General features: G+C 35.8%; 1 pseudogene; it reads right to left on the bottom strand.

Moving 5' to 3' along the window:
- Positions 1–37,402: 37,402 nt before the first annotated feature.
- LOC127547552 (dnaJ homolog subfamily B member 1-like) lies at positions 37,403–66,038 on the bottom strand (annotated as a pseudogene).
- Between the last annotated feature and the right edge of the window lie 6,051 nt (positions 66,039–72,089).

The raw sequence follows: 72,089 nt of genomic DNA, 5'->3' as shown, positions 1-72,089 counted from the left end.
ATCCAAAAGCAGCTTAGGGCCATTTTCTGAAGGACAGCCCTCGGAACTGCTTAGGGAATGGAAATATGACTCCTTTTTTGAAAAAAAAATTATGGAAATAATTTTAGAAGAATTGCACACCTAGAACTTATATCAGATTGCTTGCTATTTTGGGGGTAGGAGGAAGGAAGAAAGGGAGAAAAATCTGGAGCACAAGGTTTTGTGAAGATGAACGTTGAAAACTATCTCTGCATGTCTTTGAAAAAACAAAATACCATTAAAAAAATTTTATCACACATAAAAACAAAGTGTTTGTTATTCTTTTTAAAAACTTTGAGTTCCAAAAATTTTTCATTCCCTTATCCCAATTCCTCTTCCCTCCGAAGGCAACAAATTTGATATGGATCGTATATGTGCAATCATGCAAAACATATTTCCATATTAATAATGTTGTAAGAGAAAACACAGCCACATACACCACCCCCATGAAGAAAAATAAGGAAAATTTTTAAAAAGGTACTTCAATCTGTATTAAGATTTCATCACTTCTTTCTCTAGGAATGGATAATATTTTTTATAATAAGTCCTTTGGAACTGTCTTGGATTTTGTATTGTGAAAAAGACAGTCATTCATAGTTGATCATCCTGCAATATTGTTATTATTGTGCATGATGTTCTCCTGGTTCTGTTCATTTCACTTTGCATTAGTTCGTGTTAAGTCCAGGTTTTCTTGAAAGCATTCTGCTTCTATTTCCATCTCCAGCTCATTTTATGGGGATAAGGAAACCAAAGCAAATAGGATTGAATGACATGACCAGGGTCACACAGCTAGTATCTTTAAGCCAGTTTTAAACTCAGGTCTTCCTAACTCCAACTCTATCACTCTAATAATTCACTGTGCCACCTAGCTGCCTCTATACAATTAAACAACTGGTATTCATTAGTTCCATATTTTATTACCTTCAGAAGCATCACTTTTCATTTCTGGACAGCTTTCATTGTTAGAAAGCTTTTGCTCAGGTGGTATTTAAATCTTCCTCTCTGTTATTTCTATACACTAATGGATGATTTTTAAAGAGCATTTATTAAGATGGGTATTTGTGTACCAAACATTGTGAAAGGTACTATGAATGAAAGTACCCAAATGAGTCAAAAAAAAAAAGCATTTTGCTTGTCGTTTCTTACAGCACAATAGTATTCCATCACAATCATGAACTACAACTTGTTCAGCCATTCCACAATTGATAGGGATCCCCTCAATTTCCTATTCTCTGCCACCTCAAAAAGAGCTGCTATAAATATTTTTGGACATATAAGTCCTTTTCCTTTAAAAAAAATCTCCTTGGCATACACATCTAATTGTGGTCTTAGTGGGTCAAAGGATAGACACAGTTTTATAGACTTTGGAACACAGTTCTTGATTGATGTGATATCTCTGAGATCTCTATACTAGGTAAATGTAGAGAAAGGTCTGAGAGGGAAAGAAAGACAGAATTTACAACAAACAGGTGAAAAGTAAGGCACTGACTTTTAAATAAATATAGAAAATCTCCCTGGAGCCAGAAATATATGGAGAAAACAACTTCTCAAAGATGTCTTTTAATCCCAGAACCTGCAATTCCTGAAATTAGTAATAGATTTTCTCAATGAGATTGTTTTCTCCTTGACCCATACGAGATTTTATCTTGCTCCTGTGTCAAAGAACCCATTTACTATTATGCATTCTTTTGTTTGGATGTATAACATCCAAATTCATGTTTATTTTTTATTTGAAAAAATTAGATTGCTCATTCTATGAGATTTTTTGTATATTTATTGAGCATTTGATGAGAACAAGCTGACAAGAGTAAGCTGTTATTCCACCTGTGAGAGTGATTAGGGAAAGCGAATTTTATTCTGAGAGATGTTTAAAGTGTAGTAATTAGATAAATTTTAGCCCACTAACTCTCTTAAATATCTGAAAGTGAAGGAGTGAACATCCACCCTACTCTTGCATATCCAAGTCAAAAATCACTGTTTCATTTGGATATGGGCTGGGCCCAAGTCTGGATCAAAAATCTCTGATACTCAAAGGCCAGTTGTTTTATATTAGATGGTTCATACACACCCATATTGTACAATTACCCCTGTTAGGTCAGAGGCAGGAAGATGTTTAGTCAAATCCTATTCTAAGACAAAATGTATGTATAACCCTGAGAACGTCATTGAATTCTCCAAAGCCTCTGCAACCCTTAAACAGTGAATTGAGATAGACAACATTTTGTCACTATAAATTCCCCATATTGGTCAAATCATAGGTCCAACCAAAAAAAAAAAAAAAAAAACATAGATTTGGCAATGGAAATCTTTTTGAATCCTGATGCTACCATCCAATAGGCTATGCTGCTTAAATCTGCAAATTTAATAAGCATGCCATTTCTGCCTTTACTGAAGCTAGTGATAAAGAATCTTAAATATCACAGTGCCAAGGACACATCCCTCTGGTATTCTATTAGAGATTTCCTTTCAAGTTAGCCTTGAATCATTGACAACTACTTTTTGTAGCCATGGAGTCAACAAGTTCTGGATCCTTTCATTCTTCTACCAATTCTCCTTGTGAATTCTATTACCAATTACTCCATATTTCTCTATCTTGTCTATAAGAAAAGCAAGAGTTTATCACTCTGATACCTGTTAGATGCTTTAAAGTGATAACTGTAGCATCCCCCTAATCTAGAAGTCTAGTTATGCTATCTTTCCACTGAATATGTATGCAATAATGGGGGAAACTGATCTAGCCCATGGGAAGAGAATCCAGTCTTGTAGGGGAAGGGATGAGAATAAGATAGGAGAGAAATTTTCTTGACAGTAATTGGGCAATGTCGTGTAATGGATTGAAAACTAATTCCTGAGTTTAAAAGATCTGGATTCAAGTTCTACCTTTAGTATGATACTTGTTGTATGTTGTATGATGCATTCAGGGAGGACTAGCACTACAGCAGTTCTCTGGGTTGCTCATCTATCTTTGGTGTCCATCTAGCATTTAACTTTCACTTGTGGTTCCAAGAAGCTATAGTATATATAGAAGCCATACCCCAGTAAAAATCATCTTGGTAGACAAACTAAACCAGATTGAAGGTAACTGAAAGGCTACAAACCTACAAACCCAAGCATGTGAAAATTTCCCCCAGTAGAATGGGAAGATGAAAATAATTCTTTCCAGTGGTCATGAAGGCAGCTAAAGCAGGTGCTGTGGAGTACTAAAGCTTGGTCCAATACCTAATATGCTAGGGTTATCCACTGCATCCTAGGCCATCTCCAGTCATCTTGACTTTTCTCCTGCCACTGGACTTTGATGACTCTGGAAGAGAGAGTGAGGCTGATGATTTTGTGCAACTCTGCCTCACTTTAATCTAGTTCACATGGGAGTCAAGACATCGCTCCATGATGTCATTGATCCTCTTTGAAAAGTGAAAGACAATCAATAACTGGTTTTATGACTCAAAACAAATCTCTTAACCTATTGGTGGTCCAGGACAAAAAATGTTAAACACACAACTCAAGTGACAACACTTTCAAGGGAGGCCCAGAGCATATTAAAATGCAATTAGAAAATACTTAATAAAAATTCGATGAAATATAAATAATGTTACACTTAAAAACTAATCAAAATATGTAACCTGCAGGAATCCTGACACAACTAATCTAGAAAACTAAGATATGGATTCTTAACTTTTTCTATGAACCTTTTTGGCAATTTGGCAATGCCTATGGACCACTCTCAGAAAAATGTTTTTAAAGCATAAAATAATACATAAGATTATAAAAGAAGCCAATTATATTGAAATTAGAAGTTATCAATATATTTTGATATTTAACTGCTCCCTATAATATTATTTTATCCAACAATTTGGGGATGAAGGGAGGTTTTTCTGTATTGAGACTAGTTGAAGAATGTTGCCTTCGTGGGTTTCTTATTTAAGTTCTGGCCTTTGTCCTCCTCCCTCCCTTATGTCATTATGGATTACATCACATATTATTGCTAAAGATCCTTGTGCCATATTCCAAGAGCATATATTTATAGTAACACATACACAACCAAACAAGAGAATAATTATTCTGGTATTCACTTAGAACCTTCTGTCAAAGCATCTTCAGGTCATTACAACAAGTATATAATAATAAAAACAATAACATTACTATTATTATAAATAATATTATTATAACCACAATTATATGTTCTAGGCACTGTGCTAAGTTCTTTACAAATGTTGATGCATTTGATCCTCACAAAGACTATAGGAGGTAGGTGATATTATTATCTCTATTTTATAGATGAGGGAATTCAAGCACACAGAGGTTAAATGACTTACTCAGAATCACACAGTTAAGAAGTAAAAAGCAATTGTTTTCTGCTTCTCCTATCTTCTATTATGTTGCCTTGGGCAAGCACATCATTTAACCATCTATGTTTCCTTTTTCTTATTCATATAATGTGATACCAGCAATATCTACTCACAGGTCTGCTTATGAGTTTCACACAAGATAATATATATGTAGCAGAAATATACTGGAGAAAGCTGGAGCCAGTAAGAGTTGATTGTTAAATTTTCAGTATGAACATTCAATTTCATGCATCAGAAAGAGGCAAATACAAATCAGAATTTCATATATTGTTTTTTTGGTTGTCTAGACTAAAGAAAGTGATGGAGAAAGGTATTAATAATACAGATTACAAGTGTCAAGTATAATGTTCTAGAGTTGGTTGTTAATAGTTTACAATCATGTCACTGTGTGTAATGCACTTTATAAATATTAAGTTAACATAAATGTCTGTATGACCAGGAGTCTCAGGTAAATTTCTAAGTCTTGCAAGTTATAGATAGGTATAATATTTGCCTGGCATTTAGTGGCATTTAATAAATATTTATTGATTGACCAATTCATTAACTAAACTGTCTCATGGAAGGAATTCTCATTCAAGGAATTCTCACAATGAGAGTTTCTACACCTATGAAATCCTAAGTCTTTGACATACTGAAACACAGCATATTCTTGGGATCTTAGAACAGTTTTAAGCTTAAATAGCTACTAAATGACAGCTATTATAATCATTATAATAGTTGATGAAAATTTTACCGAAGTGAATTATAAATTTCTTCACCTTAAACAGAGAACGCTGATCTTTGATGAAAGAACACTATCATGTTGATTTATTGTATGATATTTTAAAACAGTGAGAGTCAGTGTGGCATAACAGAGAGAAACCGACAGATAGAAAAACAAAAAGAAAGAAGGAGGAAGGAAGGAGGGAGAGAAAAACAGATGGATAGATTGGGTGTGGGGAGGAAAAGAGGGAGGGGAGAAGAAACAGACAAAGAGAAGGAGAGAGACAGAGACAAACAGAAAGAGACAGAGAGATACAAAGCGACAAAGACAGAGACAGAGAGGCAAAGACAGACACAGCAACAGACAGAGACAGAAAGTCAGAGACAGACAGAAGGACAGAGTCAGAGATAGAGAAGATGGGGAAGAAAAGGAGAGAGAGGAAGACAGAAGGACAGGAAAAAGAAGGAGAGGGAGCGAAGGAGTGAGGGAGGGAGAGAAAGATGGGGGGAGGGAAAATCCGATCCAGATATACAGAGACAGAGACAGAGAGAGATGATCTCAGAGGCAAGATCTGGGTTCCAGCTTTTTCTCTTATACATTGATATCGTTCTTCTCAAGTCCCAGGAAACTCTAAAACAATTAAGTTGTCTGCTTTACACATATTTGTTCTCTTGTTGCCTTCTGGGTTCGATTGTAAACTCCTTGAGAATAGGGACTGCCTCTTTTTATGTCCCTAGCACTAAGTGCAGGGACTAGCACATGGTAAATGCTTAATAATTGTTGATTGATTGAGATGCTGCCAGTCTACATTGATAGAAGTTTCTCACTTACGATGATGAAACCACAGTTCTAGTCTAGTCTACAGCTGTAGATTTTTCAATATCTTCTTTTGCCTACTTGCGGTACCTCTTACATTCTGTCTTTGCTTGTTTCTTGTGTTTGGAAAGCTCTGATCCTTTACCTCAGCCTCTTAGCTTCTCTAGCTTCCTTCAAAACAGCGCAAATACTAATCAGAGGCAGCCATTGCACTCAATGACAGACAGTAATAGCAGGTGTGGGTCCAGCTGGCAAGAGTCTTACATGAATGCTCTCTTTGCAAATGAAGGACAATTCCATCACATGACATGATCATCTGAAAGCTGAGGATCCTTGAGGAAAATATATGCAAGTGCTTGTTCCATCAATAATATTTGTCTTTCTTTTTCATTATTTCACTCACCTTAAAGAAGGTACTGATTAAAGACCAGGTGGAAACTGACTCATTGACAAAATTCTCCCAATATGGAACAAACATTCTGAAACAAAGTTAAAGGCAAAAATAAAAAAAGAGAGTATGGTGGGGGTAAGGGGAGAAAACAGTTAAAATGAAGATGCTGTTACTCATTTTTGCATGCATTTGTTTAATAACAATAATAATAGATAGCATTTATACTTTTAGATTCGCAAATATGATTTGATCCTCACAACAACCTAAGCAGTGGGTGCTATTATCATTGCAATTTTGTAGATGAGGAAACTGAGTCAATCAGTGGTCAAGTGACTTATCAAGAGTTGCACAGTTAGTGTCTGAGAGTGTGTTTGAACTTGCTCTTCCTAGAGCTCTAGCCCTGTGCCACCTACTCTTTTTATTTTTGTTAATACCTTTTGTTTTTTTAATATTACATTTGTTTCTTCTTCTATCCGTTGAATTATCCTTTTTAACATAAAAAAGGAGTATGGGAAACAGCTCATCTAAGCAAGCTACCCAGCCTACTGACTGTGCATACCGTGTTTCCCTGATAATAAGACCTATCCTGAAAATAAGCCCTCCCCTTACTGTGTAAGATTCCTCTAAAATAAGCCCTCCCCCCAAAATAAGCCCTATTGCGATTGCTACTGTAGTGAAGATGATCCCCTGCGCTACATGCTACATTACGGTACCCTCTGTATGCACCGTCCCCCGTGTCCCCCTCCCCTTCCCCACCTGGTGAAACGCACGCTGCTCTCTGAGCTGCATCCAATCAGAGCTGCAGCAGTAAGCACATCATCCTGTTCTTCCCCAGTGATTTGCTTGCTGGCGCCATTGAGAGCAGTGCCGCGGAGGAGAGCTGAGGCAGGACAACATAAAAACCCGGTATGTAAGCGGGAGTGAGGGGGCATGATGGAGGATAAAAGGGGCATGATGGAAGATAAAAGAAGAACTCAGGGGGCAGGATGGAGGATAAAAGAAGAACTCAGCCAGCACTCACCGCGCTAAAGAAATGAAGAACTTCCTTGCAGAGAGAAGAATAGATCAAGTAATGATTCCTGCAGGAATGACTGCCTATCTCCAGACCCTTGATATTGCAATAAACAAGCCATTCAAGGACCATTTGCACATGGAAGTCAATGACTACATTGAAAATAGAAAGGAAAGAAATCAGCGTGGAAACTTTGTGAAGTTCTGTCTGCAAGAAGTCATGACTTGGGTAAAGAAGTCATGGGATAAAATTACTGACAGCTGTGTTGCCAAGGCACTACGAGCAGGTTACCTGGACAAAACATGTTCATTTAAAGAGAGCTATATTGCTGGACATGACAGATTGGGTCCACTTCTTCTGAAGGAAATAGAGGTGCAAGACATCCAGGACGGAATTCAGGGTATGGACACTTATGATGATGTTGTTGAAGAAGATGACATGATCATTATTGAATAAAGGTACTTTTTTTTGTTCACATTTACCTGTTTATTAAAATTGCTGTCAGTGTTCATTAAAATAAGCCCTCCTCTGCAAATAAGCCCTCTGGTATTTTTCTGTCCAAAAAATAATAAAACAGTGTCTTATTATCGGGAAAACACGGTATATGCAGTAGTACTCATGAACTGGAAAGCACTTTGAGTACAAATCCCTCATTTGATAGATGAAGAAAGTAACCCATAAAGAGATGAAATAAATTGCTCAGACTTACACAGCTAGGAAGTATTTGAGTTGGGATTTAAACTCAAGTCTTGGACTAAAAGTCCATTATCCTATTCATGAAAAAAGAAAAGATACACCAATTTATAGCATAACATTTATAGTTATGTTATTTATACCATAACCAAAGGAAACAAATACTTGGAGCCTTATTAGGCCAACAACAATTTTTAAAACTCAGATTTATAGCAGTTTGCACAGTGGTTAGAATACTGGACTGGAGTTCCTGGCTCAAATCTGACCTCAAATACTAGCTGTGTGACCCTGGACAAGTCATTTCATTTTCCATCTGTCTCAGTTTCCTCATTTGGAAAATGGGAATCATAATAGTACCTCTCTCTCAGGGCTGTTGTACTTAAATGAAATGTTTGCAATTTACAAACCTTACAGCCCTGAAACACTGTTCCATAAACAAGACACTCCATCTTTCCCCTCTGGGCATTTTCCCAGGTCAATTCTCATGCCTGGACTACTTTTCCTTCTCTGTTCTTACTACAGAGCTCCTTGGTTTTAAGTCCCAACTAAATTCCCATCTTTTATAGGAAGCTTTCCCCAATCCTGCTTAATTCTAGTGCTTTGCCTCTGTTAATTATTGCCTGCTTATCATGCATATAGCTTGCTTTGTATAAATTTGTATGTTGTCTCTTTTTTATATTCCCAAGCTTAGAACAGTACCTGGAACATAGCAGACAATTAATAAACATTGACTGATTGATTGAGGCTAGCTATTATTTTAATCCTCTTGGATAGTCTAGGATTTGACTCTCATGAGCAGAATAAGAAGGGCTCCCCTTATAAAAACCTCAGTTGAAGAGTCTTGCTAAAACACCTGTACATATGATTTTTATTTTCCATCTGAAACTATTCCTGAGCTGATCCCTGTGAAGCCTGTCCCTTTCACCAAGGAGCCTGGTAAGACAAGCAAAAGGAAGTGTTTTTTCCAGTCTAGAGGCAAATCTAAAGAATGGAAGGGAGGAGCAGGAGGTAAGGCAGAGTGAGGGAAGAATCTGTTCTCTGCTCTGCAGAGGGAGCTGTCCTTCAACATCTAAGGAGCTATTCCTTAGTGAACTGATGGCTCAGATTATAAATTTAGAATCTCTTAAATGTCTCCTTACATTTACCTCAAAGACTCATTCTAGAGGATGGGATTGTTAGACTGGTCAGTCTCTCTTCCATTGTTGGAGGGGTGTTTTGTGGGATTAGATTTTGTTTTGTCATAATTTTCACTTCAAAGTTCCTGAAGTAATGTTGATGGTTAATTAAGACCTTTCCACATTGAGAAAAGGATAGGGTAGGGGGGAAAATTAAGCTGATAAAACTTGTCTTTGTCTCATTTATTTTCTCTCTTTGCATCTCCTCTCCCCACACAGTCATTTATTTATACTTCCCTCTGGTCAATCAAATTCACTTGTTCAGACCTATTCAACCCAACAGCTTCCATGTCACTTTCCCTTGTCACCTAAAATCTCACCTATTAAAGGAATTCTTTATTGATCTCCAATGATGCCAGTGCCCTCACTCTGATAGGATCTTCAATATATCAATAGGTAGTTTGTTTGTACTTGGTTTTTGCAATGCATCATGAACTCCAGGGGACTGTATAGGTGAGAGGTTCTTTCTTTGTATTTCCAGGGGATAGTACAATGCCTATCACTTACTACATGCTTAATAAATGCTTGTAGAATCCTATGAACATTTCTGTGCTTTCTATACACACTTTCTATTAGTTGTGAAACAGAAAATAAGATTTGTTCAAATAATGAGAAGTTGCAGGAAATGAAGAATTTCAGACTGTATGAGGGAGATACTTAAAAGTTTTAAACCTCTAACACTTTCTGTGGTCCTCTGAGACTGGAATAGACTCACATCTCCCCATGAAAGGCTAGCCTTCAGTGAAAGAAGCAGGAAGTGAGAAGTGAGCACCAGAGAAGCCTATACAACTGTCATTTGAGCAGAAGTTCCAGGCAGTGGGAGTGCAATATTAGAAAAGAAATTGAAAGCAGATTTCAAATATCTGAAAGCCTTTCTTGGAAAAGGGAATTAGGCTTATTCAGATTGAAGAAAAAGTTCTTAGCTCTTTTTTTTTTTTAATGTCTAATCCCCATCTTCCACACTATTCTGTTGAAGCCTATAGATCTCTTCTCAAAATTATGTTTTTAAAGACGTAAAATACATAGAATTATAAAAGAAATCAATTATGTGGAAATAATTTTCAAAATATATTTAATTCAATTATTATTGAATTTTAAGGTCCCAATTTTCTTCCTTCCGTTTCAGCTACCCCTATTCATTGAGAAAAAGAAAAATAAAACCAATAACAAATATGTAGAATCAAGCAAAATAGATTTGTATTGTCCGTATCATATTAAAAAAATATATTTCAGGCTGCACTCTTGAGTCCATTAACCTCTTTTTGGAGGTGGAAATCATGTTTCACCTTGAATCTTCTGGAACTGTGCATAGTTCCATCCATTGATCATAGTTACTAAGTCTTTCTTATTTTGTTTGTTTGTTTGTTTTGTTTTTTGCTGAGACAATCGGAGTTAAGTGACTTGCCCAGGGTCACACAGCTAGGCCATGTTAAGTGCCTGATTTGAACTCAAGTCCTCCTGACTTCAGGGCTGGCACTGTATCCACCGCGCCAGCTAGCAGCCCCTGTTACTTAGTCTTTCAAAGCTGTTTGTCTTCCCAGTGTTGTTGTTATTGTATAAATTGTTCACCTGATTCTGCTCATTTCATTCTATGTCAATTCTCTCTGTTTTTTTTTTTTCTAAAATCTTCTCCTTCATCATTTCTAATGGCACAAGTACTATTATAACCTTATGCATATACTTGTTCAACTATTTCCCAGTGGATAAGCACCCCCTCAGTTTCCACTGCTTTGCCAATAGAAAAATTCTGACATATGAATTTTGTTTCTCCTAAAAAGGGATTATTAACAAAGTCCCTTTCAGAAGACTACTCCATGTACAAGGTAACAAAGATTACATAATAGATAGCTATTTATTTCCTCCAAGACAAAAGAAATACTTAAAATACAAAAGATTCATGTGAATACATTAAATGTTAAAAACATGTAATAGCAACCCACGTCTCCTATTATACTCTACTGAGAGTTAAGAAAGGCTCCCAGGGTGACCTGAGGAATTGGAAGTTACATGTTGAATTTAGTGCAAATTTTAAAAGAAACACAGCTGTTCATAATGGAAATTTATAGTTTTACATATACTTTTTTTTCCTACTGAAAATCCTCTTTTATTTGGTATTCAAGTTCAGAATTTTTAGAAAACCAAATTTTTTTTTTTTTCTGAGGCACATGGGGGTTAAGTGATTTGCCCAGGATCACACAGCTAGGAAGTGTTAAGTGTGAGGCCAAATTTGAACTCAGGTCCTTCTGAATTCAGGGCTGATGCTCTATCCACTGCACCACTTAGCTGCCCCAAACAAATTCTTTTTAAAAAAGAAATATTTCTATTGCTTGTTTTTTCAATGGATGGCAGAGGGTACAGAGAGAGGGAGAGAATCTAAAACTCAAAAAAACTTAAAAAAAGAATATTAAAATAAAGAATACATTTTTTAAAAAGTATTACAAAGCCAAAAAAAAAAAAAAAAAAAGAAAAAAAAAAAAAAGAACACACACACCCCCTCCAAAAAAAGTAAAGAAAGACAAAAGTGAGCAATTCAAAGTCTATTTCTTTAGCCTTCCAAGCACTCATGATTCATTCAACTATCAATGATCATCTTCTCTAAAAAGAAATGAATTGAAGGAAACATTTTCTTCTAGCAATTACTTGTCTTTATGATTCCACTTAACTGGAGATCACAAGGTAATTCCCAAGTCTAGACACATTCATCTCAGGATCACTATCAGTAATCTGTACTCAAGGTAAAAAAGAGAAGCTAGAAAAGGAAACTAGAGATTTGAGATCCAGTTTTAAACAAGCAAATGTTAGTTGAGTTCCAACATGTTAAAAAAGATGGGAAGAGAGCAAGAAAAAGAGGCTAAAGTGAGTTCTTTTAAAGGCTACTACATTGATGATTCTGGCTCAGGGACCAATCCTCTTTGGCACAGCTCCCTGCAAACATCATGGGAACCAAGCAGCCAACCAGTCTTGGTCAAGGAATTGGAAAACTTCAGCCAGAGGGCCAAATCCAACCTACTACCTGTTTTTATACAGTCCATGAACTAAGAATGTTTTTTTACATTTTTAATAGTTTTGTTGTATTTAAAAATATAAAAACCATTCTTAGCTTAAAAGCTGCACAAAAACAAGTAGCTATACAACCACAGTTCTAGTCTCAAATTTCCTTCTGCAGGAGTATTACAGCATTTGTCCATCCCTTAGAACCAGAGCACATGTGAGTTCACTCTTGTTATACTTACATCAGAAGTGACAGGCCCATTGGAGAGCGTGCTAGATTTGGTGTCAGAAAACCTTGGGTTCAAATCCTGACCCATCAGTTATTCTCTGTGATTTTAAGTAGGTCACTTCATAGTTTGGACCTCACTTTACTACTCATCTGGACATTGGATTAAATAGTTTCTATGATCCCTATGATCCCATGACCTATTTTGTGAATTATGATGAGGGAAGTGTTTTGTAAACCTTAAAGTATTGCATAAGCATGAATTACAATTATTTTCCTATTCAATGTTCTCTGAAATTATATGTTTGAGTAAGATATAAGGCAGACTGATATAGAATAACTAATGTATTTTGTCTGTGGATTCTACATATAGAAATATTTTTTATATCTGTAAGACTCCTAGGCAAACTACTAGGTGATGAATTCTTTTGGCCATGGCCAGACATCAAGCAAAATAAGATATAAAATTGACCCCTAAATCTTTATCATGATCTTCACTAGTTGTCATGATTTGACAGTGGCAAAGTAAAGAGAAGGCCCTAAGACAAGATCTAACATTGCTATTGATAATCCCATTTGGGGATGACTATCAGTGGCCATCAAGTTGAGTACAATTTCCAAATCATGCTATCTCCATAATGGTCATGCTTTTCATTGTTCTCCTACTAGAAACTAGATTCTGGGGACCCTGGCAGAACTTTTGTTTTATTTTATCCTGAACCTAGGTCACCATGCACTTCCCTGGCATTTCCAAACCAGTCCATGCATATACCACCCCTCTCCTGTCCAACTTCCTCCCATTAGAATGTAAGCTGTTTGAGGGCAGGGACTGTCTTACTTGTTTATGTCTGTATACAGTGAGAATTTAATAAATTTTTTCCATTATTTTATTCATGGAGAAACTCAATCATATAAACATTGTAATTCTCACTAAAAAAAGAATCCAGATGATTCAAGAAAGTTTTAGCTAAAGGGGAAGAATGGTTCATTGACTCTCCTGGAAGGGGAAAACCAAGAAGTTAACAAAACTAATTTCATTGTACAGCCAAGATAAGCAACACTGTTTCTTAGTTGGTATTCTGTTTTGCTGTGCTCATGATGTGCACAGATCAAAAATATCATGAATATAAGCTATAAAGTTTATTATCTAGTTTTCCTTCCTTTCTTCCTATTTCTCTTTTTTCTTCCCTCCTTTTATTCCTTCCTTTCTTCTTTTCCCTTTTTTCCTCTCTTTCTTCCTTCTCTTCTTTCTTTTCTTCTTCCTTCCTTGCCTCCTTCATTCCTTCTTTCTTTCCTTCCTTCACTAGGTTTCTCCATGTCAATCATACTAGAAGTGCAACAGCCACTCACCCATCCAATCACAGGACCTTTGATATGCTCCATTTCCAACCTAAGCCAGGTCATGTCTCTTCAGGCAACCTGATAGCCCAACTTAATACAGCAGTGGATCATCTTAGTTCCCTGAAACTCTGAATTCTCAAGCTGAAGAGATCCAGCCTTTGCATTCCAGGTAACGGAGATTACAGGAATGCACTACCACAACTGGCAAACCAATATTTGTTTCAAAGGATAAAAAGATGGAGAAATTCTATCCAAAAAAACTTCTCTCTGAGGTGAGGGCACACTATGAGTGCAGAATATTATATGTATTGTTGAACATGATTAATATATGGGTGAGTTTTGCTGAATTTTTTTTCTCTTTTGTTATAAGAAATGGATATGAAAGGATATATATTTAAAGATGTAGGTAACATAAAAATGAAAGATTTTTTAAAAAATTTTTTATAGTTAATATCTTACTTTCCCAGTTATATATAAAACAATTTTTTAGATTTGTTTTTAGGAGGACAGAGCCAAGATGGTGGAAAGCAGACATGACTTTCTGTGACCTCCTCTGACCTTCTCTTAAACCAACAGCAGATTAAGCTTCTGAACTTGTTTTGGAGTCAAAGAACTCACAAATATTTGGAGTACAACACATTCCCAGAAGAAAATACCTTAGAAAAACTTCAGAACTGATCTATTTCAAATGGGTAGGGGGACAGTCAGTGGAGCCCAGACCACAGCACAGGGAGACCAAGGCAAGAAGCTGGGGCTGGAAGTCAGAGCACTGTAGCTTACATGCACTGAGGAATCTTCTGTGAGCCTCTTAGGCTACTCTGTCCTGGTTGCAAGTAAATGTTTTGGCAGATTTGCTACAAAAGGCAAATTGTAAACCACTGAGTCCCAGAAGAACACAGGATCTAGCAGCAATTACCCAGCACTGGAAGTCAATTAGCAGAACTGCCTCAGGGCAAATTAAAGCTGTTGTCATTCGTTTCCACTAAGAGCAGACCTCAACCCTAAAAAAAAAAAAAAAGATGAACAAGAAAACAAAAAGAACTCTTACCATAGATTTTTTTTTTTTTTTTGGAGAGAGAGAACAGACCTCAGAATTTGAGGTTCCTAAAGGCAAATCAACTCTAGATGAAGCCCCAAAGGGAGAGATGAGCTGGTTCCCATTTCATAAGGCTTTCTTGGAAGACTGCATAAAGGATCTTAAAAGAGAGTTAGAAGAAAAATGGGGAAAGGAAATAAGATCATTGCAAGAAGGAATGGAAAAAGCATATAATGCCCTATAAAATAGATATGAAAATGATACCAACTCATTGAAAAACAAAATTTGTGAAATGAAAAAAATACAATGAACAAAACAATTCAATTGGCTAAATACAAAAGAAGCCAAAAAAAGGTAACTGAAGAAAATTATACATTAAAAATTGAAATTGAACAAATGGAACTGAATGACTCAATAAGACTTCAAGAATCAAACAAAAACAAAAAATTTTTTTTTAAAAAACAGAAGAAAATATGAAATATCTCCTAGGAAAAACAACTGAACTGGAAAATAGATCTAGGAGAGACAATCTAAGAATTATTGGACTTCCTAAAAGCCATGATGAAAAAAAGAACCTAGACATTATCTTACAAGAAATAATAAAGGAAAACTGCCCTGAAATCTTAGAATCAGAAGGTAAAATAGCCATTGAAAGAATTCACCAATCAATCACCCCCTAAAAGAGACCCCAAAATTAAACCCCCAGGGAATATTGTGGCTAAATTTCAGAACTATTGCACCAAGAAAAAGATATTGCAAGCAGCCAGAAAGAAACAATTTAAATACCAAAGAGCCACAATTAGCATTATCCAGGACCCAGCAACTTCCACCTTAAAGGATCCAAGCTCTTCCCATGCATTACCTTTCAGGGAAGAAGATGAGCATTCAATGATATAGGTGAATTTCCCCTATTTCTAATAAAAAAGACCAGAAATGAACAAAAAATTTGATCTCCAAACACAGAACTCAAGAGAAACATAAAAAGGTAAAAAGGAAAGAACTCTTGAGAACTATATTTATGTTATGGTTATACTTAGATAATGCAGTTATAATTTGATTTTATTATGAAAAATAAACTAGAGGTGGAAAGGGGATTGTATTGGAAGAAGAGGAAAAAAGAGATAAAATAAGGGAAATTACACCTCACAAAGAGGCAAAGAAGACTTATTATAATTGAGGGGAAGAAGGGAGGGGGATGAGCATTGTGTGAATCTTACTCTTATCAGATTTTGCTCAAAGAGAGAATATCAGAAATATTTGGTTTTACAGATAAATGAGACTGATTGGATGAAGTATTTCTCAGTATTGTCACATGATCCCTGTTCCCAGAACTTTGGGCCTTGTTCTTTGGAGGAATGAATTTTGAACCTGGAGATGCAGGAAGTTGCAGGAAGTGATATGACCTGTGGGAGACAGCCAGCATTAGTGATCATTGATCAAGGATGGTTACATCCTGTTAGTCTATCCAATGAGAAGGCTCTAGTCTTTTGATTTTAAATCCTGGACAAGCCTGAAGCAGGTCAGGCTCCAGGTGCACATGGTAGGAGTTGGGATAACTCCCAGATGTGTCTGAGTCTCTCCCTGCAGGGATTAAATAAATGCTTTCTCTTTGTACCTGATGATGTCTTTGATTAGTTAATTGGGATAGGGGTCTTGTACCTGACCCATCTCACACACAGAGAAACTTGTCTCACCTTATAGGGAAATAGAAGGGAAAAGAGGAAAAGAAAGGAAAAGATTAATAGAAAGGAAAATAGAAGTATTAGGGGAAAGATGTAAAAAGGGAGAGGGACTCAAAGGGGAAGGACTGTTTGAAGGAGGTAGTTATCAAAAGAAAATACTGGAGAGGAAGGAAAGGGGAAAGGAAAGAGAAAAGCATAACTTAAGGTAAATAAGATGTGAAGAAATACAGAATTAGTTATTTTAACTACAAATGTGAATGGGATGAACTCTTCCATAAAATGGAAGTGAATAGCAGATTGGATTAAAAGCCAGAATTCTACAATATGTTGTTTAGAAGATACATACAGAGTAATGGTAAAGGGCTGGAGAAGAATCTATTATGCTTCAGGTGAAGTAAAACAAAGCAGGACTAGTAATCTTGATCTCAGATCAAGTAAAAGCAAAGATAGATCTAATTAAAAGAAATAAGGAAGGAAACTATATTTTACCAAAGGGCACCATAGATAATGAAGCAATATCAATACTAAAGATATATACACCAAGTGTTATAACATCCAAATTCCTAGGAAGGAAGTTGAGAGATGCAAGAAGAAATAGATAACTAAATTATATTAGTAGGGATCTCAACCTTGCTCTCTCACAACTAGATAAATCAAATCACAGAATAAATAACAAGTTAAGGAGGTAAACAAATGTTAGAAAAATTAGGTATGGTAGATCTTTGGAGAAAATTGAATGGAAAATTGAGTTTACTTTTTTCTCAGTGGTTCATGGAACCTATACAAAACCAGACCATATATTAGGGCATAAAACTCTCAAAATCAAATGCAGGAAGGCAGAAATTGTAAATGCCTTTTTTTTTTTCAGATCATGATGCAATAAAAATCACATGCAATATAAGGCCCAGAGAAAATAGGCCAAAATTAATTGGAAATTAAATATTCTGATCCTAAAGAATGAATGGGTGAAACAACAAATCATACACATAACCAACAACTTCAGCCAAGACAATGACAACAATGAAACAACATACCAAAATTTGTGGGATGCAACCAAAGCGATTATAAGGAGATGTTTTATATCTCTAGATGCTTACTTGCATAAAATAGAGTAAGAGATCAATGAATTGAGCTTACAACTAAAAAAAGCTAGAAAAAGAACAAATTAAAAATCCTCAATTAAATACTAAATTTGAAGTTCTGAAAATAAAAGGGGAGATTAATAAAATTTAAAATAAGAAAACTATTGAATTAATAAATAAAACTAAGAGTTGGTTTTATGAAAAAAACAACAAAATAGATAAACTTTAGTTAATTTGATTAGAAGAAGGAAAGAAGAAAATCAAATTGGTTTTTTTTTTAATTTTGTAATAACTTTTTATTGACAGAACCCATGCCAGGGTAATTTTTTACAACATTATCCCTTCCACTCGCTTCTGTTTCAATTTTTCTCCTCCCTCCTTCCACCTCTCCCCTAGATGGCAAGCAGTCCTATATATGTTAAATATGTTGCAGTATATCCTAGATACAATATATGTTTGCAGAACAGAACAGTTCTCTTGTTGCACAGGGAGAATTGGATTGAGAAGGTAAAAATAACCTGGAAAGAAAAACAAAAATGCAAATAGTTTACATTCATTTCCCAGTGTTCTTTCTTTGGGTATAGCTGTTCCTGTCCATCATTTATCAATTGAAACAGAATTAGGTCTCTTTGTCAAAGAAATCTACTTCCGTCAGAATACATCCTCATACAGTATCGTTGTTGAAGTGTATAATGATCTCCTGGTTCTGCTCATTTCATATAAGTCATGTAAGCTCATGTAAGTCTCTCCAAGCCTCTCTGTATTCATCCTGCTGGTCATTTCTTACAGAACAATAATATTCCATAACATTCATATACTACAATTTACCCAGCCATTCTCCAATTGATGGGCATCCATTCAATTTCTAGCTTCTAGCCACTACAAATAGGGATGCCACAAACATTTTGGCACATACAGATCCCTTTCCCTTCTTTAGTATTTCTTTGGGATATAAGCCCAGTAACACTACTGGATCAAAGGGTATGCACAGTTTGATAACTTTTGGGGCATAATTCCAGATTACTCTCCAGAATGGTTGGATTCGTTCACAACTCCACCAACAATGCATCAGTGTCCCAGTTTTCCCGCATCCCCTCCAACATTCATCATTATTTTTTCCTATCATTTTAGCCAATCTGACAGGTGTGTAGTGGTATCTCAGAATTGTCTTAATTAACATTTCTCTGATCAATAGTGATTTGGAACACTCTTTCATATGAGTGGTAATAGTTTCAATTTCATCATCTGAAAATTGTCTGTTCAAATCCTTTGACCATTTATCAATTGGAGAATGGCTTGATTTCTTATAAATTTGAGTCAATTCTCTATATATTTTAGAAATGAGGCCTTTATCAGAACTTTTAACTGTGAAGATATTTTCCCAGTTTGTTGTTTCCCTTCTAATCTTGTTTGCATTAGTTTTGTTTGTACAAAGGCTTTTTAATTTGATATAATCAAAATTTTCTATTTTGTGATTAGTAATGGTCTCTAGTTCATCTTAGGTCACAAATTTCTTTCTCCTCCACAAGACTGAGAGATAAACTACCCTATGTTCCTCTAATTTATTTATAATCTCATTCTTTATGCCTAGGTCATGGACCCATTTTGATCTTATCTTGGTATATGGTGATAAGTATGGGTCCATGCCTAATTTCTGCCATACTAATTTCCAGTTATCCCAGCAGTTTTAATCAAATAATGAATTCTTATCCCAAAAGTTAGAATCTTTGGGTTTGTCAAACACTAGATTGCTATAGTTGACTATTCTCTCTTGTGAACCTAATCTATTCCACTGATCAACTAATCTATTTCTTAGCCAATATCAAATGGTTTTGGTGACAGCTGCTTTATAATATAATTTTACATCAGGTACAGCTAGGCCACCTTCATTTGATTTTTTTTCATTAATTCCCTTGAGATTCTCAACTTTTTATTGTTCCATATGAATTTTGTTGTTATTTTTTCTAGATCATTAAAATATTTTCTTGGAAGTCTGATTGGTATAGCACTAAATAAATAGATTAGTTTAGGGAGTATTGTCATCTTTATTATGTTCACTCGGCCGATCCAAGAGCACTTAATATTTTTCCAATTATTTAAGTCTGACTTTATTTGTGTGGAAAGTTTTTTGTAATTTTGCTCATATAATTCCTGACTTGACTATCCTTGGTAGATAGATTCCCAAATATTTTATGCTGTCAACAGTTATTTTGAATGGAATTTCTCTTTGTATCTCTTGCTGTTGGATTCTGTTGGTGATGTATAAAAATGCTGAGGATTTATGGGGATTTATTTTGTATCCTGCTACTTTGCTAAAGTTATGAATTATTTCTAATAGCTTTTTAATAGAATCTCTGGGGTTCTCTAGGTATACCATCATATCATCTGCAAAGAGTGATAGTTTGGTTTCCTCATTGCCTACTCTAATTCCTTTAATCTCTTTCTCGACTCTTATTGCAGAGGATAGTGTTTCTAATACAATATTGAATAATAATGGTGATAGTGGGCAAACTTGCTTCACTCTAGATCTTACTGGGAAAGGTTCCAGTTTTTCCCCATTGCATATGATGCTTACTGACGGTTTTAAATATATGCTTCTGACTATTTTAAGGAAAAGTCCATTTATTCCTATGCTCTCAAGTGTTTTTATTAGGAATGGATGTTGGATTTTATCAAATGCTTGTTCTGCATCTATTGAGATGATCATATGTTTTTGTTTGGTTGGTTATTGATATAGTTGATTATGCTAATAGTTTTCCTAATATTGAACCAGCCCTGCATTCCTGGTATAAATCCTACTTGGTCATAGTGTATTATCCTGGGGATGAGAAAATCAAATTGTTAATCTCAAAAATGAAAAGAAAGAACATTCCACCAAAGAGGAAATTAGAGCAATAATTAGGAGTTACTTTGCCCAAGTATATGCCAATAAATTTGATAGCCTAAACGAAATAGAGGAATATCTACAAAAATATAGATTGTGCAGGTTAGTGGAAGAGAAAATAAATCATTTAAATAGTCCCATTTTAGTAAAAGAAATAGAACAAGCTATTAATCAACTCCCTAAGAAAAAATCTCTAGGACCAGATGGATTAACATGTGAATTCTACCACTCAAAGAACAATTAATTCCAATACTATATAAACTATTTGAAAAAATAAGGAAAGAAGTCCCACCAAATTCCTTTTATGACACAGCTATGGTGCTGATAGCTAAACCAGATAGGGTGAAAACAGAAAAAGAAAATTATAGACCAATTTCCCTAATGAATATTGATGCAAAAATCTTAAACAAAATATTAGCAATGAGATTACATCCCCAGAATAATACACTATGACCAAATAGGATTTATAACAGGAATGTAAGGCTGGTTCAATATTAGGAAAACTATTAGCATAATCGACTATAACAATAACCAAACAGAAATCATATGATTATCTCAATAGATGCAGAAAAAGCATTTGATAAAATCCAACATCCATTCCTATTAAAAAACACTAGCGAGTAGAGGAATAAATGGACTTTTCTTTAAAATGATCAGTAGCATCTATTTAAAATGATCAGCAAGCATCTTATATAATGGGGACAAACTAGAACCATTTCCAATAAAATTAGGAGTAAAACAAAGCTGCCTATTAACACCATTACTATTCAATATTGTATTAGAAATGTTAGCTTTGGCAATAAGAGAAGAAAAAGAGATGAAAGGAATTAGAGTAGGTCATAAGGAAACCAAATTATCACCCTTTGCAGATATGATGATATACTTAGAGAACCTTAGAGAATCAACTAAAAAACTAGAAATAATTCACAACTTTAGCAAAGTTGCAAGATACAAAATAAATTCATATAAATCATCAGCATTTTTATATATTACCAACAAAGTCCAGCAGCAAGAGATACAAAAAGAAATTCCATTCAAAATAACTATCAATAGCATAAAATATTTGGGAATCTATCTGCCAAGGGAAAGTCAGGAACTATATGAACACAACTACAAAACACTTTCCACACAAATAAAGTCAGATCTAATCAGTTGGAAAAATATCAAATGTTCCTGGGTAGGCCAAGTGAATATAATAAAAATGACAATACCACCTAAATTAATCTACTTATTTAGTCCCATACCAATCAAACTCCCAAGAAATTACTTTACAGATCTAGAAAAAATAATAATAAAGTTCATCTGGAAGAACAAAAGGTCAAATTTCAAGAGAATTAATGAAAAAATGTTGATGAAGGTGGCCTAGCTATGCCAGACCTAAAACTATATTATAAAGCAGCGGTCATCAAAACCATTTGGTACTGGCTAAGAAATAGAGTAGTCAATCAATGGAATAGGTTAGAATCACAGGACAAAATAGTTAATAACTATAGCAATCTAGTGTTTGCCAAACCCAAAGACCCCAGCTTTTGGGATTAGAACTCACTATTTGACAAAAACTGCTGGGAAAATTGGAAACTAGTATGGAAGAAATTAGTGTTTGACCCACATCTAATACCACACACCAAGATAAAATCTAAATGGGTTGTGATTTAGACATAAAGATTGATATTATAAGCAAATTAGAAGAACATATGATAATTTACCTCTCAGATCTGTAGTAAAAGAAAGAATTTGTGTCCAAAGAAGAACTGGAACTCAATTGAACATCAGATAAATAATTTTGATTACATTAAGTTTAAAAGTTTTTGTAAAAACAAAACTAGTGCAAACAAGATTAGAAGAGAAGTAATAAATTGGGAAAATGTTTTTTTTTTTTAACATTTAAGAGTTCTGATAAAGGCCTCATTTCTAAAATATATAGAGAATTGACTGAAATTTGTAAAAATTCAAGCCATTCTCCAATTGATAAATGGTCATCAAAGGATATGAACAAACAATTTTCAGATGAAATTAAAGCTATTTACAATCATATGAGAAGATGCTCTAAATTACTATTGATCAGAGAAATGCAAATTAAGACAACTCTGAGATACCACTACACACCTCTCAGATTGGCTAAGATGACAGGAAAAGACAAGGACAATTGTTGGAGGGGATGTGGGAAAACTTGGTCACTAATACATTGTTGGTGCAGTTGTGAATGCATCCAACCATCCTGGAGAGCAATTTGGAACTATGCTCAAAAAGTTATCAAACTGTGCATACCCTTTGATCCAGTAGTGTTTCTATTGGACCTATATCCCAAAGAGATCTTAAAGGAAGGAAAGGGACTCACATATACAAAAATGTTTGTGGCAGCCCTTTTCAAAGTGGCAAGAAAATGGAAACTGAGTGGATACCCATAAAATTGGAAAATGGCTGAATAAGCCATGATATATGAACATTATAGGATATTATTGTTCTATAAGAAATGATCAGGAGGATGCATTTAGAGAGGCCTGGAAAGACTTACATGAACTCATGAGCAGAATCAGGAGATCATTGTACATAGCACTAACAATATTATACGACAATCAATTATGATGAATGTGACTCTTTCCAACAATGTGATGACTGAGGCCAGTTTCAATGACCTTGTGATGAAGAGAGCCATCTACATCCAGAGAGAGAATTGTGGGAACTGAATGTGGATCAAAACATAACATTCTCACTCTTTTTGTTGTTGTTCACTTGCATTTTGTTTTCTTACTCATTTACTTTCTTTTTTTGATCTGATTTTTCTTGTGCAACAAGAGAATTATGTATGTTTATAAATATTGGATTTAACATGTATTTTAACATGTTTAACATATAATGGATTGCTTGCCAAGGGGAGGAGGTGGGGGGAAGGAGAAGAAAATCTGAAACACAATTGCAAGGGTCAACATTGTCAAATTATTTGTGCATATGTTTTGAAAATAAAAAGCTTTTTAAAAATAGATTTGTTTTTAAACTTTGAGTTCCAGATTCTCTCCCTTCCTCCTCACTCCCACTCCACTTTAAGAAGCTACATGTGAAGTTATACAAAACATTTACATAAAAGTCATACTGTGAAAAAAAAAAATCTCTTCTCTCCCCCCCCAAAAAAAAAGACTAAAGAAAAATAGTTTTGTTTCTTAAGAATATGTTTCAATCTATTTTCAGCTACAATCATTTCTTTCTCGGGGTGTGGATAGCATTTTTCATCATAAGTCCTTCAGGGTAATCATGGATCACTTTGTTACTGAAAATAGCAAAGTCATTCACAGCTGATCATTCTCCAATATTGTTATTACTTTGCTTGAGTTCATGGAGGACTTTCTGGGTTTTTTGAAGAACATTCTGCTTATAATTTTCCATAGAACAATAATATTCCATCATAATCACATACCACAATTTATTCAGCCATTCCCCAGTTAATGGCACTCCCTTATTTCCAATTTATTACATTTCAAACTGTTATAAACATTTTTGCACATATAGGTCCTTTTTCTCTTAAAAAAAAAAAAAAATCTCTTTTGGGATTCATGCCCAGAAATAGCATGGCTAGGTCAAAGGATATGCATGATTTTATAGTTGGGTATAGTTCATATCTTTTGATCATTTATCAATTGGGTAATGGCTCTTATTTTATATACGTAATTTGATTCAGTTCCCTATACATTTGAAAAATGAGACCTTCATTATAGAAAATTGCCTCAAAATTATTTCCCAATTACTATTGCTTACTGTATCCCCCTCCTATTTATTCTGTTCTCTTTATCCTTTCACCCTCATCCTCCTCAAAAGTGTTATGCTACTGACCATCTCTTCCCCCAGTATGCCCTCTGTTCTATCACTCTTGTCCCTTCCCATATATCCTTCCCCATTCTACTTTCCTGCAGTGTAAGATAGATTTCTACACCCATATTGAGTGTGTATGTTATTTCCTCTTTAAGCCAATTCTGGTGAGAGTAAGGTTCACTCACTCATCCTCTCCTCTCCCTATTCCAGTCTATTATAAAAGCTTTTTCTTACTTCTTTTATGGCACATAATTTATAGCATTCCATCTCTCCCTTTCCTATTCTTCCAGTACATTCTTCTCTTATACCTTATTTTTATTTTTTTAGATATCCCTTCATATTCAATTCATACCTATTCCTTCTTTCTATATATACTCTTTGTAATTGCCATAATAATGAGAAAGTTCTAATGAGTTACAATTATCATCCTTCTATATGTGAATATAAACAGATAAACTTTATAATGTTGCTTATGATGTTCCTTTACTGATTACTTCCTTAAGCTTCTCCCGAGAATTGTATTTGAAAATTAGATTTTTCTATTCAGCTCTGGTTTTTTCATGACAAATGCTTGAAAGTCCTCTATTTCATTGAATTTCTATCTTTTCCCCTTAAGTATTATACTTAGTTTTGCTGGGTAGATAGATGATTCTTGGTTGTAATTCTAACTTCATTGTTCTCTGAAATATCATATTCTAAGATGTCTGATCTTTTAATATAGAAGCTGCTAAATCTTGTGTTATCCTAACTGTGGCTCCACTATACTTGAATTGTTTCTTTCTGGATACTTGCAATATTTTCTTGACTGTGAAGTTCCAGAATTTGGCTATAATATTCCTGGAAGTTTTCATTTTGGGATCTCTTTCAAGAGGTGATTGGTGGATTTTTCAATTCTATTTTGCTCTCTGGTTTTAGAATATTAGGACAGTTTTCCTTGATAATTTCTTGAAAGAATGTCTGGGCTCTTTTTTTGATCATGGTTTTCAGGTAGACAAATAATTTTAAAATTATTTCACCTGATCTATTTTCCAGTTCAGTTGTTTTTCTTAATGAGATATTTCACATTATTTTCTACTTTTTCATTCTTTTGGTTTTGTTTTATTGTTTTTTAATTTCTCATAAAATCAAAGCTTCCATTTCTTCAATTCTAATTTTCAAGGAATTATTTCCCTCAGTAAGCTTTTGTACCTTCTTTCCCATTTGGCCAATTTTGCTTTTTAAGGCATTAGCCTTTTTGTATGTATTTCCTTTTGCACTGCTCTCAATTCTTTTTTCAATTTTTCCTCTATTTCTCTTATTTGTTTTCCAAAATCCTTTTGAGCTCTCCCATAGCCTAAGACCAGTTCTTATTTTTCTTGGAGGTTTTGGATGTAGGAGCTTTGACTTTATCTTCATCTAGATGTGTATTTTGATCTTTTTTGTTATCTTAGTTACTTTCTATGGTCAGAATCTCTTTCTGTTGCCTGCTCATTTTCTCAGCCTATTACTTGACTTTTAACTCTTAATTAAAGTAAGGCTCCATTTCCAAGGTGGAGGGTACACTATCTCAAATTGTTATCAGAGACCCTTCTAAGGGCCTGACCACAAGTAGGAGTGTCTCCTCTCCACCATGGCAGTAAGTTCTAGTGTGCTAAAGCAACAGAGTCCTTCCTCAGTATTAATAGAGCTAAAGCTGTTCATAGGAACTGCCACAGCTGCCACTACCATCCATATCCATTTCTGATTCTCTTGGTTTGCCAAGGCCATCTCACTATACTGACAGATCTTTCCCATTCATCTTCCTTTCTTTGGTGCCTCTGGGCTGAAAGATCTACAAATCACCTGTAGTGCCATTGATTCAGAAACCCAACACCCTTTCCTACTTTGCTGGTGCTGGTACTGGTTCTGGGGCCCAGCTGGAGCTGGGGCTGGGAGCTGTGTTGGATTCTCACTTCAGTGTCATAGAACTTTTTTTTGCTGATTTTCTAAGTAGTGTTTGGCTGGGAAAAAATGTTCCACTCCATCTTTTTGTGTGATTTCACAGTCTAAAATTGGTTTAAAGTCATTATTTAAAGTAATTTGTAGTAGATTGGAGGATAGGCTCTATTCCTAAAAGATTTTTTTAATGTTAAAAAAAAAAGCAATAACAAAAAGGGATTGACTCAATAGAATAAAATGTAACCCCAAAAGGTCTTTTCCAGAATATATCCTAGTGCTGCATATGTTAGGACCACAGAAGATTCCTCAAAGATGCGACACAGAAAACTTCTGATTGTCAATATCAAGAATTTTCTTTCTTTTTTTCCCCCTGAGGCAATTGGGATTAAGTGACTTGCCCAGAGTGACACAGCTAGGAAGTGTCTAAGGCCAGATTTAAACTCAGGTTCTCTTGACTTCAGGGCTGGTGCTCTATCCACTGTGCCACCTAGCTTCCCAGATGTTAAGAATTTCCAAAGCCTTATCACAACAGCATCTTAGGCACATCTGCCTGTGCTATATATCTGAGATGTAGTTTTTCTGAATCTGATAAGGAAAATATGGTATGAAATGAAATGAGAGAAGAAATTACTAAACCAACATAGGAGGAAGTAAGAGACACTGGGTAACTGGGGATATAGTAAAAACAAACTATGCAACAGTAGCAACCACAAAAGCAATCAGAGACTCTCAGAGTAACAAAAAACAAAAAGAAATTTATTACAATCTCATGAGAAAGGATATCTCCCATCTGACAAGTGTTGTCAGTAAAGGAGTGCAAAGCATAAACTGCAAAACACAAGATTAAATGAGCCCCTGAATGCAGAAACTCTCCCCCCCCCCCTGGTCTTTTCTTCCACTGTTTGGGGGGAAATTGGGCTTATATTCTAATTCTAAAAGCAGAAATCTATCTCAGAAACAAAAAAAATAAACTGCTTTTAAAAGAAGTACTTAAATGCTAATTAACAGTAGAATGTTCATTCTAGACAATCAAACACCTGCAGCTTTTAAGCTATAGCTCAACTTGTTATTACAAAGTCTCAAGTCACAATTTGGGCATAGTTCAAGGCCACATTCCCCTAAGAAGCTTTCACTCAGTTCATCCCACTCAATCACTTCACTTTATTTATTAACCTTTCAAGACCTTTCATACTATTCTTGATGAATTTCCTCAATCATCTTGTCCTCAGTCTTTAATCCTTTTAGAACTTTTCTCTACTGGAGTCCATACTTATCAAACTGGACTTTCCTCTCCAGTTTGCTCAATCTTTCTTCTGTGGAAATCCCAGTCATGTCCCTGAAGTTAAATTTTCCCTATAAAACCTACTTGTGGGTCATCCCATGACCACCACTCTCCTATGGGTCAGCCCACCACAGGATCCTGCCTTAGGGTATTTCCCTTTCCCCCTGCCATAAAGTGTCACTCCTTATTCCACTATGGTTTCCAACCTCCCTACAGCTAACTAACTCTTTTAGGATGTTAAGTCCCTTTCAGGATTTAGCCAGCTAGCTAAGGGCATGAACAACTTCATGCGACACTCCCTTTCTACTGGGAAATTGTGTGTTCTACCAAGGAACTTATAAAAACTCTTTCCTTACTAACTATATATTCTCTCAAATCTATAATAAATATAGTGCCTTTATCATTTGGTTAGTAATTATTTCAATCATGGCCTGGAGTCTAATGAGCCTATTTAACATACAAATTGGAGTGCTATACTCCCAACTTCCATCTGGGGCCATCTATCATCCCCAATCATTTGTGTGCCCAGTAATTAGAGTAGGCACCCTTTCACAAATAAAAATGCCTATCACAAAAGTCAGCAATAATATAAATGCTAAAAGAAACAGATGGATATATGCACCTAGCAACAGCTAAATGACTAGGCCAAATACTCACTTACTTACTTATTTAGGATATAATGACCACATATTTTCAGACAGGAAACTGGAAGATCTCACATCTACTGAACATTGCCCTGATTATAGAAATTTGTTATAAGAGGAAAAAGTAGGGACATGATTATAATCAAATACTGGTCCTTCAGGCCACAGCCTAAGAGCACATACTTGACAGGATAAAGCATCCTTAGCTAATTGTATGCAATAATTCCACCTTATAGCCAGACTCAGGAATAATCAGATGGGTTCTTATTCAAGGGAATACCACTAGCAAATTGAGTCAGAAGGATACTACCTTAAACAGAAGCCAAGTTCTTGCTTGACTTCTAACTCTTGCCCAGATACTAACTTCTACCTGTAACAATTCAGGATCACATTCCTCTGAGTAGATTGTGACATATTGCTTTCAGATGGTGGATTACCAGTGCTTGATGATCTATCAGAAATATTTGAATTCAAAATTTCAAATAATATTAGCTACAGTCCAACAGATTTTCTCTCAAATAGCAAGTCTCATTGATCAAAGCTTCAGCTGGATTTTACTCTCAAGAATTACTTATCCTGAATATAATACTTAGATTCATCCTAGAAAGTTCACAGCTTATCTTCATATCTAGGTAGATGGATTTTAAATTCAATAATACACAAATCATTTTACTTTAAGATGCTCAATAACCAATCTACATCAAAACATGTTCTGATATTAACCATGTTCAAAGGGACAAAGACATAGATCACTATTCTCAGAATATCCCGAAACAATGGGAACAACTTTAAAATGATTCAATACAATCAATTAAAACTCAGAATATAGAATATACTGTCCTAATTTTACATTAAAGAACCCTATTAAAATTAACATTAATAATGTTTTCATCCTAAAAAAAATTAAGCCAACTTCCTCCAACTAAGGAGTCTAATAAACTTTTCTGGAAATATAAATACAATATCAATAGTATTAAGATTTCTCTAAGTACAAATAATCTCTAAGCACATTCCTAATGGCAAAGTCAAATTTAGAGGTTATAAATTTTCCTTAAGAGTCCATTCTTGAGGTTTCTCCACAAGTCCTTTAAGTCTGATGTTCTCAGCCTCCAGACTGCTATAACATCTGGTAAAGTCCTTCCATTTTGCTTCTTCAGGACTCCTGAAAATGCAAACTCCAAAGGTGTTGTCTGGGTCGGTAATCCTTGCTTCCTAGGGGCTAAAAAGGAATGAGGACACTGCCATATATATACATATATAATTCCTTAAAAATTTATCCTTTGTTTGAAAAGAGAGCATTTTCACATCTGGAAATGTATCTAATTCTTTAACAAAGCAATAGGCAAACATTTGATCCAAGGCATCAATTTAGTCAATCCGATTCTTAAGAATCTGATTCATTCTTTCCAATTTCCTTGATGAGGATAGATGTGCAGGTGTTTGGAATTGCCACAGTTTGCAATCCCTCCCCAAATAAAACCTTAAAAGTAAAATATGTTCTTTTATCAGAAGTATTGGTCTCTACCAAAACATACTTAGGTACAGTGTTATTCCACCAACCCCTCTTAAAGCAGCAGAGCTCAGGAAAAAGTTTCTTGCCATCCCTACTGGTGTCATTTCATTAAAATTTAACAAATATTTTGGAGCCAGGTTCCCTCTCTCTGGAGGGACACCTCCTCAGTACCTTACACACCTTTTAGATACAATTTGTTTTGCAATTACATATATCCCTATATATCAGATTTTCTTGCTTTTACTTCTTTGTTAAAGGGAGAAAGCAAGACAAACTTTAAGATTAATATTTTAAATAGCTTTGTATAAAGGACTGAAACTTTGAAAAGGTGCACTTGAATCAGACAAGCAAGCACTTAAGGCTAATTACCTATTAGACAATAACTCTATTAGCATGTTTGGAATTTCTCTTCTCACAGTTAATGCTGGCTCAATGCTTGGGATTAGGAGAATTGTAAGGAGGAATTAGGGGGTGGAGTGAGAGGAGCCAAAGTCACTTTGGAGGTGGACTAAGAGAAGGGAGATTGTGGAGAGCTTGTGGCAATCTTGCCCATCCCCTTCACTTATTCCCCTAAAGACCAAGGACTTTTGCTTATCCTGACTGAGGCTGATTCTGAGGCTTCCAGGGGTTAATCCGAACTTCACAGCTTTGGACAAAATTTCAGCAAATTTATACCACATATCTAGTTAGGTTGAAAAATGTTAAAGCACAGCTCATACAATTTTTATAAATTAACCAATGTACAATTCAGCAAGCAAAATAATAGCTTAAATATATTTCATCTAATTAGGAGATACAAACATGCCACCTCTTTAGGAAAGTTACCAGAGAACCAAAAAAAAAATTATTTTTCAACTTAAAATCAAATCAAATCAAATACAGATTTAAATATCTAGTGACAATATTTTAATATCCATGCACACATATTTCTAAAATCTTATACCAGAATAAACAAGTTCACAATTTTAGCATGCACTAGTTAATAGTAATTATCACATACAATTTCAGAATCAGAATTCCTATTTAAAGACACAAACACAGAGCTCCAAAATTTAAGGTGGAAGAAAGCTGCCCTTTCAAATCCATTTAAAAAAAAAAAAAAAGGATTTTAAGGCTTTAAGAAATTGGTGGACTTTAGGACCTGAGAAAGAGGGTCAGAGAAATTTGGAACCAGGCATCTGGTACAGGTTTGTGGCCCAGTGACTAGACCACCCCGATGTCAAAAATGGAGGAGGGGGGGAAAATAGGGGGGAGGAGAAGGGAGAGAAGAGAGAGGAAGGAGAGAGGAAGGGGATAGGGGAGAGGGAAAAGGGAGGGAGAGGGGAGGAGGGAGAGGGGAGGGGAAAAAGGGGAGGGGGAAGAAGCCACATGTCAAATATATTGGGGTATCAGCGCAAACCCCAGAAGAATTAAAGGCCAGCCAGAGACACCACTCTAGCTAGGATAAATTCCACAAATCTGAAAAGCTTGGTAAATTCCAGGGAGGGAAGGTTTTTTTTCCTTCTGCAGTTTCTTTTTTTTTCCTGTAAGCCTCAAGTTCTGGCCCTTAGAAGGCTTTTAATCATATAAATAAGGCCTACTTAAAAATACAATAGATCAACTCAATTTAGCTTATAGATATTACCAAGCAACTTAAAACTTAATCTCTAAATATTGCTGCTAAAATATTTTAAGAGTTCTGTAAATTTAACTATTTCTGGAGATTCAAATTGCCCAGTTTGAGAAATATGTGAGGTTTTATTTGGGGGGGGGGGGGGAAGGGAAATTGTTGATTTGTTTGATGTAGCACTTTGAAACTTTCCCTATCTCTTTCTCTCTCCAGCTAAAAGCTATTTGCATAAATCCAATTATGTACAAAACAAGCACTTTTAAAATTTCAAATGGTCAGATCTTTCCTTTTGTAATTCAGCTGAGAGAAATACAAAACAAAACACAAACACTCTCTCTCTCTCTCACACACACACACACACACACACACACACACACTGTTTATCAAAATCTATTAAACTCCAATACTGGGCCCACCTAGGAATGGAAGTAAGGAAATAAATTGGAAGTAATTGCTGGAGCCCAAATGTTAGGAGCCTGCTGACCAAGTATTGAGGGTTCCTTTGAATTCACACTCAGCCCTCAGGGGAAGGACAGTTTCTCCAAGGGAGGAAGGTACCTGCTGAAAAAAATTTACAGTGTTTCCTAAAGAGCTATTTTCCAGGACACTAACTAAGTTTAGAGCCAACTACCTTCCTTTTCTAAGGTTCACAGTTTCTTATCTTCTCTATGGAGAACTCATTCAATCTTACCAATGGAAAATAGGAGCATCCTTACGAACTAGAACCGCTTAGGATTTTCCCAATATCAAGGGTGTGTGGGACAGTATTGATGGGGGAACCCTGAAACTGTCCTTGACTTCTGGAGTAACTCCTGAAACTCTCCTAAGAGGGTCCCACTCTTGGGACAGTTAAGTGGTTTCATTAAGATTGGCCCAGGACCACTCCCTACTTAGTGCATTAAGTGGTCTCGTTTAGCTGGAGATCTGGACCTGATGTCTCTATTGAGTAATTACATCCTCAATTGAGCTGAAAATTAGTCCAGGACCACTCCTACTAAGCTCAACCTTATTCAATTGGAAATCTAGTCCTGGGGGCAGTGACAACATTGAAGAAATCTCATTCAATTGAAACTTCAATCTCAGAGTTCCTATTTAAAGGACAATTTGGGGCTCATTTCTTTGCAGAGGAATCATGCCATGCCAAGGGACTTCTCCCTTTGGCATAGCTGCCTATAAGGACCCCTGCCTGCTGTGAAAACATAGCAGTCTCTATCTTCCCCCCATAAAAACAAACAACAATAACAAAAAAAAAAAAAAAAAAAAACCTGTTTGGGAAAACTGGGTTTGAAAAAGCCCTAAACTTAGGTGACCCAGAAATCCTTCAAATGCCATTGTGTCAAAAAGACCCCTATCTCCCTGTTCCTGTCTCTGAAGTATTTCCTTAAATCAACAACAGCTGCAAGATGTTACATAAGGAAGGAAGCTAACTGCTTGACTGGTGTCTAGGAACTCTATAACCCTATATAATCTATGAACCCTATAACCCTATATAAATCCTGCATCCCCTTTCTTCGGGGCCATATGCTTTGCATAGAAACCATGTGGCCAACTGGCTTTCAGTAAAATCTCTATTTAAATTAAATCATCTCAGCTTCCATCTGTAAGAGGCATAACACTTAAATACTAATTAAGAGGTGGTGGGAGGAGGGGAGGAACACTTGCAACTTATTGATTGATTGATTGAATGATTTTATTAAAGCTTTTTATTTTCAAAACATATGGATGAATAATTTTTCAACAATGACCCTTGCAAAACCCCATGTTCCAAATTTTCCCCTCCTTCCCCCTAACCCTTTCCCCAAATGGCAAGTAATCCAATGTATATTATACATAGTAAAAAAAAAAAAAACAAAAAAAAAAAAAACATTAAATCCAATATATGTAAACATATTTATAAAATTATCTTGCTGCACAAGAAAAATCTGACAAAAAGAAAAAATGAGTAAGAAAACAAAATGCAAGCAAACAAGAACAAAAAGAGTGAAAATACTATGTTGTGGTTCACGCTCAGTTCCCACAGTCCTCTCTTTGGGTGTAGATGGCTCTCTTCATCACAAGATCATTGGAACTGGCCTCAATCATCTCATTGTTGAAAAGAGCCTTGTCCATCAGAATTGATTATTGTATAATCTTGCTGTTGCTGTGCATAATGATCTCCTCCTGCTCATTTCATTTAGCATCAGTACATGTAAGTCTCTCCAGGCCTCTCTGAAATCCTCTTACTGATTTTTTTTTTTATAGAACAATAATATCCCATAACATACATATACCATAACTTATTTGGCCATTCTCCAATTGATGAGCATCCACTCAGTTTCCAGTTTCTAGCCACAACAAAAAGGGCTGACACAAACATTTTGGCACATGTGGGTCCCTTTCCCTCTTTTAAGATCTCTTTGGGATATAGGCCCAGTAGAAATATCCCATTTTCATGGGGATTTATATTTCCCATAATCCTCCACTCCTAGCTGGTCTTTTCTCAAATTATTTGGGGGAGTATGGAATTACATTCTAAAGGCAGAAATCTAACCCAGAAACAAAAGAATAAACTACCCTTAAAAGAAGTATTTAAATGCTAATTAAGAGTGGGGGGGGGGGGAGTGGAAGATAATAATAATAATAGCAAGCACTTATAAAGCACATTAAGATTTTTCACAATGCACATATGTGTGTGGGGCTATAGAGTGATGTAATTTAATCTTCAGAATATCCTTTAGAAGTAGGTGCTATTTTACATATGAGGAAACTGAGATAGACAGAAGCTCAATGCTCCCATAGCTTGTAAGTATTTATTGCAGGATTCAAATTCCAATCTTCCTGAATTTAAGTCAGATTCTCTAGCCACTATTCCACCTTTAGAATATATTGGAAAACAATCCAATTGATAAGAGTTCTCCATAAACAGTCAGTCCCAATCCCATCAGCTGATCTTCTTCATGCTTACCTTTTTCCCACTGATGTAGGGGAGAAGGCAGTGACTCTGAAGCCCTCTGACCTAAGAGTGCTCTTGTTCTTACAATCTGTCTGTCAATGATTTCAAAGCCTTCTGGCCTTAGAATAATCCTACAAACATTACTGATGATCAGGTAGATAATCTGTTGGTCAGTAATGACCAAATTCCTGAGACGACAGTGAAAAGACCACCCCTCAAACCTACTTATAGGCCATAAAATTAGCAATTTTTTTTTGGCATTTTATTTATGGCAAAAAAAACCATGAAGCTCTGATCCAACTTTGTATAAATCTGTCTTCTTTCTCTCAATCTCTTACTAATCCCTTCTGGAATTTAGCCTGCTGTTGTCAGTTTAATAAACTTTTTGCCCACTAAACTTGGAGACTGGGTCTTCAAGTTCTTTCACCATACCTGTGACACTGACCTGGGGATCCCCAAATGTTGTTGGGGTGCTTTATCCCTCAACGCCACCTCCCTCTCTCCTCACTCTTCATTGTTAGCTTTGGGAATAGCAATTAAATCAATACTACCATCCCGAGGAAAGATCTGCAACTAATTGCCCTAAAATTCTACTCACCATCAGGTGATCTACTCCAATCTTACACACCTTTCCCCAGGCACCATTCTTCCCTGAGGGCAGGGACTATTTCCTTTTTAATTTGAATACTCAGTTTAGCTTTGTCCTGGGTAGGAAATATTAAATAATTAATTTTCATTAATTCATTCATGCAGTCATATTTTCAGCTTGGTGATGTGCAGTGGATAGAGTACCATACCTAGAGTCTGAAAGACTCGTCTTCCTGAATTCCAGTGTGGCCTCAAACACTTACTAGCTATGTTACCCTGGGTAAGTCACTTAATCCTGGTTCCTTCAGTTTCCTCCTCTATAAAATGAGTTGGAGAAGGAAATGCTTCAACATTCTTTAGATTGTGTGGCAAACCACTCTAGCATCTTTGGGGTATATGTGGTATTCAAAGAGGAATAGCACCTCTGATCTTAGGGCTTGCCAAGCTCTTTTCAGGTTGCTCATCCACCTTTGATGTCCACCTGGCACTCAACTCTCACTTATGACTCCAAGAAAGCTATAGCAGGCACAGTGGCTACATGCTGGTAAATCATTCCAACAGGTAATCTAAAATAGGTTGAGGGTAACCAACAGATCTCAAAATCATCAGCAAATTAGAGGAATATCTACCCTAAGGATGTGAAGATTTCCTCTGGTAGAATGGGCAATTAAGAACAATTTGTTCCAATGCTCATGAAGGCAACTGAAGCAAACACTGAAGAATAGAGTCTGATACCAAGGTCATCCACTGAAAACCAGATTATCACCAGTTGTCCTGACTTTTTGTCTAGTCACTGGATTTTGATGCCTTTTGAAGAATGAGGCTGACAACTTTGCACAGCTCTGCCTCACTTAAATCCAATTCACACATAAATCAAGACATAAAATCCCCATGCTGTCATCAGTCCTTTTTGAAAACAAAAGACAAACAGCATGCATTCATTCAAACTATCAGGAAAAGTTACTATCAGAAAAAGTTACTCTCACAACTGAAAAGTCTTGGCTAAATTTTAATGGCATGAGTTGAAATAAAGTCATTGAGGATGAAACAGAAGGCAATTTGCCATAACTAATTATACACAACAGGGTTTATACAAAAGGTAAAAAGACTGTAAATAAATTAGCCAATTGATGAAATTTTTATAGATTTATATACTTTAGTTTAAAAAATACATAATTTTACTAATACAACTTTTGAAAGAAACAAAATTTCAGAATAAAATGAATGATTATCTCACATTTATTTCTTGTGAAGATTCCTGGTTCAGCATTAATCAGATCTTAATAGAACTCAATGACTTTCATGTTACATCCCATCATTTGCTTTTTCACAACTAAAATAAAAGATAGTATTTCTCAGTAGAGCTTTAAACAAACTTTCTCAGGAAGGAACCATATGCTTCAATAAAATAAGACAAATTCACTTCTTTTTTATTTTTTCTTTTCCTACCTCCTGTTCTAACCAAGCCTTCAAAGAAAAAAAAAAATCATTTTACTCCTCACAAGTTTGGTTCGATTTCAAGGGGGAAAAAATAAATTTAGGTTTAGAAAATTGAGAATTCAGAAGAAATAGAGAATTATCTATCTATCTATGTATATATATATTCATGTAATGTATATAATACTCAAATTAACAGGATAACAGAGATCTTTAATAATCTGATTTCTTTTTTTCCCAATAGTATTTTTCCAAATACATATAGTCTTCAATATTCCTGTAAGATTGTGTTCCAAACCCTTCTTCATCCCTCCCTCACTTCCCTCCTCCCCAAGACAATAAGCACTCTGATAAAATTAAATATGTGCAATCCTTTAAAACATTCCCATACTTGTCATGCTGTACAAGAAAAATCAGACCAAAAGAGAAAAAAATTATGAGAAAGAAAAAACACACAAAAGGTTATTTATTTTTTAAAAATACTATGCTTCAATCCATATGAAATGGACATTAATTGTTATAGATTTTGAATCCTCCCTGTTCTGCTTTGTTTTGTTTTATTTTCCTTTTTTTTTCCCTAATCTGTTTTTTTTTTTTTTAAGTAAAGTAAATTTTTAAAAAATGAAATCAGCTTGCTTATTTTAATAATCTAATTTCAGGCGGGGGCGGGAATTGAAATAGTTGTAAATCAAAGGGACAACAAAAGAGAAGAAAAAAACAAATCTTGGTCCAGAGAATTTTATTCAACTTTTAAAGGACATATGCCACTTAGTGGATAGCCTCATCCCTCCTAAGTCTTTACAAATGGGAGGTGGGGAGTGAGAAAGGGAATTAGGTGAATAGAAACAGTGGAAACAGAATACTGAAAAAAATATCAGATTTTAAAATGTTTATTTGGAGTAGGGGATTGTTTTGCTCTGAGAGTCTCTCTCTAGCTCAGGCTAGAAGTCCAGGAGATATCCATGGACCCAGACCCACTGCTGATCTCCACAGAAGTGTTCACTTGCTCTTTTCCCAACCTGGCCCTACTTACTCTTCCTTAAATACCTCTATGGCCAACCATTCACTGAATTAGTGTCACACTTAGTGTAGATAATGAAACAGTTTTATCCCCACTGCAGCTTAGGACTCCTGAATTCAAGCAATCCACTAGTCTCAACCTTCCCAGCAACAGGCATTGCAGGTGAGCATCACCAAGTCTGATCTATGTTAGTTTTACTGAACAGTTTTTTTTTCTCTTTTTAATTTTTTTGACACAAGGGTAGTATAAGAGGAGAGTGGCTACGGTAGGAAATGTAAACTATGTGAAAATAAAAGGCAGCTATAAAAATTGTTATCAAATCAAAACATCTAAATCTATAACTATTTTTCTTTTTTCTTTTTTTTTTTTTTGAAATAATAAACGTTCAGCCTATGAAAACCCTCTGTGGTTCCTCCCATCCTGGGGGCCCACAACTATTGGAGATGGTCCAAAAAACTTTGAGCTTTGGTTCAGTCCTTGAGGAGCAGAGATTGCTAGATAGGCAAGATCTGCTCCAGGACTGTTTTGAAATAAGGGCAATTCTGTCAAGGAAATTCGTTTCACTTCACATTTAGTAATGAGGTCCCCACGTTTTTCTGGTTTTTAGGGGAGGGGAAGGCCTTCTCCCATAATCTTCTACCTCATTCAGGGCCTGATGACATCCTTGAACACTATAGGTATGGTCCAGCCATCCAGCATTAGGATATTCACTGTATAACCACATAGGACCTTACAGAGGGAGATCCTTGGTGAGTAAATAACAGCAGACCCATCTCTCTTAAATATATTATGTGGCTTGTCCTTTAAAACAAAGTTATAATGTCAGATGCTATAGAATACCACAGATATTGGGTAACTCTGAGAAAAGTATACTGGAAGCAAAGATACTTACAGCAGAGTGTTTACTCAGTATGATTGATGGGAGGATGGTTCTCTAGTTCATTATACTAAGTATATGTGAACTAGAGAATCATTATATCGCCATACTAAGTATATATGTTCTTTTCTTTTTTGTTTTTTGCTGAGGCAATTGGGATTAAGTGACTTGCTCAGGGTCACACAACTAGGAAGTGTTAAGTGTCTGAGACCAGATTTGAACTCAGGTCCTCCTGACTTCAGGGCTGGTGCTCTATCCACTGTGCCACCTAGTTGCCCCTTTACTAAGTATATATGAACTAGAGAACCATCCTCCCATCAATCACACGGAGTTAACACCTTGTTGTAAGTATCCTTGTTTTCAGTGTACTTCTCCAGAGTTCCGGCCCTCTACAAACTGGAATGTTGGTAGAGGTTTGGTCCCTCTGTTTTGGAAAGATAACCTTGGACCCTTCTTTCCATTCTTTTTTCATTTCAATGGTCAGGATCTTTACTCGTTGCAGATGCTGTTTTATCAGAGTTAAGCCGCTTGTTATCAAATTATTGTTATTTATTGTTATCGAAACAAAATATTTAAACCTTTTACTTCATCTTTTTGGTACAACCACTATAGATCTCCTCAAATGAGACCTGTAGGTGGTAGACAATGGGGTATCCTGTTTTCAGTGGCCATGTTCCTGGGTGAGATGGGCTCAGCCAGAGTTCATATTCGTAAAGTCACCCATGCTCATGGGGAAAGCAGAAAATGAGTCATCAGTGTTCATGCCTTTTGTCCCATTTTGTTAACCAAAAATGGTGTCAAAGGGGAGTTGTGGCCATCCAAGAACTCAGCAAACACAGCATAAAGGTTTTTATGGAAAATGTAGTTAAAGGAGTTACCACTAGGACCAGTACTACTACTGTTAGGGCCATCAACCTTCAGTCCCTGTTCCCCATTGCTGTTAAAGATGTCCCTCTTGCATGGGTTACTGAGCATGTTGCAGGCCTGAGAGATCTCCTTGAACTTCTCCTCAGGGTGCCAGACTCCTTGTTCTTGTCTGGGTGGTAGCATAGGGTTTGCCAGTGGTAGGCTCACTTGATTTCTTGCACTAAGGTGCCCAGAGTCTAGACCCTCCCTGGCCATCATCCCTACAGCTGCCTCTTATCAATTGTTATTAATCATTGAACACCAAGTTTAAAAGATTACCAGGCCACAGTAACTTAGTTTAGATGCAGAACAGCTTATATTCAAAGAGATATAAGGGCCAGGAAAAAAAAAAAAAACACATCTCTCTGCTATCATTCTATTACTATTCTCTGGGATCCAGGTATCTTTCTAGATATCTGGCCATTCATGTATTTATGTCACTTGGAAGGACAACAGACTTGGGAAACAAAGAGTAATTTATATACAGTAAGGTATATTGAATATACATTCAATAATTGTGTTCATAGTATTATTATGAGGAAAGTGACTTGTAGCCCTCAGCTATCTAGAAATATAAAGTTATTGTTATCTGTCAGCAGATGGATGTTCAAACTGTAATGCCGAAGAAACTGAGCAAGCCATAGATTAGAGACCAATTCAATAGTTTATTAAATGGAGACAGATACTGGGACCAATGGATCCGTGGTTGGTCCCAGGATTGGACAAGACTTTAATCTCAGAGAGTCCAGGCCCGAGTACCTGGCAGCAAGCTTTTTTATAAAATAACAAGAACAGTGACATAATGGGGGAGGTATCTAGGTGGGGATAACCTAATGATGGGGGAGGCCCCAGGATGACACAATGGAGGGAGGTTACTGATATTCTAATGACATCTAAAATAGATAAACCTTTATCCTGTCAAACATTCAGAAGGAATGTCTATAACCTAAAGATATAAAATCTTCATCTCATCAACCATTTAAAAGGGAATGATTACAGCCTAGGGTTTTGGGTAGAGCAATTGAGGTAGACCTTTATCTCATCAAACATTAAGAGGGAAAGGTTATAACCTGAGGCAGAATAACTAAATTGGACAATTGGAGAAACTGGGTCATGACATTAAAAAGGAACTTTGGAACAACAAAACTACATATCTCTTCGAGGAGGAAGGGTAAATGTAACAAAAAATTCACAATAACAAAGAGAAGGCTGGGTTTGGTGTGCATGCCTCTAGTCCCTAATGCTGGGAGGACTGAAGACAACGAATCTCTTGACGATGGGAATTTAAACTGCAGTAAAATTAAAAGTAGGGTTTAAGCAGCTTATTAGTCATTTTGTGCAAGAAGATAGAGAGAAAGGGAAGGAAAGGAGGCAGAATGGCAGACAGGAGGGCAGGAAGGAAAAAAGGATGGAAGGCAGGAAGGAAGGAAGAAAGAAAAGAAGGAAGGAGAGAGGAAAGGAGGGAGAAAGAGAAGGGAAGACAGGAGAGAGGGAGGATATATTGTTTGTGTACAAATTGTTCTCTTGGTTCTATTTCTTTTTTATCAGTTTTTCTCCGTCAATAAACATTTAAGTGCTTTATTAAATATCAGGTACTTTGCTAAGCCTTGGAAATATAAAGAAAGGCAAAAAAAAAATTTTTTTTCTTGTCCATAAGGAGCTCACAATATAATAGAAGAGACAAAAACAAGCAAATGTGTATTAGCAACCTATTTACAGGATAAAAAGGAAATAATTAACAACAAGGGAAGGCAATAGTAATAAGAATTGGGAAAAGCTTTCTATAGAAAGTGGGATTAAGCACTAGCCTTGAAGTCCAGAGGACCTGACTTCACATCTAATCTCAGACACTTAACACTTCCTAGCTGTTTGACCCTGGGCAAGCCATTTACCCCAATTGCCTCAGGAAAAAAAAAAAAAAAGGAAAGAAAGAAAGAAAGAAAAAAGAAAGTGGTATTTAAACTGAGCCTGGAAGGAAGCCAAGGAAGCCAGGAGGCTAAAATGAGAAGGGAAAGTTTTCTAAATATGTGGGATGACCAGTGAAAATGCCCCAAATACTCAAAACACTTGAGTATCTTATTCCAAGAACAGAAAAAGGCCAGTGTCACTGGATGGAAGAGAATGTTGGAAAGAGTAAATGTCAGGTGTTAAAATAGTGGAAAAGTAGGGGTAGGACTATATTATGAGGGGCTTTGGATACCAAAAAAGGCTTTGATATTTGCTCCTGAGAGTGGCCACCAAAGTTGATGATTGGGGGAGATTGGTCCTGTATTTTAGGAAAATCACCATGGTAGTTGAATGGGAGATGGACTAGAATGGAAAGATACTTGGGACAGCAGGATGTTACAATCACCCACACATGAGGAAATGAGGACCTATACCTCTGGCAGTAGCAGAGGAAAGAAGGGGGGGCAGTATATTCAAGAGATGTTGAAAAGATAAAATATAGATTTTATTTATAGGCCTTGGCAACAGATTGGATGGGATGGGGGGAGAGCTTGAGACATAGTAAAATGTAGAGAATAACATCTAGATTGTGAGCTTGAGGGACTAGGAAGATGATTTTTCCTCTACATTAATAGGTAAGGTTAAATGGGGGGTGGCAAAGATAATGAGTTCAGTTTTGGACATGTTTTATTTGTCTACTGATCCTCTTATTTGAGGCATCTGAAAAACAAGTGGAGATGAGAAATTGGAGGTCAGCAAAAAGGCTGGAGTAGGTTAGATTTAAGAATTATCAGCATAGAAATAATAATTAAATCCACAGGAACTGATGAGATCACTAAGTAAAGTAACATGGAGAAGAGATGAGGAATACTTATAGCTATTGGGAGTGGTCTAGAGGACAATCCAATAAAGGCAACTGAGAAGGGATCAAATAGTAGAAGAAACATGAGAGAATAGCATCCTAAAAACTTAGATATAAGAGACTATTAAGGAAAAGAGGGTGGTTAATAGATGAGGATAGAGAAAAGGCCATTGGATTTGGCAATTAAGAGTCTATTGGTAACTTTGAAGAAAGCAGTTCTGGATGAATGATGAGATTTTAAGCCCGAATGCAGAGTTAAAAAGAGAATAAGAGGAAAGAAAGTGGAGACTTTAGTAGACAGCTTTCTTTTTTTCTTTTTTTTTTTTTTTTAATAACTTTTTATTGACAGAACCCATGCCAGGGTAATTTTTTACAGCATTATCCCTTGCACTCACTTCTGTTCCGATTTTTCTCCTCCCTCCCTCCACCCCCTCCCCCAGATGGCAAGCAGTCCTTTACATGTTAAATAGGTTACAGTATATCCTAGATACAATATATGTGTGCAAAACCGAACAGTTTTCTTGTTGCACATGGAGAATTGGATTCAGAAGGTAAAAATAACCCGGGAAGAAAAACAAAAATGCAAGCAGTTTATATTCATTTCCCAGTGTTCTTTCTTTGGGTGTAGCTGCTTCTGTCCATCCTTGATCAGTTGAAACTGAATTAGCTCTTTATCGAATAGATCCACTTCCATCAGAATCCTCAAACAGTATCATTGCTGAGGTATATAATGATCTCCTGGTTCTGCTCATTTCACTTAGCATCAGTTCATGTAAGTCTCGCCAGTCCTCTCTGTATTCATCCTGCTGGTCATTTCCTACAGAACAATAATATTCCATAACGTTCATATACCACAATTTACCCAGCCATTCTCCAATTGATGGGCATCCATTCATTTTCCAGCTTCTAGCCACTACAAACAGGGTTGCCACAAACATTTTGGCACATACAGGTCCCTTTCCTTTCTTTAGTATCTCTTTGGGGTATAAGCCCAGTAGTGACACTGCTGGATCAAAGGGTATGCACAGTTTGATAACTTTTTGAAAATAGTTCCAAATTGCTCTCCAGAATGGCTGGATGTGTTCACAATTCCACCAACAATGTATCAGTGTCCCAGTTTTCCCACATCCCCTCCAACATTCCGCATTATCTTTCCCTGTCACTCTAGCCAATCTGACAGGTGTGTAGTGGTATCTCAGAGTTGTCTTAATTTGCATTTCTCTGATTAATAATGATTTGGAGCATATAGTTTTAATTTCTTCATCTGAGAATTGTCAGTTCATATCCTTTGACCATTTATCAATTGGAGAATGGCTTGATTTCTTATAAATTAGAGTCAATTCTCTATATATTTTGGAAATGAGGCCTTTATCAGAACCTTTGACTGTAAAAATGTTTTCCCAGTTTATTGTTTCCCTTCTAATCTTGTCTGCATTTGTTTTGTTTGTACAAAAAACTTTTCAATTTGATATAATCAAAATTTTCTATTTTGTGGTCAATAGTGATCTCTAGATCTTCTTTGGTTATAAATTTCTCCCTCTTCCACAGAGTAGACAGCTTTCTAAAGGAATTTAGTTTGTAAGTCACAAGAATAAATCCCCAAAGCTGAAATAGTTTTAGAATTTATTATGTTGTTTAGTAGAGAAGAATAAGCAAGAAAGAAGGTGTGACTTCTTCTCATCTAGACTTTGGAAAGTTTATATTATACAGAATTTAGGCAAGGGTACCTGCACATGAACCACATGTACACAGTTAAGCAAAGATGTCAAAAGAGCAACTTGAAAGCAAGATGGATTGAGATGAATATCAGTAAATATAAATATTAAACAAAAATGTTAGTGAAACCAAAACATAAAGTTGCATGGACCCAAACTAAGGCTTGGGTGAATAGATCCAAAGCACAAATATTTTGGATAGATCTAGGACCAGTGGGAACCCAAAGTTCCTTGTAACCATCTCTGGCATTTCTGGAAAGTTCTAAGGTCAGGTTTTTTGGGGGGTTCAAAAAACTTTAGTTATATAAAGTTAGATTTAAATAGTATAATAATATTTTTAACAGTATAATGAAGCATTCTCCATAAATCATATAAGATGTTATAGGATGTATATAGAATGTTAGGGAGTAGAGATAGATAAATCAAGTGAGGATTTGGTTTTTAGTTTTGGGTGGGGTTTATTTGAAGATAAGGGAGATACAGGCAGGGTTGTAAGCAGTAGAAAAGCACCTAGGAAAATATTAAGATAAATAAAAGAGTGAGGGTAATAGAAGGAAGAGACAAGATGGCATGAGATCATTAACGTGCAGGTAAAGGGGTTTGCTGTAGTGAGAAGGACCTCTTCTTCATGTGAGATGGGATGAAGGAGTAGACAGTTGCAGAAGGCATTTAGTTGATGTGAGATGAGGAAGAGAGAAGAAGGAACTTTCTGCAAAAGGTGGAATAGGATAGTGAGTTAATTAGGGAGATATAAGAGTATTGTCTAGCAATAGTATGGGCCCAGTTGAGGTTATGTAACATAAATTGTGCTTAGTCAGATGATACAGTGGATAGAGCACTCATCTTCCTGAGTTCAAATCTGGTTTCAGACACTTACTAGTTTTGTGTCCTTGTACAGGTCATTTAACCAAATGACCTGGAGAAGGAAATGGCAAACCAGTTTAGAATTTTTTAAAACTCCTCATAGGGTCATGAAGAGTCATATAGGACTGAAATTACTGAACAACATAAACATGCAATGCAAATGCATTGGATTCAGAAAGATTTCAATATTTTCAACACTTTCATTAAATAGTATATACATAGGAGCAAAGGTGGGAGTGATCAAAAGTTGCAATTCTGAAAAGCATAATGATGATATGATAAGAAGGCAAGGGACTCAGGAGAAGAAGATAATGTAATGCTGAGCTGGTTCAACAAGAGGTTAAGATGGGGAATGCAGGAGAGTATGGCTAGTCCTGCAAGGAAACTGAGAGTTCAGAAGATTGGAGGTTACTGTGGATGAAGAGTAGGATTTCATGTTAGAAGACAGAGAGATAGATGGAAAGCTTATTGTGATTAGAAAAGAAAATTTCAGACTTCATGGACATGGAGGTAGCTACCTTCATGGAGTTTGTGGTAATTACAAGATCCACTTTGTGTATATATAGCTGAGATGGCGTAGAAGAATAGTCAGGGGGAAGGAGCAGGCTAAAGAGGGAGATTAAGGTGTTTGAGGAAGATTTAATATATATGTTGAGGTCCTCTAGTATAAAGGCAGAAATTAAGGAGAGAAAGACTGAATCAAGCTATGAACTTACTGAAGAAGGAAGAGGAATGACCTCGCAGTCTCTATGTGGACAACAGCTACCAGAATTTTTTTGGAGTGGTAGATATAAACTATATGGATCTCTGAGGAAGAGAGATTAGAATTATGGTTCAGTAGTTGGTTTTTATATCAGTGTTAATAACATAAATAGTTTTTCTGTTTCTGTTCATTTCACTCTGCATCAGTTCTTTCCGTGTCTCTTTGAAATCATCATTTACAATACAATAGTTCTCCTTTATATTTATATACCACAATTTGTTTAGGAATTCCCCAACTAATGGGCATCTTTTTGGTTTCCAAGTTTTTGTCTTCAAAAAAAGAAATAATTATCTGTCTAAATCTTGTTCTTTCTCTGGAAGGGGTTTTTAAGTTGACTATTTGCAAAAACCTCAAGACAAGACTCTATAAACTGCTGAGTCTCTCATTAAAAGAACTGTAGGAATCAACTTTCCTAATATGGCAGAACACTATCCCATTGGTCCAGTTAAATGTGGAATAATGCTGCAGATTGGCTGTGTACTCTCAGAAGCCCTGAAAAGCAATATAAATTCAGTCCACATACTAACAAGGAGGTGGGGATAGGGAGGTTGGGATGAGGGTTACTACCAATGGGCAGTTTCCTCTAATCCTGTAATAAATTTCCTTTCCTTTTAGTCTACCTATTCACTTTATTTGACCTCTAGTTTTTGTTGGTAGGTAGAAGTCTCCCTAGACTTTCTGGAAATCCAAGCTGAAAAGTTTCCCTATGACAGGTATGAAGCAGTGAGTAATCAATCCCCACCAATTAGGAGATTCTTATGTAAATAGACTTTAAGCCATTGGTTTAAGGTTATATTTATAAATGTTTAACAGCTGGTTCTCTGAAAACACAAGACACTTTTATATCATTATTAACAGGTTTCCATCAATCTTTAAAGTCTAGACTAACACCAAAACAAAAAAATCAAGCCCTAGTTTCTAATATTCGCTGATTTCTAAGGTGTAAATGCTTACATTGGAAAAATTAACAATCAACTCTTGAACTGGCAGAAAGTGGCTCCTTTATATGCTTGTGTGGGTTACACTTTGTTTATGGATTGTTGTTTTTTAATTTCCTTAATCGGTGTCCAGAAATAGAGATGAACCTGTTTTATTAAGAAGAATCAACACAAGATTGGCAATTTCCTGCCTTTGACTTGTCCCCAAATAAACTTCTTAAATCCAAAGTTCTAGACATAACTAGGATCTGAACAAAAAGCATTTGCAAGCACTCTCACTTGCTTATGTCATTCAATTCAGGCTAACATGACATTTGCACAGAGGGAGTTTATCTGTGACAATATCTTCCAACTACTCCCTGTCATTTAGAGTGCTCAGAACTCAAAAAGACAACATGTGTAAGGAAAGAAAACACATGAAATAACATTTCTTCTGGCTTGAGCATAGAGCTTATCCTTTTCTGCTGAGGAGACCATTTCCATATCTCTCCTCCTCTCCCCCAAACTTCTCATTGTCAGTATATATATATATATATATATATATATATATATATATATATATATATATGTCATATGTGTCATATGTCATGTGTCAAATCTAAACTTTGAGCTTCTGTAAAAATGATTCAATGTTGAAAGTTTCTCCTTGAATAATTCTTTTTTTAAAAAAAGTATTATTTTTTATTGAAGCTTTTTATTTTCAAAACAAATGTAAGGATAATTTTTTACCATTGACACTTGCAAAAACTTGTGTTCTAATTTCCACCCACCCCCCACCCCCCAGCCCTGTCCTCCCCACCCCCTCTCCTAAATGGCAAGTAATCCAATATGTTAAACATGATAAAAATATATGTAAATCCAATATAGGCATATGTATTTATACAATTACCTGGATAATTCTTTAATATTTTGTTTCCTTGTCACATTACTTTAAAACTATTCCCAGGATTTCTCTAGGGGAACATTAAAATTTATAGCTCATGTCCAGATCTACATTTTTTTTTTAAAAAGGAAAAGGTCTGAAAACAGCACATACTTCATTTAACTGAAATATATATACAATGTATATGTATATATAATCCTTGCTAAAAACCTTTGACAGCTTCCCATCCCACCCAGTATATCACCTCTGGGTACAGGGTCATTCTGACTGAGACCTATGATCTGGAACTAGAGAGTAAGTGGCAAAGTTGCCAGTTAGCACCTGTTCTCTTCACAGTGTCCTATGTAACTGTGGCACTATCTCTTGCCCTAAAGCACAGTCTTTCTTGGTCAAACACATTCCCCAAGATCCACTGACCTTTTCTATGCTGGAAATATACAAAATATGTACACACAATCCTTCAGATTTAGAGTACAATCCTGGGTATGGCACACCTTCCAAGGGAGACTACTTAATGATGCTAGAGAATCCAACAAGTCTCTCTTCCTAACTGCCCTCAAGAAAAGTCATAATGAATCATTTTTCCAGCTTAGGTCAGTATTGGGAAGGTCAGTGGACCTTGGGGAAAGTGTTTGACCAGCAAATGTGCATTAGGGAAAGAGATGGTACCAAAGAACAACAGCTGCTAACTGGCAACTTTGTCACCCACTCTCTAGTTCCAGATCACAAGTCTAAGTCAGACTGACCTTGTAACTCAGAGGTAGCATACTGGATTGGGTGGGAAGTTGTCAATGCCTTTTGGCAAGTTAAAAAAAAAAAAATCAGAAGGGTGGCTCAGACCCCCAGGAGTGGAGCAGTTTCAGCTTCTAGTACAGTCTGAAACCTGCAAAGGATTAACCAGGACAGGAATCTTAGACTTAAGGGATTTGAACTAGGAGAACTATCCTATTGGCAAATTGTTAGCAAGTCTAGCAGCAGTCCATTGCTGCTCAGACCTAAATTCAGTTTAGTCATATTCAAGGCTCAGACCAGAGAGATAGCAATTAGATTTTGCCCTGGATCAGACCACTTTGGGAGTCCTGAAAGCTTGCAGGAACCCATCTTGAGCTATCCCTGCTATCCCAGATTAACATAAAACTCAACAACTCCAGAACACAACAAGAGGATCTGTCCAGATGGTCCTTCCAGAAGTGTGCAGAGACCAGCTATTATATCAAGTCTGAAGTCAGGAAGTAGGCTTAAAGAAAACAGATTCTCACCATAAAAGCAATTATGTGACAAGAAGGCTCAGTATGCAAGCCCAGAAGAAAAGAATAACTCCAAGCAAAGCCTCAAAGAAAAACAAAGCTTGGAGACAAATTCCACTTAAATTTCTGGAAGATATAAAGCAAGAGTTTTTTTTTTTTTTTAAGTTTAATATTTTAATGAAGTGAAAGCCCCTGAATAAACGAATTCAGATTTATGCTGACTGAAAAAATAACTAGAATAACAATTAAACTTTTTCATATTTTAAGGAAACATGAAAGAAAACTTCTCAAAAATATTAGAACAATATGGCAAAATGAAAATAGAATCTACTGATAACCTTCTGAAAGGAACTCTAAAATGAAAACTTCCAGGAATATCACAGAATAAATACAGAGCTTCTAAGTCAAAAAAAAATTCTATTAACAGTCAGAAAGAAAGACTTAACAGCAGCATTATTAAGAAGATAGAATATGTAGGTGTTATCACCAAGAATAATACAAAAATCAACTGAGACAGAGAAGAATACACTGGGAATGGAAGAAATGGGAAATTTACCATATATAATTAGAGTGCCCAAGTACAAATTTATACAAACATGGAAGGGGTAGATAGAGTAAAAGCCACTCAGTTTCATCTGAATTGGTCGAGAAGTGTAGAATACACACATCTATAAAGGACTTGTTATTTTAAAAAAATACATTAATTTCACTGAAGAAAAAAGGGAACAAGGAGAAAGAAAAAAAAGGGAATAAAAGGGAATAAAAGGGAAAAAATTTCATGAGAGGTTATTTGTAAACATAACAAACCCTAAATTGGAGGGGATTATAAAGAATGATTCAAAAGGAAAAAAAGAATGGGCAAAAACCAGTGTTTAATGAAAGGGTGGGGAATAAAGAAAATGTAGGTAAATACAGAATTAAGGATTATAGCTGTTAATGTAAACTTACATATAGAGTGGAAAATTTAGCAAAATAGATTATAAGGCAGAATCCAATGTTTACAAAAAAAGGTACTTGAAACACAAAGTCTCCTACAGAATTAAAATAAAGGGAGGAAGAAAATCTATTATGATTCAGTGAACTAAAAAAACAAAAAAGCAGGAACAGCAATTATGATTTCAGACAAGACAACAGCAAAAATAAACTTAATTAAAAGAGATAAAAAGGAAATTACATTTTGTTGAATGATGCCATGGACAACAAAATAATTCCAATAGTTAACTTGTGCACAGAGAAAGGCATAGAATTTAAATAAAGCAAACAAGAAAGTATGGAACTCTAAATGGAACTTTAGAAAAGTTAAATATGATAGAACATATGATGATGAAAATAGAAAAAGAGTCTGTCTGCCTATTTCTTTTTTTTTTTAATTTTTATTTAATAATTACTTTATATTGACACTCATTTCTGTTCCGATTTTTTTTTTCCCCTCCCTCTCTCCACCTCCTCCCCTAGATGGCAAGCAGTCCTTTATATGTTGGATATGTTGCAGTATATTCTAGATACAATATATGTTTGCAGAACCGAACAGTTCTCTTGTTGCATAGGGAGAATTGGATTCAGAAGGTATAAATAACCCGGGAAGAAAAACAAAAATGCAGATAGTTCACATTCGTTTCCCAGTGTTCTTTCTTTGGGTGTAGCTGCTTTTGTCCGTCATTTATCAATTGAAACTCAGGTCTCTTTGTCAAAGAAATCCACTTCCATCAAAATATGTCCTCATACAATATCGTTGTCGAAGTGTATAATGATCTCCTGGTTCTGCTCATTTCACTTAGCATCAGTTCATGTAAGTCTCGCCAGTCCTCTCTGTATTCATCCTGCTGGTCATTTCTTACAGAACAATAATATTCCATAACATTCATATACCACAATTTACCCAGCCATTCTCCAATTGATGGGCATCCATTCATTTTCCAGTTTCTAGCCACTACAAACAGGGCTGCCACAAACATTTTGGCACATACAGGTCCCTTTCCCTTCTTTAGTATTTCTTTGGGATAAGCCCAGTAGTAACACTGCTGGATCAAAGGGTATGCACAATTTGATAATTTTTTGGGCATAATTCCAGATTGCTCTCCAGAATGGTTGGATTCGTTCACAACTCCACCAACAATGCATTAGTGTCCCAGTTTTCCCGCATCCCCTCCAACATTCATCATTATTTTTTCCTGTCATCTTAGCCAATCTGACTGGTGTGTAGTGGTATCTCAGAGCTGTCTTAATTTGCATTTCTCTGATCAATAATGATTTGGAACACTCTTTCATATGAGTGGTAATAGTTTCAATTTCATCCTCTGAAAATTGTCTGTTCATATCCTTTGACCATTTATCAATTGGAGAATGTGTCTGCCTATTTCTTAAAGGTATAGACATTTTGACCAAAACCAACCATGTATTAGGATATAAAAACCTCACAACCAAATGAAGAAAATCAATAATGTTACAATATATGTTTTATTGATCACAATGAAATAAAATTTCTTTCAATAAAAGGTCATTGAAGAAAGTGTTAAAAAGTCAAGTAGCCACTACATAACTTAAAATCAAAGCATGGTTAGGTCAAAGAACAAATCATCAATACAATAGATATTAAAGATGATGATAACAATGAAATAGTACTCCAAAATTTTGGGGATGTGTAGCCAAAGCAGTCCTTAAAAAATATTTCTGTCTCTAAATACTTTCATAAAAAAAACAAAGAACAAATCAATAAATTGAGCACACAAAACTGTAATGGGCCAGAATTCTGAAGAAATTTATTTGAAACAAGGATTCTTGCAAGGTATTAACTCAGTGGACTTGATAAGACAATGGTTATCTAGTTTTACATGTACTTAGTATTTAATATAGTTCTACAAGATTGACACCTATTCTACAAGATTGATACCTATGATGATGTAAATATTATAGAGTATATAAGAGCCAACAAGGACTGGACTAGAGACATTCACTCCATCTCCCATCACTGAAATGGCTGACCTGTCCCCCTTCATTTCTCTACTGCTAAAGCTAACTTGGGCCCCAGGCAAGGAGACAGACTGTGAAGGAGACAATAAAGAATTTGGACTTTATCCCTGGCTCTTCTCATGGTGATTACTCTGCTGAAACCAAGGCTGATCCAAAGACCTCCAGAAAGCTAACGAGAAGATTACATAAAACAATTACAAAACCAAAAAACAACACCTCCCCCCACCAAAAGAAGCAAAATAAAAATCCTAAAATTCAAAGAAATTAACAAAATTGAAAGAAAAAAAACTCTTTGAACTAATAAATAATAGTAGGCACTCTATAAAAATAATAAAATAAATTATTAGTGATTGAAGTAAAAAGAAGAAAAAAATCAAATTACCAATGTTAAAAAATAAAAAGAAAAATTCACAACAAAATAAAAATATTTAATGACCGCACTAGCACCCAGGATACCCCAGAATCAGCCAGAGTCAGGATAAGCAAAACTCCTTAGTCTTTATTTTTGGTCTTTAGACACAGAATTGAACAGGATGGAAGCAGAATCTCTGCAACCATCTTCTTCCTCATTTACCACAAAAAGTGACCCTGGCTCGTCTTATTCTACCCCCTAGTCCCTCCTACAATCCTCTGTATACACCAATCATAGAGCCAGCACAGGATAGTGGGAAGGACCATTTTCCAAGCATATGCCCATAGAGTATTATCCAATCGGTAATTAGCCCTCAGTGCTTGAATCGACCTCAGTGCAATGACTCAAGAGTTTCAGCCCTCTACAAAAATAAATAAATAATATTAGAAATTATTTTGCCCAAAGTTATGCCAACCAAACCAACAATTTAAATAAAAAGAATGAATGTTTACAAAAATAGATAAATCTCTTCCCAATCCAGTACATTCTTCACACAACTACCAAAATGCTTTTTGTAAAGTACCCCTGCTTAATAAACTGCAGTGGTTCCACATTTACCTCCAGGATCAAATATAAACTCTGTTTGGCATTTAAGATTCTTCACAACCTGAATTCTTCTCACTTTTCCAGTCTTCTCAACTATTTTTCCCCTCTGGGCACTCTGTAATCTAGGATTCTGAATGACTCTTATACTGACCACTCTATTTCCTACCTTCATGTTTTTGCACTAACTATTCCCAATTCCTGGAAAACTCTCCTTCTTCACTTCTGTCTTTTTTCAAAATCCAATTCAAATGCCACCTTCTACAGAAAGTCTTTTGCCCTACCCCAACAATCACTTTTAAGTTTGTCCTCTCAAGTTACCTTCCTTATCCTCTGTACTTATGTTCACATATATATTGGTATTATTTGTATTTTCTTTCCCCATTAGTATATAAGCTCTTGAAAGCAGGGACTGTTTTTTGTGTTTTTATAGTTGTTTGGATCCTCAAATTGACAACAGCATTGACATATAGTAAGTATATTTTTAAAAAACTTTTTATTTTCAAACATATGCAATGTTTTCAACTTCACCGTTGCAAAGCCTTGTGTTCCAAAATTTTTTCTTCCTCCCTTCCCTTAGATGGCAAATTATCTAATATATGTTAAACAGGTGCAATTCTTCTATACATATTTCCACAATTATCATACTGCACAAGAAAAATCAGGTCAAAAAGGAAAAAAAATGAGAAAGAAAACAAAATGCAAGCAAACAACAAAAAAAGTGAAAATACTATGCTGTGGTCCACCACAGTCCCCATAGTCCTTTCTCTGGACTTTCTCTGGGTGCAGATAGCTCTTTCCATCATAAGATCATTGGAACTGGCCTGAATCATCTTGCTATTGAAAAGAGCCAAGTCCATCAGGATTGATCGTCATATAATCTTGTTATTGCTGTGTACGAGGTTCTCTTGGTTCTATTCACTTCACTTAGCATCAGTTCTTGTCAGTCTCTCCAGGCCTTTCTGAAATTATCTTGCTGATCATTCCTTATAGAATAATAATATTCCATAACATTAATATACTATACCTTATTCAGTCATTCTCCAACTGATGGGCATCCACTCAGTTTCCAGTTCCTTGATGATGTAAATTGTGTTCCCTTTAACCTTTGGGGGGGCTCTGATGTACCCCTTGGGGGGGAAGGGTGCTCCTGAGGCTCAAACTCTGGGAGGGACACACCTTTCCCAGACAAAACCCTTCCCAAGATAGATAATCTCACTAAATTGGAAATCTCCATGTGGGGTATAGTCAATATCCTCTATTGAGTGGCTTAAACTGCTCCCCAGCTTTAGGCCAACACTGGCCTGATATAACCACGAGTTTGTCAATCTATCTTTGCAGAAATCCGAACAAGATTTTTCCCCACTGATGAAAATGTTTTCTTCTCAGTGTAAACCTATCTCTGCAAAATCATCCTAACAGGAATCTTTGCCCACTAAGAAACCTGTCTTCTTAGAGTAAATAAATCCCCTTTTGCCACAGACATTGGGTTTGTGAATTCTTTCACAAAGAATCTGTGACATTGACCAGAGATGAGATCTCTTACCCTCAATTCTTACACTTCATCATTACCTTTGCAAAAAGGGCTGCTATAAACATTTTTGCAAATACGGTTCTTTTCCCTTTTTTATGATCTTTCTGGGATCCAGTAGAGGCCAAGTAGAGGTTTTATATATAGTTTTATAGTTATATAGTTTTATATAGCCTTTTGGGCATAGTTCCAAATTGCTCTCCAGAATGGTTGGATCAGTTCCCAACTCCACCAACAATGTATTAGTGATCCAGTTTTCCATATCTCCACCAACATTCATCATTATCTTTTCTTGCCTTTTTAGCCAGTCCAAGAAGTATGCAATGGTACCTTAGAGTTGTCTTAATTTGCATTTTTCTGATCAATATTGACTAGACATAGTTTTAATGTCTTAATCTGAAACTTGTCCATTCATATCCTTTGCCATTTATCAACTGGGGAATGGTTGGTATTGTTATAAATTTGTCAATTCTCTATATATTTTAGAAATGAGGCTTTTATTGGAATTTTGGATGTACATTGCCCCCCAATTCGCCCCCCAGTTTACTGCTTTCCTTCTAATCTTGTCTCCATTGATTTTGTTTGTACAAAAATTTTTTAACTTAATATAATCAAAATTATTCATTTTGCATTCCATAATGTACTCTGGTTCTTCTTTGGCCACAAATTCCTTCCTTGGTATATAGTAAATATTAAGCAAATGCTTGTCCATGAAATTTCTCAGCCTGCCTTTCTAGAAAGTCTAGGGAGATTTCCACCCACCAGTGGGTCTACAAAAACTGGAGGTCAAATAAAGGGAGTACGACCTACTCACCATCTGTGTAACCTGTTTGGCTGCAACTTCCCAGGGTACATTGTCTCCCTCATTAGGATATAATCTTCACGAGGGCAGGGTATCTCTGCATTTGTATTTTTGTTGTTGCTGTTGTTTTGGTTTTACTTTGTTTGGGCTTTTTTTTTTTTTCTCTAAAAAAGTTTATATGGAATTCATCAAATTACATAGATTGGAATTATTTTTCTTGCCTAAATTCTTGTCAAGCATCATATTTGCTGTACAATTCAAACCAACACTAATCACATAAGAAACATTGTGCTTAGCATTGGGGATGCAAATTAATAGGAACCAGATCAGTGATTTCATTGGCATTGGGAATTTTCTCAACCAACATAGGTTTGTACCCTCTAGGCAATATAGTCTTAAAGAGATGCCTAAAATGCTGAGAGATTAAGTTATTTTACCAGGGCCATAAAACTATTAAATTTCAGAAGTAGAATTTGAACCCAGGTTTTTTGGTTCTGAGATTAGCTTGCCATTCACTATACCTCAGCTGACTCACAAAAACAAATGAAACAAAAAAAACCCAAATAAATTTTTAAAAACCCAGCCTCTACTCCAAAGACACTTGTATTTTAGTAAGTTCTCTATGTTTAAATTGTGCTTTGAAATAAAGCCTGAATTGTTGGCAATATCAATAATGAGGAAATCTTGATCTGCTATTACTTATATAATTAATATTAAAAATTACTCCAGGAATTAATTATTATTTCTCAATGATGTCTAACTTTCAATATATATTATCTTGATGAACTGAGAAAACAACTGTTTTCTAAGGAAACAACTGTTTTTCTTTTCTTTTCTTTTCTTTTTTAACATCAGTTGATGAGGTCAGGGTAACAACTCCTAGTTTGAAATAACACAACATGTGACAAATTCACAATGGGTCTCTTTGCCAGAAGGTAGGTTTATTTAGGAGAAGTTACAGACAAAATGGAGAGATAAAATAAGCACCAGAAGTGCCAGATATGAAATAGAGATGGGAGAGCAATAGGGTTGTTATCAAAGAAAGGAGTTTGAAAGAATCCATTAAAGGAATATGCCATGAGGTGGGAATATGTCATTGACTGGCAGGTTAAATTCATAGAGTTTAGTAGACTAATCAGAATTAGCTATAGTAAGGAAAAAAGATGCCATTAAAGGGAAGGCACTATGAGAAGGGAGAAACAGTACCTCATTTTTTTTTTTAATTTTTTATTTAATAATTACATTATATTGACACTCATTTCTGTTCCGATTTTTTTTTTCCCCTCCCTCCCTCCACCCCCTCCCCTAGATGGCAAGCAGTCCTTTATATGTTGGATATGTTGCAGTATATCCTAGATACAATATATGTTTGCAGAACCGAACAGTTCTCTTGTTGCGTAGGGAGAATTGGATTCAGAAGGTATAAATAATCCGGGAAGAAAAACAAAAATGCAGATAGTTCACATTCGTTTCCCAGTGTTCTTTCTTTGGGTGTAGCTGCTTTTGTCCGTCATTTATCAATTGAAACTCAGGTCTCTTTGTCAAAGAAATCCACTTCCATCAAAATATGTCCTCATACAATATCGTTGTCGAAGTGTATAATGATCTCCTGGTTCTGCTCATTTCACTTAGCATCAGTTCATGTAGGTCTCTCCAAGCCTCTCTGTATTCATCCTGCTGGTCATTTCTTACAGAACAATAATATTCCATAACATTCATATACCACAATTTACCCAGCCATTCTCCAATTGATGGGCATCCATTCATTTTCCAGTTTCTAGCCACTACAAACAGGGCTGCTACAAACATTTTGGCACATACAGGTCCCTTTCCCTTCTTTAGTATTTCTTTGGGATATAAGCCCAATAGAAACACTGCTGGATCAAAGGATATGCACATTTTGATAATTTTTTGGGCATAATTCCAGATTGCTCTCCAGAATGGCTGGATGTGTTCACAACTCCACCAACAATGCATTAGTGTCCCAGTTTTCCCGCATCCCCTCCAACATTCATCATTATTTTTTCCTGTCATCTTAGCCAATCTGACAGGTGTGTAGTGGTATCTCAGAGTTGTCTTAATTTGCATTTCTCTGATCAATAATGATTTGGAACACTCTTTCATATGAGTGGTAATAGTTTCAATCTCATCCTCTGAAAATTGTCTGTTCATATCCTTTGACCATTTATCAATTGGAGAATGGCTTGATTTCTTATAAATTTGAGTCAGTTCTCTATATATTTTGGAAATGAGGCCTTTATCAGAACCTTTAACTGTGAAAATGTTTTCCCAGTTTGTTGCTTCCCTTCTAATCTTGTTTGCATTAGTTTTATTTGTACAAAGGCTTTTTAATTTGATGTAATCGAAATTTTCTATTCTGTGATCAGTAATGGTCTCTAGTTCATCTTTGGTCACAAATTTCTTTCTCCTCCACAAGTCTGAGAGATAAACTATTCTATGTTCCTCTAATTTATTTATAATCTCGTTCTTTATGCCTAGGTCATAGACCCATTTTGATCTTATCTTGGTATATGGTGTTAAGTGTGGGTCCATGCCTAATTTCTGCCATACTAATTTCCAATTGTCCCAGCAGTTTTTATCAAATAATGAATTCTTTTCCCAGAAGTTAGGGGCTTTGGGTTTGTCAAACACTAGATTGCTATAATTGACTATTCTGTCTTGTGAGCCTAGCCTTTTCCACTGATCCACTAATCTATTTCTTAGCCAATACCAAATGGTTTTGGTGACTGCTGCTTTATAATATAATTTTAGATCAGGTACAGCTAGGCCACCTTCATTTGATTTTTTTTTCATTAGTTCCCTTGAGATTCTCGACTTTTTATTGTTCCATATGAATTTTGTTGTTATTTTTTCTAGATCAATAAAATATTTTCTTGGAAGTCTGATTGGTATAGCACTAAATAAATAGATTAGTTTAGGGAGTATTGTCATCTTTATTATGTTCGCTCGGCCAATCCAAGAGCACTTAATATTTTTCCAATTATTTAAGTCTGACTTTATTTGTGTGGAGACTTTTTTATAATTTTGCTCATATAATTCCTGACTTTCCTTTGGTAGATAGATTCCCAAATATTTTATGGTATCAACAGTTATTCTGAATGGAATTTCTCTTTGTATCTCTTGCTGTTGGGTTTTGTTGGTGATGTATAAAAATGCTGAGGATTTATGGGGATTTATTTTGTAGCCAGCTACTTTGCTAAAATTATGAATTATTTCCAATAGCTTTTTGGTAGAATCTCTGGGGTTCTCTAGGTATACCATCATATCATCTGCAAAGAGTGATAGTTTGGTTTCCTCATTGCCTACTCTAATTCCTTTTATATCTTTCTCGACTCTTATTGCCGAGGCTAGTGTTTCTAATACGATATTAAATAATAATGGTGATAGTGGGCAACCTTGCTTCACTCCAGATCTTACTGGGAAAGGTTCCAGTTTTTCCCCATTGCATATGATGCTTACTGATGGTTTTAAATATATGCTCCTGACTATTTTAAGGAAAAGTCCATTTATTCCTATGCTCTCAAGTGAAACAGTACCTCATAGTGGGCTTAGTCCCGAAAAGGACTTGGCAAAGATCTTCATCATGGGCACATCTTTTAAAAGGAAAACACAACTTTGAGGATTTCTCAAGGGAGAAGGGGAAGTGCCAGGAAAGAATTTGGTAGAGAGGGATCAAGGAGGAGCCAGATGGAATGCACCTGACAGACCAGGTCCCAGACCTGGCTAAAAGATATACTAATCAATATCTCAAAGGTGATTTAAAGATGGCCAGAGGTTTGAGGGATAGACAATGGAAGTTGTTAAGAGTTTCATCCTTACATATCACTCTATATAAACAGGATAATCTGGGAATTGGTTATGTCTGATAATAGCCAGATAGGCTTCTTCCTGAAAAGAGAAAAATAGTATTTTATTTTTCCAATTACATGTAAAGATAGTTTGCAAACTCTCATTTTTATAAGATTTTGTATTCCAATTTTTTTTCTCCCTATCTTACCTCTCCCTCTCCAAGACAGAAAGCAATCTGATATAAGATATACATGGACAATCATTTTAAACATATTTCCAAATTAGTCATGTTGTGAAAGAAAAATCAGAACAAAAGAAAGGGGAAAACCACAAGAGAAAAAAAAAAAAGGAAACCAAAAAAAAAGGGGGGGGGGCACAGTGAAAACAGGTATGCTTTGATCTGAATTCAGTCTCCATAGTCTGGATGCAGTTGGCATTTTCTATTGCAAGCCTTTTGCAATTGTCTTGGATCACTGTATTGCCAAGAAGAGCTAAATCTATCATATTTGATCATCACATAATCTTTCTATTACTGTGTACAATGTTCTCCTGGTTCTGCTCACTTCACTCAGCATCAGTTCATGTAAATCCAAGTTTTTCTGAAATCATTTCTTATATAGAAAGTAATATTCCATTATACTCATATGTAACTTATTCAACCATTCCCAAACTGATGGGCATCTGCTCAATTTCTAATTCCTTGTCGCTACAAACATTTTTGCACATGTGGGTTCTTTTCCCTCTTTTATATGGATCCAATAGTGAGTGACACTGCTGGATCAAAGGGTATCTGCATTTGGGTTTGTATTTCTAACATTTAACTCTGCACCTGGCAAATAGTGAATGCTTTTTCTTTCATTAATTCAAAGCACCCATAGAACGCTAGCTTTTATATAAAAAATACTAAGAAACATATATTTCTGTCTTATTACAATCCATTAGTCTCCAGGCTTGTTCTGACTTTGGGAAAAGTCACACTTATAGGTATTTTCTGGACATAGCTTCATTTGTAGTGCCCTGAGATGGTTGTAGATTGTGGAGTTTTATACTGAAGTATAGAAAAGTAAGTAGTAAAAGCCCAGTTTAAAGTAAAGAAACTCCATGATCAAGAACATACTAATTACTTTCAAGTTGGAGTATGGTTGAGGGACAGGTGAAAAAATGAATGGATGTTCAGGTTGGTACAGTATCTATGAGAATCCATCATTCACAGCTAGCTACCAAAACTCTTCCTTTCCTCTCTATAATAGAGACGGCTGGACCTAAACTTCTCTGTATTATCTCCACACTATGAACTTTTTAATATAACTTGTATTTTTCTGACACATAATGCATTCTGTTTTGTATTGTACTAATATGTTAGATCAAATAATTTGTCATTGTTGCATAAATATAGGCTAGAATGGTAGTGAACATCTGCAAATCCTACTACTGGAGAGACTGAGGTTCATGCATCATTTGAGTTTGTAGGGCTAAAGTCAATCAGACATTTAGCACTAATATGTATAATGAGCTAGCAGGAATAGGGAGCCACTAGGCTCCCTGAGGGGTGACTCATACCAGTTAGAAATGGAGCAGGTCAGATCTTTTACACTGATTAATAGTGGGATCAAGTCCATGAGTATCTGCTGCACTCCAAGTCTAGGTGAGATAGAGTGACAAAATAAATTAATGAATACTGCATAGTATTTTTTTTTTAATTAATGGAGGTCAAGAAAGGGAAAACAAAAAGAAAGTGATATAAGTTTATGATTAGATATTAAAAATGTAGGGCAGTCAACTTACTTCAAATAAAGCGTGGCCTCTGGGAATAACAACAACAACTTACATGCATGTATTGTGCATATGGTTAAAAAGTGCTTTTACTGACAATCCTTCATTTGATATGACAACTCTTTGAGGTGAGTAGTGAAAGCTCTGTTAGTTCCCCTTTTATACAAAAGGCAGATGAAATGACTTATCCAAGGTGACACAGTTGTATATAGCAAAGAAGATAACAGATCTCAGGTCTTCAGAGTCTTTCCATTAGAGGTAGGAGTAGTGGCCAGCTTAGGCTGAAATTGCAAAGTAAATAAGATGTCTTTGTCTCTCCTCAACCTTTAACTCTCAATTCTAAGCACCCAATGACCTCCCTGGGCTACCCAGAGCCCATCAATCAGTCAGTCAACAAACCTGTATTAATATGGTTATTATATGTTAGGGATTGTACCAAGTAGTGGGGATACAAAAAAAAAACCCCAAAAAGCAAAAGTAATCTCCATGTCATTTCAAGAGGGAGAGTGCTAGTATTATGAAAACCTTGATTTTACTGAGCTCTCTAAAGAGGACTGAGAGCTAGCAGGTTAGGTTAAAGATATCCCTTCACTTCTAAGTACCTCATGCTCAGATCCTGCCTGAATTCCCTTCAAAAACGATCTCTTTTGTGTGTCTCATTCTCTCAGTTTATAGTTAATCAATTCCTTAACGCAAAAAGAATGAAGCTATGGTTAGGAAATGCAAGCATCATTTCAGACTAGTGCAAGATGTTTGGGAGATAAGAAGGCATTTCAATCATTGCAATTATGCTTGTAAGTAACTCCTAATCTGTCTCTAGTCAGGGATTACAGTCAGTGATTACTAACATTAACCTACTAGTTGAGAATGAATACAAGTCTCCATTCAAGTTAAGCCTCCTCCCATATAACAATTGAATAATATGCTTTGGTGCAGTTACTTGGGTAACAAGATTTCACTTGAGGCTCCAGAATTCAGTTACGGGCCTAGCACATAGATAGCTATCAGGAATTATTCCAAACTGCAGTCTTCAGGCCAATCTCTGGGAAATTCTGATTAGTGTGGCTCAATAAAATATGCATGGGGCAGCCAACAGTCTATTCATTGTCATTTAGGAACTATCCATTCAAAACATCCAGAACTGCAAAATAGGTAAGAAATTATAGCTTGAGTCACTTGTAGAATCTTGTCCCCTCATGACCTACCTACTCATTCTCCCTAAACAGAGAATTTGATGTTCAAAGAACTCTTGGAAGAACAACTGCATTAGTGGGAAAAGATGGAAATCAGTCAGTCAACAAGCATTTGTTAAGTTTGTACTATGTGTCAAGCACCTTGCTAAGCCTTGGAGATATAAAGAAATGTATAAACAGTCCCCTGTTTCAAGGAACTCGTGGTTTGATGGAGGAAGCAATATACAAACAACTATGTATGATCAAGATAGATACAGAATAAATTTGTGATGTGTTGATACAGGTTTGAAAGGTGCTAGTAATGAGACTCAGGAAAGTCTTCCTGTGCAAAGGTGGAATTTCAGCTGGGACTTGAAGAAAGCCAAGAGGCAGAAATGAGGAGGAAGAGAATTCCAGGTATGGGAAAGAGTTAGGGGGAAAAATACCTGGAGCAGAGAAATGGAGCGTCCTGTGCCAGGAATAGCAAGGAAGTTAGTGTCTCTGGATTGTTTAATATAGAGAAGGAAGAAAGATATAAGACTGAAAAGTAGGAAAGGTCAAGTTTATGAAGGATTTTGACTGTAAAACAAAAGATTCATATTTGATATTGGAGATGATAGTGAATGAGATGAGGTGAGATCTTTCAAGACAGTTGTGAAAATCGAGTAAGGCTTCATCTACTTCAGAGTTTAAGTAGGCCTGAAGGACTTTGAGCATTGATCCAAGGGCATACCTAAATCCCCTTCCTGCTATCCTCCCATGACATCATTTTCTCCCTGTTTCAGTCAAATATGGGGAACTATGTACTTACTAGTCAAGTTCAATTTCTTGGGTAGTTCCTGAGTTTAGAATGTAAGATCCTCAACCAATGAGGATGAGGGTCAGTGGTGGGAGGAGGTATTTGCATTTGGGATTAAAAGTGTTAACCCTGCCCAAGAAAGTGCTTCCTCCCTTTGATTGTCTGCTCCAGGGGTCTTCAAACTTTTTAAGTAGGGTGGCCAGTTCACTGTCTCGCAGACTGTTGGAGGGCCAGACTATAGTAAAAAACAAAAACTATGAACAAATTCCTATGCACGCTACATATTTCTTATTTTGAAGTGAAGAAATAAAATGGGAACAAATACAATATTTAAAATAAAGTAAAGTTAAATCAATAAACTTACCAGTATTTCAATGGGAACTATGGGCCTGCTTTTGGCTAATGAGATGGTCAATGTCTGGTTCCATATTTGTCCCTGCTAGTCATAACAAGTGATGCAAGTGTGTATCCGTTAGTCTTTATCTGGTTGGAGATTTCAAATGTTTCATTCTAAGAAAAGTCTGTTCACAGACATAAGTGCTGCCAAAGATGGTTGCCATTTTTTTTATTATTATAACTTTTTATTGACAGAACCCATGCCTGGGTAATTTTTTACAACATTATCCCTTGCACTAACTTCTGTTCCGACTTTTCCCCTCCCTCCCTTCACCCCCTCCCCCAGATGGCAAGCAGTCCTATACAAGTTAAATATGTCGCAGTGTATCCTAGATACAATATATGTGTGCAGAACTGAACAGTTCTCTTGTTGCACAGGAAAAATTGGGTTCAGAAGGTAAAAATAACCTGGGAAGAAAAACAAAAATGCAAGCAGTTTATATTCATTTCCCAGTGTTCTTTTTTTGAGTATAGCTGCTTCTGTCCATCCTTGATCAATTGAAACTGAGTTAGATCTTCTCTTTGTCAAAGAATCCACTTCCATCAGAATACATCCTCAAACAGTATCATTGTTGAGGTATATAATGATCTCCTGGTTCTGCTCATTTCACTCAGCATCAGTTCATGTAAGTCTCGCCAGTCCTCTCTGTATTCATCCTGCTGGTCATTTCTTATAGAACAATAATATTCCATAACATTCATATACCACAATTTATTCAGCCATTCTCCAATTGATGGGCATCCATTCTATTTCCAGTTTCTAGCCATACAAATAGGGCTGCCACAAACATTTTGGCACAAACAGGTCCCTTTCCCTTCTTTAGTATCTCTTTGGGGTATAAGCCCAGTAGAAACACTGCTGGATCAAAGGGTATGCACAGTTTGATAGCTTTTTGAGCATAGTTCCAAATTGCTCTCCAGAATGGCTGGATGTGTTCACAATTCCACCAACAATGTATCAGTGTCCCAGTTTTCCTACATCCCCCCCAACATTTCTCATTATCTTTCTCTGTCATTCTAGCTAATCTGACAGGTATGTAGTGGTATCTCAGAGTTGTCTTAATTTGCATTTCTCTGATTAATAATGATTTGGAGCATATTTTCATATATCTATAAATAGTTTCAATTTCTTCATCTGAGAATTGTCTGTTCATATCCTTTAATAGGAGAATGGCTTGATTTCTTATAAATTAGAGTCAATTCTCTATATTTTAGAAATGAGGCCTTTATCAGAACCTTTGACTGTAAAAATGTTTTACCAATTTATTGTTTCCCTTCTAATCTTGTCTGCATTTGTTTTGTTTGTATAAAACTTTTCAATTTGATATAATCAAAATTTTCTATTTTGTGGTCAATAGTGATCTCTAGTTCTTCTTTGGTCATAAATTCCTCCCTTTTCCATAGGTCTGAGAGGTAAACTATCCTATGCTCTTCCAATTTATTTATAATCTTATTCTTTATGCCTAGGTCATGAACCCATTTTGACTTTATCTTGGTATACGGTGTTAAGTGTGAGTCAATGCCTAGTTTCTGCCATACTAATTTCCAATTTTCCCAGCAATTTTTGTCAAATAATGCGTTCTTATCTCAAAAACTGGGGTCAATGGGTTTGTCAAATACTAGATTATTAAAGTTATTGGCTGTTTTGTCCTTTGAACCTAATCTATTCCTTGATCAACTATATTTCTTAGCTAATACCAGGTGGTTTTAGTAACCACTGCTTTATCATATAATTTTAGATCTGGTACAGCGAGGCCACCTTCATTTGATTTTTTTTTTCATTAATTCCCTTGAAATTCTTGACCTTTTGTTTTTGATGGTTGCCATTTTGAGTGCATAGTTCTTGAGATGAGGATATGTCTCAGAGGGGAGAGATGCATAGAAATTATAAAGGCTGCTTGACTTGAATGTGTCTTTCAGAAACTCACAATTCTGCAGTTCAGCCAGTTCCATTTGGTAAATTGTATCCACATTTTCAATGTCAATAGAAAATGGGTTACGGAAAAGCCGTATGTCCTGTTCATGGAGATGAAGCTCTTTAAATCTAAATTGGAACTCCTTTTGCAATTTTTCCAGTGAATTCACACATGTTTTGTTTGAGAATGCAATCAGCGGTTTTTCCGCTAATAGATTTTGAGTTGTGGGGAGATGGCAGAAGTTTTCCTCCTTCACTTGTTTGATGAGGAGGCCTAATTTTACTTCAAATGCTTTGACGTGTGATTGTATATTATAGATGAGCTTCCCCTTTCCTTGAAGTTGCATACTGAAATTGTTGAGTAGCTCTGTTATATCTGTCAGAAAGGCAAGGTGCCATTTCCATTCTGCATCATTGAGGTCTGGTACTTCTTTGTTTTTTGAAAGCAGAAAAGTTGTAATCTGTGGCAGTAAGTCATAGAAATATTTCAAAACTCTCCCTCGACTCAGCCAATGGACTTCTGTGTGATACAGAACATCTTCATACTCAACATTTAGCTCAGACAGAAATTCCTGAAATTGTCTGTGATTTAGTGTATTAGCTCTAATGAAGTTAACATAAGATACCTCAGTTTTCATAACAGAGTCACACTTCAGTGATTTACTACACAGCACTTGTTGGTGGATGAGGTAATGTACGGCTATTGGATGAGACTGGTTATGTTTGTCCATCTCTTGGTTAATGCGAGCAATTACTCCTTTCTTAGACCTCACTATGCTAGGAGCCCCATCAGTTGTCATGCTGGCTAGTTTAGCCCCGTCCAGCTCCAAACCATTCATAGTTTGGCAAACTTTTCATAGATATCCTCTCCTGTCATTGTTCCTTTGATGCTTTGCAGTGCAGCAAGCTCTTCTATGACTTCAAAATAATCATTCGTCCCATGAATAAAAATTAGAAGTCGTGCAGAATCATGAACATCATTGCTTTCCTTGAGTGCCAAGGAAAAATATGAAATTTTTTTATGGAGTTTTGCAAATGCTGATGCAGATTGTCTCCCATTTCTTCAATCCTCCGTGTAATTGTAGGTCCTGAAAGACTCACTGTACTATAAATCGGCCTTCTCTGGACACATCTCTTTGGCAACAGAAAGAAGGCATTCTTTAACCAATTCTCCCTCCACAAATGGTCTGCCAGTGTGTGCTATTAGCTTGGCAACTTGAAAACTTGCTCGCAGTGATGAAATATTTAGCTGCTTCTGCTTCACAAAAGTATTTTGCTGAGTTGTCAATGTATTTTTCAGTTTTAATATATTATCTGTTCTCACTTCTCCAACCAAACAATCATATTTATTTTTATAAATAGTGTCCACTTTATATAGTATCCACACAAATTATATTCTTTGAACACAGACACTATATTCGGGCATATCAGACATACAGCTCTTTCTTTGTACTGCATGAAAAAGTAATCATAAGTTCACTGTTCTTTGAATATCCTACACTCCGAGTCAATTTTTCTTTTTCTTGACATTATTATTTCCCAGGGATTCCAAATGGCTATTAGTAAAATACCAATATACATATACAGCGCTACAAAAACAATATACCAGCAATAACTTTGCCCACACAGAGACATACAGACTGCAATGCCCAACTTCCTCCAAGCTGCCTCTGCACTGTGATGCCTCCGTTTCCCGTACTCTCTCTCCCACTCTTCACGCTCCCGCTTCTGACCTTCACTGCTGCAGTGAATTCCCCCTGCAGTGGCCATGACATGCGCAGCATGCACTGTACATCCCCGCCCCTGTCTGTTGTGGTGGCTGCTGTTACTGTACAAGGCCGCGGGCCCTCAGTTCTCTGTCTTCTGCATCTCTCTCCCTTCCCCACATCACACACCCTGGCCTGGGAACTCACCTCACCTCAATATCGCCTCACACTCTGTCTCCGCAGCCTCAGCCCAGTGCCAGGAGTGTGTGTTGCTAATGCGTGTTTAGGTCGAACATCACTTCTGGTCTGATTTTGCTATAACCCAGCGGGCCGCATAAACATCCTCAGTGGGCTGCATCTGACCCGCAGGCCGTAGTTGAAGACCCCTGGTCTGCTTGATGGGTGGGACGCCCTTCTCATGAGAATGTAGAATAAACTCTGCTTTGCTTCTAGAGATCTCTCCAGCTTTTTTTTACTAAATCGTGACCCCTCACCCTTTCTGAACCACACAATAGGATGTCTAGAATTTACTGAATTGGAGATGACATGATGAGACCTATGCTTTAGAAAGATCAATTTGACAAGTGAGTCACTGGAAATTTAATTAAATCAAGTCTAGAGTCAGCCTTCTACAATAAGAAGAGTTAAGTAGCTGTCTATGGTATGATGTAGCCAGAATGGCTTCCCTGATTTTTAAAGCACCTAACTTACTGGGGCTTATTGATGCCTTAAATTCCATAATGCAATTTAGCTAATATTTCTTAGATGAATATTGTTTGTACAACACTGTGGTAGGCCCTTGGGGGCTATAAAAGAGAAAACAAAATATAATTTTTTTCTTTCAAAGAATTAACAGCCTAATAAACTAGATATTTGTTGGATTCATATGTCTGACTGGGCATCTCAGTGGCACAGCAAATAAAATACCCAGATTGAAATCAGGAAGACTCTCTCTAAGTTCAAATCTGGCCTTAGATCCTTACTATCTGTGTGATCCTGGGCAAGTCACTTAACTCTGTTTACATCACTTTTTTTTTTTCCATCTATAAATTGAACAGGAGAAGGAAATTACATCTTTATGAGATCATGAAGAGTCAAACATGACTAAACAGCAAGGAAAATGTCTGACCAAAGATTCTCAGCAAAATATCACTTGGCATGATATTTTAAGCTTTATGAGTTCAATTCAGTCTGAGAAACACAAACATTAGTTACTGATTTTTAAAAATATTTTATTTTTAATAGCTTTTTGTTTTCAAAATACATGCAAAGATATTGATTTTTAACACCTGTTACTATTTACTAATCCACATTCCCTGTTCCCTACACCCAGGATCTACTGAAGTAGATGGAAGTAGATGCCATCATTCCTAAACCAAGACTATTTCATAACCATAGGATTCTAGAGGGAGGGTCCCTAATCAGTTTATTCTTCCTCCAACCTAACAAAGTTACAGCTAGATTTAAAGTCAAAAAACATAAATTTCAAATACTAGCTACAACAGGCCACCTGTATTATGTTGGGCAAGATGCTTGAAAATTCCAGAGACTAAGTTTTCTTCTCTGAAAAATGAAGGAATTAAATGGATGACTTTAAATATATATATTCCCCAAAATACATGTAAAGATAGTTTTCAACATTCATAATTGTAAAATTTTGTGTTCTAAATTTTTCTCCCTTCTTCCCTTATCTCTTCCCTTCCCAAAACAGCAAGCAATCTGATACAGATTAAATATGTGCAATCCTTTCAAAAATACTTCCATATTTGTCATGTTGTACAAGAAAAATAAGACCAAAAGGAAAAAAAAAACCCTCAACAAAAGAAACAAATAGAAAGGTGAAAATATTATGCTTTGATCCACATTCAATATCCAGTTTCTTTCTGGATGTAGTTGACATTTTCCATCCCAAATCTACTGGAATTGCTTTGAATAACCACTTGTTGAAAAGAACCAAGTTTATCACAGTGGGTCATCACATAATCTTGTTCTCTTGTACAATGTTCTCCTGGTTCTGCTGACTTCACTCAACATCAGTTGATGTGAGATTTTACAGGCTTTTCTAAAATCAGTTTGCTCTTCATTTGTTATAAAACAATGATATTCCATTCCCTCATGTACCACAACTTATTCAACCATTCTCCACTTGATGGGTATCTACACAATTTCCAGTTTTTGCCACTACAAAAAGAGCTGCTATGAACATTTTTGCACATATAGGTCCTTTTGCCTTTTTTATGATCTCTACTTTGGGATCAAAGAGTATGCAGAGTTTTATTGCCCTTTGGGCAATGTTCCAAATTGTCCTCTAGAATGGTTGGATAGAAATGGATGACTTCTAAGGGCTTTTCCAATTCGAAATCCAAGAACCTACAATTGTACAAAGTATTTGTAGTCTCTTCATAAAAATATTAGCTCACAAAGAACAGGTTTTATTTTCCATCTTTTTAATTCCAGTATCAGTATAGTGCCTGGTCCATAGTAGATATTTAACAAATGTTTACTGATTGACTAATAGGTAGGGAGTTGAATTCATACCTTGGATGGGGCCTTTAAAAGACAGCTAGACAAACAAAAGATCAAAGTAGAGAAATTCAGAGAAAGGAAAAACAGAGACAGCAGTATCTGAGAGCCAAGCTACTGAGGAAATATTAATTCAATTAAACAAGAATCTGGCACCTCCTGTGTGCAAGACATTATGCAAAGATCTGGGGCTACAATGATTAAAAAAAAAATAACAATCTTTGCCCTCAAGGAACCTAAATTCTATTGAATAAACAAAGACAAGACTGGGGATTGGAAGACAAACTACCTACTGAATAATTTTGGTCAGGTCTGGCCTTGTTTAGAAATGCTCTTAGTGTCTTGCTTAGTCTTCACTGTTTTTCTTCCCATGGCTGAGAAACAATCTTTTTATCTAGCCCTTTCATTTTTTTTTTAAGTTCCTTTACAAAAAATGGTATCAAAATAGGGAGGGAATTTATTTTCTCCTCCGTCAAATGTGTTCTCAGTGTGTTTACATTATGTGCTTACAAATTTTTTGTGGTTGGCATTTACCCAGGAATAATGTACTACAGAGAACAGTATCTGAAGCAAGCAGGCACTATTATCTTACAAGGTAATGGTTTAAAGTAGCTTTCCCTTTGAAAATCAAATGTTTTTTTCCTTTATCTCTTTGTCACAGATCCTTGGTCTTTGGGGTTCTGTGTTATTTAGAAGAGTATTGGATTCCTTAGAGCTGGGGAGAAAAATCTACAAACAGGCAAGATCTTACCTTTAAGGAAATTGTATTGTATATTTTGTCTACTCAATCAAATACTTCTGGAGACTCTATACAACATTTATCAATATTTTGTACATATTAATATTTTTCTAGTCTTAACTACATTTCAAGGGGGAGGGGGAAGCAGTGCTACAAATAATAAGAGCCTATTTAACTTTTTCAAAGACAAAATGACATTTAATTTACTTTGTTTTGGCCTGCTAAATGTTGAAGTTTCTAAATCACAGGGGAACATATGTTTCACAGAAAAGAATTATGGAACAACTTCTATCAAACTTTAAGATACTGATCATTTTAATAAGTACATACTGAAACTCTACTGCTTAAATTTTATATTTTTTATAGCTAATTTTATATATTTTATAAAATCAAACCCCCATCTTTTCAAAATTACAAATGCTGAATTGAATCTTTTGTCTTTGCATGCTAAGGATTACCTGAGCATTTGGGAATCTCTATTTATTTAATAGTAACCAACATTTATAGTAGTAATACAATGTAATTCACAAATATTATTGTGAGACTTGTAACATATTTAGGTAGAAAGATAACCTTATACCACTGTCCCCATTTTATAGATGAGAAAATCCAGGTTCAGAAAGGAAAGATTCCTTATCTATATTAACAGAACTACTACATATGAAAAGTAAAATTTTAACCCAGGTTTATACCGACTCTTATCCAATGTTCTTGCAACCAACCATTCCACACTGTCTTTCAAAGGATATTTGTAGAAAAGAAATAAGAGCTTGACCACCTAACCACCCATTAACAATGTCTATTAATGTATTAAATGTTTTACCTAAAACTAACAAGGACATTTGTCTTTTAAATTGTGTATTCAATTCAAAGTGGTATGTATTTATAAATATTCCTGAAATTTCTGAAACAAAACTTTTATATGTAATAATGCAGAAAACTTTTCAATTTTAGTTGCTTAAATAAGAAGGCAAGAGTTTGTTTAGCAATATGCCCAGTCTTCCTCAACATGAAAGGTACTAAGTAAATGCCACAATATTTTCTATTTTTTAAAACACCAAATGAAATTAATATTTCTATATACTGTCTAGAGTTAAAAAAAAAAAAGGGGGGGGGGGGAGGGGGATTGTATATGTTATAATGAGCCAGAACTCTGGAGAAATATACTTGAGGCAAAGATTCTTACAACAAGGTGTTAACTCAGTGGAACTAAAACAATGGTTATCTCGTTTGATTAATAGTTCTCTTATTCAGTATGATTGATTTAATCTTACAATATGTAATGGTTCCCTAGTGATATAATGATTGGTTTATACTCAGTATGAAGAATGGATTTAATTGTAATAAGAGTATTTAAGAGATCATAGTCAGACCTAGAGGAGGACTTGAAGAGACTTGAAGACAGAGATTCTCATGGTGACTGGCTGTCCTCCTTCACTTCTCCATTAAGACCAAGGCCCACCTGAAGGTCCCCCAGAAAGCTAATTCAGTCCTAGGCAAAGGAGACAGATTGTAAAGGAGATAATAAAAACTTTGGACTTTATTCCTAACTATTTTCGTGGTGATTATCCTGTTGAAACCAAGTGTAGTCCTGAAAAGTCCAGAAAGCTAGCCTGGACATATCTCTTCCATACAGCTTGGCTTTTTTTTTTTTCTTTTAAGTATATAATAAATTCAACATATAATTTTTCAAAGCTTTCCAACTTGTCTATTTGCTTCTGTACATTTAAAAAATTCAATAACTCTCTTTTCTTCCTTATCTTTTTCCCACAATCCTATCTAGTCTAATCCTCCTTCCCTTTTAAAAACAAAACAAAACAAAGCAAAAATTCTTGTAACATCGTCAAGCAAATCAGGTTCCTGGATTGGACATATCTAAAAAAATATATGTCTTAATTCTGCCCGTTAAGTCTATCATCTATCAGGAGGTGGGTAGTATGCTTCATCTTCCATTCTCTGGAAATAGGATGAGTCATTTTGCTGATCTTAATTTTTAAGTCTTTCAAAGTTGTTTTTCTTTACAATATTTTTATTACATATATTGTTCTGGTTCTGCTCATTTCACTTTGCTTCATTTCATATAAGTCTTCCTATGTTTCTCTGAAATTTATCTTTTCATCATTTCTTATACATATTAAATTAATATCTTTGACAATTGAAGAGCATAATGTAGAACCTCCCAAGTTGTATTCATTTACATTTCCCTAAGTATTAGTGATTTGGAATTTTTTTCACATTATCTGTTTATAATCTGCATTTCTTCCTCTGAAAACTGTTGACTTATTTATCCCTGGAATTCTAAGAGAAAAATAATAAGTGCCTGGGATCCTAATCTGCTAGTCTAGGATAAGTTTGAAACATCTCAGTATATGGCATGAGTTATTGACTTGAACATAATTTCTGCCATATTGCTTTCCAATTTTACCAGCTGTTTCAATTGAATAGTGAATATTCTAATAGTTGGGGTGTTTGGATTTATTGAATAATATGCTATTATATGTATTCTTCTCTATGTTTACATTATATATGTAATATTTCATTGATTGGATTTTCTATTTTTTAACCAGTACCAAATACTGCTCTATTAATAATTACTGCTCTGTAGTATATATTAGTATATTTTTGAGTATCTTTGTAGTATATTTTGAAATCTGGTACAGGTAGGTACCTTCCTCTTTCACAATATTTCAAAAATACCAATATCACTATAAAACATCATGAGAAACCTCACATTGACCAGTGCCTTGGCATCTCAGTATGGACGAGATTTTCGCTAGAATGCTTATGAGCTGGCTATGTAAATCACTCTCAATCACGAAAATTACAATAGCATAATAATATATGGTACAATGA

Source organism: Antechinus flavipes, chromosome 1 (genome assembly GCF_016432865.1).
Source record: "Antechinus flavipes isolate AdamAnt ecotype Samford, QLD, Australia chromosome 1, AdamAnt_v2, whole genome shotgun sequence".
Lineage (NCBI taxonomy): Eukaryota > Metazoa > Chordata > Mammalia > Dasyuromorphia > Dasyuridae > Antechinus > Antechinus flavipes.
The sequence above is the reverse complement of the archived record's forward strand: the minus strand, read 5'-3'. Positions and strand labels throughout refer to the sequence as shown.